The sequence below is a fragment of the Phoenix dactylifera genome, chromosome 1 (genome assembly GCF_009389715.1).
Source record: "Phoenix dactylifera cultivar Barhee BC4 chromosome 1, palm_55x_up_171113_PBpolish2nd_filt_p, whole genome shotgun sequence".
NCBI classification, from domain to species: domain Eukaryota; kingdom Viridiplantae; phylum Streptophyta; class Magnoliopsida; order Arecales; family Arecaceae; genus Phoenix; species Phoenix dactylifera.
This window is the reverse complement of record NC_052392.1, coordinates 25,963,987-26,025,631: the sequence shown is the minus strand read 5'-3', so window position 1 is coordinate 26,025,631 and position 61,645 is coordinate 25,963,987. Positions and strand designations below refer to the sequence as shown.

The window sequence follows — 61,645 nt, the reverse complement described above, 5'->3', positions numbered from 1 at the left end:
TGAGGATTATAGGTTTTAGTATTTTTATTTAAATTTAGATGCTCTGAACCGGTGTTTGATTTATTATTTAATGGATGATGGAATTAGATCCTTCTATTATATTTTGTTTGTGATAGATTTTGAAACTAAAATATAATGGTTAGCCTCATGTAATCACGGGATGTACCCCTCAGTAGCATTACCGTGTAATGGTTGGCGTGACATTATGTTCCGAATATACTTTAACAATTTGAATTCAACCTTGCTTGCTAGTAACCCAACAATGTAGAGAACAAAAACACCTCAGTATTGGTTTTCATTTATTCTAACGCCAATGCAATAGTGGAAATTGCTAGCTTCTCCAAATTCAGCACACTAATTAATCATCGATGTCATCATAAAGAATCATGCTGTGGGAGCAATTAGAAAATGCTGGAAAAATGCTCTATATAACACTTGATGCCACCACTAAGGCCCTATTTGGTAAAGCTTTTGGTGGGCTAGAAAGCACTCTTTGACCCTCCAAAAATACTTTTGGATTGAATATGAGTGTTTAGTAAAAAAATCGGAAAGCTGTTTTAGCTTTTCCAGAAAGCTAAAACAGTTTTTTAGGAGAAGCTCCAAAATAGAACTTTTTCGAAAAAACACTTTTAGCATGCGTCGAAAAGCTGTTTTGATTTATAAATTTTTTTCTTTTTAGACCAAAATACCCATGATAAATATTATAATTACAAAAAATATAATATTTTATACCTTTATTATTGTATTATACTATAAATATAATATTATATTACATTTTATCATAATACAGTGATATATTATGTTAGATAATATCAAATTATGCTTTATTATGCCATAATATATAATATTATATTACTATATTATAATAATATTATATTACATTACAGTAATATTATACTATCATATATTTATATATTAATACATTTTATTATGCTCTGTTGTATAATACTATGCAGTGTTCTTTATTGTCATTTTGTCATACCAAAAATACTTTCTCAGTTTGTTTATGGAACACATACTAAAGTTCTATATCACTTTAGAAATGTTATCAAATAACAAATAGCTTTTTATAAAAGCTTTACTTCAAAAAACTCTACTTCAAAAAGCTCTACTTTCGAAAATTCTACTGCCAACAGCTCTGCCAAACGGGACCTAAATCCTTTCTCCAACTCAAAGCCTTCCAACGCTAATCTTGGTCCTGGCCCCTCCTTAAGGTCAGCTGCATCTCCAAATCAGCATTGTAGCATTCGTTCTTCTCTATCATTCCACTTTTTTCTTCCAAGAAGCCTCATTGATGTTAAGACTTTTGTCAGCCAAATTTAATTATCACTTCTCTCTCGTTTCTCCTCCTCCCTTGATGGAACTTAGCTAGCGTATTAAGATACTGCTGTCCATAATACAAACTTCTCAGTGTACTGATACATACCTAACAGTTCATTGGTACACACATGCTACTTTCTTGATAGCACCTTATTTTGCATTGATAGATGCCTCAAAGTGAGGTAATATATAGTCTAGATTGTTATTTTGTTAATATATACTATATGCTCAAGTAATACACATGAGCCTCATCAGTGTGATGAAAATAATCAATAGTTCATTGATACACACCAATTTTCTTGTAATTACAAACTTGTATTTTATTGATGCACATCAAATGAATATAGTCTATACTGCTATGTATCTAATGCATTATGCATAGTACATGACTATATACACCTCAGCCTGTTTGAGATCTCATCCAAGCTGGTTTGACCTTGGGTTTCCTCCTCAAGGCCTCCAACAATGAGTTCAGCCTGTTAGTGATGGTACCATCCTCATCCAATGAGGACAGTGGTGCTAAGAGGCGAAGGCCACCGGCAACGAAGCAAAGGTTGTTAGGTTTGCCCAAATTTAGGGATTCAGTGCTTTACCATAAGAAAACATGGGCAAGAGAAAGGTAGTATCTCTCGCTAGTGTTGATCATGGTAGTACCCATCGCCATAGCTAATCATGGGTTGGACTTAGGCGCAAAAAAGAGTCAAATTTTAAATAGGCCCAGCTCAAAGTAAAAATGAATATAGTTTAGGCCTGAGGCTCTGTTCATGATCAGCTCTACATCTTGCCCCTTCCGAGCAGGAGTTTGGAGATTTGATTCTAAGTTTCAAGTAATACCAGGCCTAATATTGTTGGTAGAGCCCTGATTGTACATGCTCTGGTTTGGTTTGCCTCACGGCCTAGGCTTGGACTGGGAGGTATTGAGTGGTGGGTAGGATGAGTACCCCCCCTGCTCTCGAAAAAAGGCGCAAAAAATAAAAAGTCTGGCTGCCTTTGGATATCAATATATGCTTAGCCTAAAATATAATATCTGAAGCTTTAATCAGATTGTTAACCAAAAGGATCTTTAATTGAATTCCAAGCAACTACTCTGGTTAAAAGATAATGTTCAACAAATAGATACGTTGCATAAATGACATGATCCCTACTTCCAGTACAAAGACAAACTTGAACATCCCTTTATTTAAAGCCCAATCCAATCCTATTGGGCAACAAGAAAAGAGCCATATTGAAGCTACAAATTATTGTTGAATGCTCCCATCTAATATTACATAGAAACACACGCACACTAAACCGAGGTTCTGCTTGAGCAGATCTCTCCATTCGCGTACAAATACTATTTTGATTCCACATCTTACACTTACAATCGCATCTTTCTTGATGGAATGCACCTCACTCCTTGCTGAGGATTCTCCTTATTCAAAGTTTAGAAGGTTTTCATCTCATCTTGAAAGGCTTCCAAGTGCTCCTTCTCGACGCACTGCGTCATCAACCGAGCATCTTTCTTGGGCTTCGGTGGTGCTCCAATGATGGCCACCGCCATGAACTCTTGGTAGGCAAAGGGTATGACATGGATGGGCATCCCCCAGCCATAGTCGACCTCAAGGAAGCCGAGCCGGGTCCAGTCTGAGACAAACAACGAGTCGTATGTGAACGAGAGCTGGTAGGGCTCCTCTTTGAAGTCCCCGACCACCCACCTGGCGAAGTCCGCAGGCAGCCTAGCCTTGGCATCCTTGATCATCTTCACGACTTCGACGAGCTCGGCCGATGCTACTTTACTGCTAGGGGCGGTGACAGTCACTGGATAGAAGCAGTTGCCATAGTAGCCAGCACCTTCTGCAGGCAATACTTGGTGCAACAAGTGGCGAGTGCTGGCGAAGAAGCAGACATGGACGTCGACGTCCGGGTCCAACTTGATGGCCCGGGTGCGAGCCTGCCAGGTCTTGGCAACGGAGACATCGAAGGCGGAGCATCGCTGGCCGAACTGCTCGAAGAACTGAGCTTTCACCTGGTTGATGCGGTCCTGGGAGATGTCCATGGTGGAGTGCTGGAGCTTGAAGGAGGGGAAGACTAGTGGGGGTCCAGGAGGGAGCTTGGGCGGGCTGGGGATGAGTTCGCGCGCCCAGACCGGGTCGACGGTGGGTTTGGCTCGGTTGCGAGCAAATTCTCCGATGGCAGCGACGAACTGTGCTGCCCCGAGGCCGTCGGCGATGGTGTGGATGGAGATGAGGCCAACCACGAACCCGCCACAGGTGAATTCCGTTACCTGAGATTGGAAGTTGGGAGTTATGATGATTTCGGAGGAATCAGATGGTTCGCATAACTCAATAGAGAAACTCAGAATGGGAGGTGGACAAAGGTTTGGAGCAAGACTTGATCCATTTACCATGTGGGTTTGGGTTGATGGCTTGCATCTAATTGTGTTGGAGATTAATTACTCTAGGTTTAGGATCCAAACGCATCAAGATTATCCATCCGCCCTGCTGTTCTTTTTTTTTTCCCCCTCATGTCATATTAATTGCTATTGTCCATTCATTCATGATTGGGACAATAGCAATAACACTAATAAAATAAAATAATATGAACAGAAGGGCTGCTGTATCCATTTCACCTAGCAGTAAAATAAAATAGACATTTCAACAGTTGTATCCTGCTATCATATTCATGTGACGTATGCATATATTAGCCTATGTCGGATGCATGCATGCTCACCCATACGGGTTGTCTAAAGAGATGATGTACTTTAGGATAATGTTATCCTCGGCTTCAACAAGCATCACATATTCATTATCCAAATATCTACCTGCGCCTCCTTGTGTGTGGGTTGAGGGAGCTATTTAGCGACTACCTGTCCCTCGTCCAAGTTCTTCTGTTTTTTTTGAAAAACAAGAATAAAAACTTCTTGTCCAAGTCAAGAGGCCGACAAATGGCATGGTTACTTGGTTAGGCAGAAAATTAATGTCTTTGCAACCACTGAGCTCTAAGTTAGAACAGCAATTGGCCTTCTGGTCATTCCAACGCTGTGGGCTGCTTTATAATTAATAGGAAGGGTTTGGTGGTTAGACCCTTGTAATCTACGATCCTGTTTTGAATACAATGGGACTCTTTGGATGACTTCTGTCTAAAATAATCTTCAAAGTCAATCCACATGTACCTAGAAAATATATATCTTCAAAATCAGTTCACAAGTACCTTGTAATCCACAAGCAATATATAATTATCTTCAAAGTCACTCCACACGTACCTGTAAAATATATATCTTCAAAGTCAGTTCACAAGTACCTTGTAATCCACAAGCAGCCAGCTAGGCCCATGTCCCATTTGTCGGAGCATGATCACTTAGGCCATAATCTTTAGAGCTGGCCAACTTCGTCACCATACCTATAGATATTTATTTATTTATTTATTTATTTATTTTTTGCTAAAGAAAAGGGGTAGGGGGAGGAAGGGACAAGCCCACCCCCGCGTAGCAGCCCCCACTGGGCCCCCGCCCCACCAGGAGAATGTTCGATGCGGGCAGAAATGGCCGTGTGTTGGGCACCCCGACCGGTTTTACTCATACCCTCCCCACCCGTGGGCCCGGCTCAGCTACTCCTCTGAGCTCTGGCTCGAGTCCCACGTGTGAGTACGTCACACCCGGCACCACCCCGGCTACTAGCGGTTCAAGAGCGGTCCTACACCACAAGTCCAAGCAGTGGCCAAAGTAGTGAGCTCCGGTCCACAATTTAATCGTCGCCGCAGCGATTCGAACTTGAGACCTTATGGTTAGAATTGCTGCCCAGTACCATACCTATAGATATTTGATAGAATATTTCCCTTTTGAAAAGTACTCCGTAGTAGTTTCCGATTAAGTGCACGAGTGCATAAAACCAAAATCTTGTGCAGATAAGTTGACATATGGGTTGTGAATTTCCTATGCCACAAGGCAACCTAAACCATCTTCAATGCAGCATAACATACCTGCATCATCAGGGGCAGATCAAGGGGGTCCAACTCCGGGCCAGGCTTGGGGAGGAGCTCGTCTTGAGGGATCATGAGGGGGTGGTCGAGGTACCTGACGTCCTCAAGGCTACAATTTGCAGTGGCCTCGACAAACCAAGCACCCTCGCCGGTGCAAGCGATGCGAACGTCGCCGTGTTCTGAGTCGACGAACCGTCCGGCGAAAGGGTAGTACGGGACCAGTGCCTTGGACAGTGCTTCCTTTATGACCTTGGCTGGCTCCTGGCCATGCTTAAACACGTGCAGCGACCGCACCAGGTGCCTCAGTCCGGGCACACGGTCGATGATCGAGAGAGAGAGCGTATCCGATGGTGTTGGCTCCCATGGGCTGACGAGGGACTGGGCAGTTCTGGTCACTGAGAACCCCATGGCTGCAGGAACTTCAGGAGGGTATGCAATGTGGTTCACAACTCGGAAGCCTTTGAAGTGGAGAACTATATATAGGAGAGGATGCGAGGTGGTTGATGGCTTGAAAGACTTTCAGGTCTATATGTAGATGGAGGCAAGGCAAGTAATCCCTATAAAGAGTGTTGTTCTGAAATTTCTGCTCTTGTAGTAGGTAATGCCTCGGATGAGCTAGCTGGTTGTCACGGAACAGTTCGAACATAGTAATCAGCGCATGGCCATTTGACATGTGTGATGGTTTCAGTCGGCCCCATGATGAGTTATGTAATTAAGCATGGTCCAGATCTCTTGTGGACTTTTCCAACTTTTTATTTCTAGGGGGCAAGCCTTGGAGGACCATATCCATTGCCATCAGTCAAGTTCAGACCTCCACTAAGTCAAATTTTACAAGTTATCACGTTTACGCTAGTATTTGAAATATTTCATTCCCTTGGAAACTGCATGTCGAGTAATGGACCACGGTATATGTCTCGAAAAATCAGCGATTGACAGCTCGAGGCCGATAATCTATCGTCTGCATGAGGAATGATTTAGCAAACTAAACCGGTTTTCCTCTACACATGTGACTAGGAGTGTAGCCTGTTAACCTGATCTGAAATCGACATGAAATAGAGGTCTTGGATATGAAAAATGATCTGAATAAACTATTAGTTTGGGTTTGAATTCTAAAAATAGACTTGAGGTCCTACTGTGTATGGCTTGGGTTTAGCTAGATCCATATCTGAAAACTGGAAACCCAAAATAATTATATGCATGCAGACAAATATATATGCATACAAACTTGCGCACAAATATAAAAACACATAGGTGCATGGTTGTGTGCATGCCTATTATTATGGCATATGATTAACCAAGGTGATATGGCATAATGGGATTCATCCAGCTCACTGGCTACATGGTGGCTAGGGAACCCCCTTAAACTCTCTAAGGCATCTTGGTCCGGACTCGCGAACCGACTAGGAGAGTTAGTACGAGCAGACCAAAAGCATCCAGCCTACAGAGCTGAGGTATCTTAACTCGACCGGATGACTAGTCAGCTTGGCGGACAATTTAAGTTGAGCCAGCGGTCTAACCCTTCCACTCAAATGTTTGTGGAGTCCCAGCAATTCTGCCGTGTATCGGGCGATTACAGCATATCCTTAGGTTGTTCCAGAGTTTGTTGGGATACGATTCGCTGGAGATACAAGATCCCTGCTATAAATAAATCTAGAGGCCTTCCGTAAAAAGGTAATAATAAATAAAGAATAATAAATGGTGAATAAACACTATAGCTAGAGGGAGACTCTGTCTCTCTATTTTTTCTTCTTCTTTCATTTTCACTTTAAATCCTCTCTAACTTAAGTATTGAAGAGCCTGATAGGAACCAATCTGGCGAGCTCTCTAACTTTGGCGTATTATCTTGCAGATCCACGGATATGTTCCACATTAGTATCTCAGGATCAGTGGCACCAGACTAGCATCATGAGCGGAAAGTCGAAGGGAAAAAGCCATAAGACATAGAAGGAACAACCACCCAGGAGCCGGTCAATCAATTGAAGTTCAACATCTTGCTACATAGCTCCCTAACGTCTCCATCCCTTTGACTAGGTGTAGAGACTATCAATGTTGAATAGTTCTGCCTACTAGTTCAGTAGGTACAAGTTCTCATGATATGGTACAAAACTTGCAACAGTAGGTTTTCCCTCATTTAATGGGCTAACTGGCTCATCAAGATGATCTAGCCCAAGACAGCAGTCACCTCCATCTCGAAGGTCATGGAAGAAGGCGGAAGCAAAGCGCTCCCATTCCCCTTTTGGAGCTAGCTCTAACCCCACCAATCTCTCTCCACATTGGTTGGGAAGAGTCTGGCAGGAGATGGACCTTGATCGTAGAATCGAGGAGATGAGCAATCGGATTAGAGCCCTACAAGAGTAAAGAGTTGAAGTTGGAGATGATCTTGAGAAAATGAATGAACCTCCATTTACAAAGGAGATTATGGAGGAGCCTTCGCCAAAGGAGAAGTATTCTAGTTTGAGTTTTGTGATGGCACCACTGACTCAATGGATCATCTTGAGGGTTTTAAAGCTCTTATGCCATTGCAAGGTACCTCGGAAGCCATGATGTAAGTCTTTCTAGCCATGCTTAGGAAGCCGACTTGACTCTGGTACTCAAGCCTCCAGGCTTGATCTTTTTCTTCGATAAAAACGGTCACCAATTTGCCACCTACTTCATCAGTAGTAGAAGGCAGAGGAAAGTTTTGACTAGCTTGTTCACTGCAAGACAAAGGGAAGATGAGTCCGTCCGAAACTACATTGATCGATTTAATGCCATGATGCTAGAGGTATGCGAGTTGGACCACTCCATGGCGATAGCCATAGTGATAAATAGGTTAAGAAACTTGCACTTCAGCTTCTACTTAGAGAAGAGGCCTCCGAAGGATCTAGCCGAACTCTTGACTCAAGCCGACAAGTACATCAATGCCGAGAAAACCATTGCTACCCAGAAGGAAGCAGTGAGAACAGAAGGCCATAAGCATAAAGATTATGAGAAGGATGACCTGAGGAAAAAATGCAGCCGAGAAGCTCCACCCTCTTTTAAAGAACTGTGGATGGTCTGGATTAGTCTGCTCAGTCATCTTCCTATCAAGATCGGTAGACATGCATCGCATCAACATTGCTCTGAATGGTCAAACGACTATTCAAAAGGCAAAGCGTTATGATTCATTTTTCGAAGGATACCATTTTGGACTGTCCTTTTTAAAATAGCGCAGAGTCTGACAGATAATTACTTTCTTTTTTGGAATGATAATCAAGATATATCTCTAGCTGTTGAAGAGGTCATGTATCAATTTTCCAATTTTTGAAAATTTTTCTTATTTTTTTCAATTTTTATTTTTTTGAAAAATAAAAATATAGTTATGACAACATAATGATGTCTGATTGAGGTCATTGGTTACTCCGATCGGTCAACCGGAGAATTGAATAGCTTGCTCCTACATAAAGAGTGGGGTGTGAAGGTGGGTGAGATGTGATGTTGGCTTCATAATATCATGCATACGCGTAGTGGTGGTATTAGGGCTACATTTGAGATGTCCATATGGTGCACTTGTTTATTGTGCATAGAGGTTTCCTTGACTCTTCCATCAACTCTACATTCCCAAGAGAAGAATATCTTCGTGGCATTTTTTAGCCCACAGACTGAGCCATCCAGCAACAAGTATGCATATAATATGGCACGTTGTTGCTCGCTCCATTGGATCATGTGACATTGACTGGTCAATAATTGACTGGATGTATAATGTGCATCACATGTTATGGTATTTTTATACAATAATTATAAAAATATTGGACCCATGCGGGTGTATGTTTTTGTCCCACATTGATTATATATTGAGTCGATTTTGGATACTTATACAAGGTTAAAAAATTCAAATAATACCTTCTACTAACTTTTTTGTATGAGACCATGGATTGTTACACCTTCACCCACAAAACTATTTTTTCCAAAATTTAATAAGTATTTAATTAGAATTATCTAGGATTTAGTTAAAATATTCTATACTCATTATCTTTAGCGAGCACAGGTATTATACATAATAAATGTATACTATTATATTAAAATTATATATTATATAATAATATTACAATTATATAATATATAATATAATTATGTCATAATATTATATTTTTAATTATTATATATACATGTATGTATATATGTATGTATATAGAGAAAGAGATATGCTAGAATGCTTTTGAGAGCATTTGATCCAAAATGCTTTCTGATAAAAATCAATTATGAAACCGTCAAAATGAAAAAAAAGTATGCAGCCGAATCTGCAACTTGATTCCTTTCCCCTTTCTTTTAATAATATAAGGTTAATTGACCAATTAGCATAGTTAGTTAACAAAGAAGTTCTTGACCACCGCTTGTCCTTCAACTATGAAACAACTAACTAGTAAAGCCTACATTGGATCATCAGATATAGGGAAATCCATTTTATGATCTACCTTGGCAACTTGTTATATATAATCCATATTCAGTAAATTAACTTGTTATAATTGACATTCAAAAAGCGATGTGAGTAAACTTTCATAAGATTTACCAACTCAACTTGATGCTAACTTGAGGGTGACAGCTGGTTGTTGAAGTGTCCTATTATTGATACAATCGATTGTGCATCCAGAGACCTAGTTTCAAGTCTTCTATTCTCATCCATTTGTGATCTCTAAATTAGTGATAAGCATTGCCTATTTCGTTCTCGAAAGGATTGGTGGAAAAAAAAAGAAAAGAACCTAATTCAATATCATGCTTGCGTCATTGAAACGAGTGACACTTTCATCATTAAAATATTTTTTTATTGTAATGCATACATATTTATTCATAAATATAACAATATAAATTAATAAATATAGATTACCCACAATAGATTTGTTGTCACCCAAACTTGATCCGGTGATCTGAAGAGCACCAATCAGCAGCAATCTGCACACAAAAAGAAGACAGAAAGGAGGTCCGGCTTCGGGGGCACTCTAAAGCTTAAGTGAGAAAAAAGGATTTTAGGGAACAGTAGAGAAGAGAATAAGGCTTGGAATAAAAAGAGAAGAGAGTGAGTATTGTATGATATTATATATTAGGTGTACCTGATTCATCAAGCCCCTTTTCATGGTTGAGTTCTGGTCCCATTGTTGTTGAATTTTCAGTCCTCATTTAAGTAAAAAACAAACTCCCGAACTTCAAGTCTTCAATTCAAGGAAGGCTTCTTCAACTAAGAAAAGTTTTTCTTTTTTTGGTAGCTTAGATTCAGGCTACATGAATACGGGACGTAGTTTAAATTATCAAAATGCAAATTCAAGTGTAATGTTAGAGATCTCGGCTGTTAGGACCCTACGATCAATAGATTTAAATCCTGTATTGTTGAAGGGGATACTCCCTTTGATCCTTTTTCTCTCTAGGCATAAAAAGGACTGATACGTACTCGAAGGTCACCATGGTCATCTGATAAAGTGGAGAGACTCAAAGAGATAAATTTATAGAAATGAGTAAGCAATCTTCAGACGTTTACCTCAATCCTTTGGAGGAATAAGTCGACATCGTACCAACCGCGAGAGAGAGAGAGAGAGAGAGAGAGGTGGAAAACTTTGTTTCATGAAATGATTGGGAAATTTCATGCATTACTTGTGGTGGTGATGCAATTAATCACCTTCCAGTAATCCGCGTGGTCCTTTCGTTTGTCTTCTCAGGAAGGTTTCCATCAGTCTTTCATCAACCCTAGAAGAAATTAGTGCCTACGTTACGTGCACCGATATGCCGCCCACTTAGCTGCCTATTGAATTTTGTGGTGGTTCAACAGGATACATGCGAATAAAGGCTCCACATATCGGCCGACAAGGCGGTCAAGACGCAGCGATGTAGTCCTGCACTAATAATTACTCAACTCTAAAGTCAGGAGAGAAGAACTTTATCTTTAAGCTGCTTCTTTTTTTTGTACTCCGGCCTACACAGCAACAACCTGCACATAAGCACTGAGTTGCTCGCTCTGTTGGACCGCACGACATATTGATTGGTTCATACTTGACTAGATAGGTAAATGTATGTCACAAATCATTTTGATAATAATAATCCCCATACCATGCACTGTGATATACTTTGGAACTTAATTACCATAGTCCATGTGAAAGATTGGCCAATCAAAATTCTCCACAAAATCTTCAATTTGCCGATCAACATCCGCCATGTGGAAAGCCTGAGAAGTGCGTAGGAAACTTTTGAATTTCAAAATCCTCTCATAGTTGGCATCACCTTGGCCACAGCCATAGGTGGTTCCTAAACCACACTTGAGAAATGTGCAGGACGTGATGCGTGTGCGAAACGATCATGCATGATGCTAGGAACGTGTGGTAGCCTACCAAATACGGGTGACCCCACTACAAGAAAAACAAGATTTGGCGACGCTTTTTAAGGCTTTTCCCGACGCTTTTAAGTGTCAATAACTTTCCTTCTGATGCTTTTAAAAGCGTCGTCAAAGCGTCGGCTATGTCAGAGTGAAAAAAAGAATTACCAACGCTTACGAAAACCGTTGCTAAAGGGTGTTTTTAGCGACGCTTAAAAGCGACACTAAATGTTTTTTTAGCGATGCTTTAAAGCGTCGTTAGAAATATTTTTTTTTGAAAAAAATATTTAATTTTTTGTTTTAAATATTGCATCCGTGGTTTAGATATGGTGCATTGCAAAACCCACAAATATTTTTTCTTTTTTTTTTGAACTAAAGGGAGGCTGAAACAAGCCACCCAAAAATTTTATTGCAAGAACAATGTTTACAGCAGAATATTTACAACAACCACCGCATCCGTTGCAAGTGAGGAGGACAGCGGTGAGGAAGGTGGAGTAGAATTTCTAGCGGCTCCGTGTCGGCCGCCATCACGACGAACTCCGAAATACCCCTATTCAAAGTCTTGGTAGCTGCATACAAGATAATTCCAGCATAAACGAATGCGAGGATTGGAATTACTTAAGAGGGTTTGAAGTAAAGAGAGACGATTGGGATTGGAAACCTTCATTGGTGCCCTTCTTGAGCTGTTTATAGTTGGCTGCTTGCTGGATGAGATCCAATATGGTTATCGTCAGCTGGGCATCCGCCAATGGGTAGGCCTTCGGGTTCATAGCCTCGGTGCTCTATTATTATTTCAAAACATAAAAATATATATGCTATTTTAATTTTTTTTATAGAAAAAGAAAGAGAAGCATAGATATAGGTGAAGATATTGAAGGGAACTAAAAAGAGATAAGAGAGGAAGGGAGGGGCATCACCATTTTTGTTCTTGTCTTGGGTTTTATTGAGCGAACCGAGTTAAAGGCTCGAAGCGATTGGATGGAGAGGGCGGTGTCTTGCTCGTGTTCCGCTTTGATTTGGGAGCGGAGGACGGGACGCTTGATTCCTGCTACGCCTGAGAAGAGAAGAGAGAGGATTTCGGCGATAGCCGGAGAGGGGTTTTCAGTGTAGAGGGGTGCCCTAGGTGCCTCTTCGACAGCGACGAAGAGGCGGGCGAAGGCATCATCGCCGGAGACGTTTTCTACGCGCTGCTTCTCGACGCCACAAAGAGAAGTGGGGAAAAGAGGAGGGGGGCCGAGGATGAGCCGAGGACGAGGCCGCCGCTTGCGGTGATGGAGAGGGAGGAAGAGTAATAGAGGTAGAGGAGGGCGGAAATGGGGAGGGAAGAGGGGGATTTGAGGAGATGGCTTCTTGAATCTGGAGGGGGTTAGGGATTTGTTGGGGGGGGGAGAGGGGGTGCGTCGGCTAGAGGAGTTATCGCTTTTGAAAGCGAGCGAAGGAGAAAGAGAGGGAGGAGGGGCGCCGGCGGGGGGTGTGGGGGAGGTGGAGGGGGGGCGCAGGTTGAGGGGCGGCTGGCTGTAGGGGTTAGGGTTTAGGGGGATTAGATTTTATATTTGTGTTGGCGCCGGGCTGGGGGGGAGGGGAGGGAATGGCCCCCGACGACGCTTCGCTTTGAAGCGTCGTCTACTTGCCTTATCCGTCGACGCTTCTTCAAAGCGTCGGCAGATTTTCGCCCCTGAGCCAAAATTGTCGACGTTTATACTAAGCGTCGGCAGTAAAAAGTCGGGATAAGCCTTTTTTTCTGTAGTGCTCACATGCCCAAATTATCAGGCGACATGTCAAAAAAATTGGATCTATGTCCAATGGATCACACCTACCAAAAAAAAGTATTTTGTTTCGACTCGGTCCGTAGTCACATTTGAAATAGCTGATGGGATAAAATTAGCAACACTTTTTCCTCGGGATCTCTTGCAGGAAAGGAATAATGTCCAACTTAGAGTTGTCAATTATATTCTTTATGAAAATGGCAAGTCAATTCGAGCAATTTATCACAGAAGTATTCAATTAGTTCGACCAAGAAAAAACTTATTATTCCTAGGGGGATGGACAAGGACCTATGGAAGTGATTCCGACCAAGAAAAAGAACATTTTTTTAAACCACAGGGCTATAGAAAAGGGCCTGTAGGGAAGGTATGATTGAGCGACCGTCTGTAGCTAAACTTGCCTCTCAGAAGTAGTCTAGATCCTAGTTTAGCTGGACTATCTCGTTCTTCCAGTTTCCTTCGATTCTATAAATGAGTCATCAGAGTTTAAGACTATGTTTCTGAGACCTACCTTTGTATATTCCTTCGCCACCCCTCTTAGAAAGGATCTTTTGGCTTTCTCTCTTTGGCATGTGAAGGGAGTCCTATTGGGCTAGATATATCTCATCTTTATCTAGTGTGCAAGTGATGTTCTTTTGTTGTCCCTTGTACTCTACCTTAATTTAAGTGGTACCACATGAAGGAATTCTTCTTTAAGGACATCAGCCCTTTCCTTACCTTGTCTTTTCTCAGCCCAAACTTAAGACCGCTTTTCTTGACACTCACAAAAGAAAGAAATTCAAAAAGGATTTTCAGTTCTGAATAGAACGAAAAGAAAGTCAAAGGGAATGAAAAGAAAGATCAAAGAGATAGTATCCTGTGCAATATAAGTTAAGGATTAAATACCCCCACCCAGAAAGACGTGTTTTTTATTTTTTAAATAAGGCATGTTAGCCTCTTTGTCCCTCCCGATTCAGCAGCAAAAGCATCATCAGCTTCCGAAGAAGATGAAGCTACCGAGATGGAAATTGGGAGCTACTCTTCCGACCGAGAAAGCGATTGAGAAAGCCAACAATTCTATCTGAATCTTTATTCCGAATATCTTAGATTGAAGATCACAAGCCAGATTACCAAAATTCACAACTCACTTCCGACTGATAAGAGGTGCCTCTATCCAACCTCGATAGTATTGAATGCTCCTTCCATCAAAACACGATAGTTGCATTTTATGGTCAGAACTCAATCTTGAGATGGTGAATTAGACTCAGCCTATGTTGGCCTTATGCTCAATCCACCGCTGGAAAATTTTCTTCAATAACCGGGTCACGGCCGTGGCGTTGGGCAGAAAGTCGATGATTTCGACGAGGCCCTTCCCTTTAACCCAAACAACCAGATTAATTACGGGTCATCCCCTACCTCCGAATCCTTTGACGAACACCAGAGAAGTTAGTTGTCCGCCTATCGTTGGTTGACTTGAACGTTGTTCTCTCTAGTCCTAGAATCACCACCTCTTTAAACCTCTGATGAAAAAGTCGTAGGCGAAAGTGGGCCTTTCACTCATACGAATGAAAAATAAGAGAGCCTATTTATCCATTTCGAGATGGTTGCTACCTATATGTTCTGATTCATTTACTACAAGAAACCCATTATTCCAAGCGCAAGTCCTGTACTTTTTTGATTAATCGCCTGCTCACTTCGGATATCGAGGAATCTCTATGATGCTTGTTAAACAGCCGAAGAGCTACTACCATGGTTAGTCAACATAATTGCATAGGCCCAAAAGCCCAGGTAGCTTGGCATGGGAGGAAATGAAGATCTCTGAACTAATGGTCGGTCACTTACTCTATAATGCTAAGTTAATCCCCTTCTCCAATACTCCAACATCATCCTATCCACCGCTGTGGATGTTCACCAGGCTATCCAAGAAGTCCAAGGTGCATAAGCCAGCTCCTCGATAAATCCTTACTCATCCTCTTGTTCGATAATCCTTTATCGGTTCTCTTCCTTCCCCACATTTAGCCCTCCTTCTCCGCCAGTACTTTCATCTCCGGGGAAGCAATCTGATCTGTCTCAAAATATATCTCCTAGTGGCGATGGGCGATGAACCAAGAACGAAGTCCAATCCATCTTCTAAAACAACGAGTTAATTGGTACATAATGTAATTGATTCATCGGCGAGAAAAGTCTGACTTCTCGATCAAAGCTATCCCTTGCTGGTCCCGTTCCCAATGGAAGCTAATCAGCTGACGAAAACTCATATCTATCTCTCTTATCTGATTCTAGCGCCTCGATTTCTACACACGCTTGGCTCATCGCATCTCTCAATCGGGTGGAAAGCCTAGGAGCAAGGAATCAGACTGAATCAAAGACAAGAGATACATTGATGGCCTTGGATGGATTAGCTTGGATTGAGCTGTCCCTATTCCTATCAGTCGAGTGCTAATGCCCTTAGCCAGTACGGAACCAACCCAGCTCCCATCCCCGCGAGTGAGTTTCGCTAGTCATAAAGAGAGAGAAAGAAGGGAATAACTTAACATTTCATGACTTTATGGTTGTTTCGGAGGCAAAAAAAGGAACAGATAAACGAACTGAAAAGGATTGGGATAAATAGGTGGCATCGGCCTATCCAACTACTTCTCAACCGGCCTAGCTGCTAGTCACCGTGGTGAGACTCGGCCAGTTGCTTCATTGATTTTTTACAACCCTTACAACCACCGTGGATCTACTTATCGAACGGATATTACGGCTAGGATTATCTTAACCATTGGCAGGGGATCATTTAATCAGTTACGATACGAATGCAACTAATGTGACATGCCTTAAAAAGCACTTTTCATGAAGGTTTTTGGCCCCTTGGTAGTTTGCTTAGGCCCCCACCTCGCCTATGTGGTTCGTGCATACCTTGCTTCAGGGGGTTGGATCTTCTATCCAAGCTAGAGAGACTAGTTTGATACTAAAGAGACGGCTAGTGGACTCATTCGTTGGCCCACTTCAATATCTATGTGTCTTTCGATTCATGTATATGCCTTTTTTTATAGATATTTCGCTATTAAGCATTCCGCACGCATTACCAATCCCAACCCCGGCTAATCTTTTTTTCTTAACCACCTCATTCATCAACCTCTTACCCTTAAACAATGGGAGTTATGTCCTAATCTCCATGGTTATGCCCGATAGCACATGGGGAGAATGATTGGACCTAAACCTTTATACAGGCTTGCCTCTTTTCCGGGCTAGCTCGCAAAACCTAGACTCCCGTGGCTCGCTTGGAAAACGTTCGTACGTTGCTAACCTCTTATTCTCCTCCTATCTCCGAGCTCTTCTTGAATCGAGGAGTTAAAGTAAAGCTCAGCTAGGACAGTTCCTCTCTCCGATGGATGGGCGGGGAATAGCATCTGATACGATTTCTTATCAGCCTCTCCTAATTGGAGAGAGAGAACCAATCTGACGGGGAAGGAGTTCTTTCTCCGTCCCATCACTAGCAGTTGCGGTTCAGCCACCGATACCGGTGCGGGAGACAGGGAAAAAGAGAAGGGTCGGTCTATTCAGTCTTATTAGTCCCCTTCAGTCCCTGGACTGGGCTCTAAGTTATGATACTGAATGAAAGGCCCATGCTAGCTCCATGCAGGAAGAAGTCTTACTAGAATCGGGTAGCCAAGCTAATCTAATGAGGGAGGCATGCTTTCTTTATGGATGGATGCACCGGAGATGGTAATAACATATTCCTAAAAATGACTGGAGGAGTGAAGTCTCGCAAAGGATAGTATAGAGTCACTCTAAATTTGACCAAAAATACTAGACATGTTACTCTCAACAAAGGAATGCAACTAGAGGGATCCAACCATCAATCTTCATGTCACTGGAACCCAATGGATAACATGATCATTCTCTTTCCCTTCCCTGGTCCAAATAAAGAGATCTAGACTAGCCCAGACAATCCACCCACCGGGGGAATGAAAACAAATGTCTTAGATTGTAAGAGCACCCAGAGAGATAGAATATCGAACTACAGGATCCTTCAGTTATGGTCGATCCGGAAGTCTATACCCACATTAGAAAGCTTTCGTTTCCAACCTAATACGAGAAGAGGGAATCAGTGCATAGCTTTCACCGACCAAGACATGATCAACTTCTTGTTGTCCAATCAAAAAATTCAATGGTATTGGATGAGTCAGGTAAAGGTATCGAACCATCTATTTAACCCCAAGACTTCTTTCCTCCAAGGAAAAATGGAACCGATCGAGCTATAATTATTCCTATTTTGTTTTTGAGAGACGATCTGGATTCATGGATTATCCATGACTAGATAAGAAGAAAAAGAATTTCATAGGTGTCAGAGTTTAAGAATAGGTTTCTGATGAATTATCTTCAGCCGTCGATATATACCAGCAATAAAAAAAAGGAAGGTTGCGAGGAGCTATTGTCCGATTCCTGTTTACCTAAAAATACGCTAAACAAATCGTTGTTAGAACTGACAAACAAAGTTTAATTTAATTATACTCTTAACTTTTCTACTCGAAGAATAGTGGTCGTAAGAGGTCGATCCACAGGGAGGCGATTGGAGTTGCATAAAAATTAAAACGTTCACTCGGATTCGAAATCGATTTTTGAATGATAGAAGAAAAAAAACATTACTTTGAGGATGTTAAATGATTCTCTGGTTCACCAGAGAATATTTTTTTTATTTAAAATTAATAAAAAGCATGTACTTAGATTCAAAGAATATTTATATATTTAACTAATCAAAGAAGAGCTTTGGCATAAATTAAAATGGATGAAAATATTGCTAGGAAGATTGAAGCCTGGAACATAGATTGCATGAGAGAAAATTTCATATATTGCATGAAAAAAAATTAAAAGATTGCATAAAAAGCAGAAATTAAACTGAACCTAGAACAAGGATTGCATGAAAGAGAAATGATAGATTTTATAAAAATAAATTGATTACAAAAGTAGAAATGAAGATTGGTAGCACCTTTCTTCTGCAAATAAAATAAAGAAAAGAAAATTGCATTTTCTCTCCCTTTCTCTCCCACAGTGGAACTTCAACATAAAATACTATTTCTTTTTTTTTTCTTTCTTCTTTCCAAGAACAGAGCATCTCTGTTCTTTGGCCCAACCGAACACACCTCCCCTATTTCTTTGGCCCTCCACCGAGCTCCCCTCTCCTCCTCTCGTCCTCCCCTTTTATAGATTGCCCCCACCCCTTGAAGCATGGAGAGGGGGAGGATGCGTGATTGCTGGGGCGGAATGCAAACGGCTGGATCGGACGAAAGAAGCTGCATGAGGGGCGCTGATTCGGGAAGGGGGCTGATCACGGACGCGGTGGAGGCTGGATCATCCGGTGACTGCGAGGAAGAATCACTGGATCAAGGGCTCCTTGTAGCTGCTGGGATCACGCACGGACGCGATGCAGGCGGAAGAAGAGGTGGAGGAGTTTCGGAATGGCTGGATGAAGGAGAATAATCCGGATTGGATCTGGGAACAGGATGCTTCACGGCTGGCCGCGGGATCACTGGGAGGAGCCGGGAGTGTGAAGAGGGCAGACGCAATCAACGGGGCTTCACGAGCGGCTGGGTCGCGGATGGAATCCGGAAGGCTGGGCGCGATGCTTGGATCACGCTTGCAGTCGGACGGGCGTGGGAGGCTGGGGATGCGGGGAATGTTGATTACGGACGGCTAGATCGTGCGAAGGAGATCACGGGATCACTGGGGCCCGTGGAAGAAGCAGACTCGGAGGCTTGAATGAAGCGTGGGATGCTGGGTCACGGAAGAGAGGAGAATGTGGATCCGGTGGATGGGGCTGGGAGGACAACGCGAGATCATTGCTCTTCCCTTTGACGTGGAAGAGGCGGATGTAGAGGCGGGGTGCAGCGTGGGATCACGGACGGACGCGTGATCGCCTGGGACGTTGATCACGGAAGAGCAAGCGAGACCTGATCTGGAAGGAAAGATGCTGGACCATTGCTCCTTCCCTCTTTTCGCACGAGCTAAGATGGTGCAGATTTGGGAAGGAAGCTGGGATCTTTGATTCGGATGAAGGGATCTGTTGTGTAGCCGTTGGGAAGGAATTTGGGAAGCCTCGGCTGAATGAAACGTTGGTTTGGGAGACGAACAGTTAGATGCTTCAATGGGAATGAGAAGATAGCCACTAATCGCTTGGGAGCAGCGGACGAATATGGAAGGCGGGCTGGGATCTCCACGTAGAGGGCTGAAGATGCATCGTGGACGATTACTGGCTGCGTTGGGCTCAAACCCAATGTTATTGGGTCTCTTGGATTACTTGCACTCAAACACAAATACAACGTTAATTAGTTAATTTTATCATTAATGATTAGCTATAATACTAATTAAGATGGTATGACGATTGCACTTTTGTACTCTCATCAGGAGCAAACAAACATTTTTTGAAAAACTCCGAAACGTCGTGGGTTTGAATCAAGTGAAAGCAGATTCGAGAAAAATACTGGAGCGCAACAGGTTTGATGCTCAAACAAAGGTTCGGGGCCCAACAGTAACTGCTCGCGCAACCGTGACTGCGGCATCCTAAGCCGCAGCTTAACTACAAGCTATAGGCTACCTTTGCAGCTAGAGTGCGGCTGCAGCAAGGTGCTGCAGCTGCGGCTTGACTGTGAGAGGCTGTGGCTCCTCTTGCGGCTGGCTGCAACTATCCCTGAATATGATCATTTGAATTTGCATCAGTCCCAACTACAGCTACTTACTCTACCCGTGTTCGTTGATTATGTTATTATCGGTCGATCGGGCTATACATCGCTGAAAGATAAGGAGGAAGCACCGGCGAGGGGGGAAGGGAAGGTTTTTGTAAGAAAGACAGAACATCTTGTGAGAGATGATCACAAGTGTTAACGGGCACCGGCCGGATCAAGTTGTTAACGGACAAGTGCCGTGCTAAAGAAGTCTCCGTTAGTGCCATGAAAGAGATTTATGTCCAACTTGATCTAGCCACAACCACAGGTGGTTTCCTAAACCACACTTAAGGAATGTGCAAGACGTGATGCGCGTGTGAAATGATCATGCATGATCTTGAGAACGTGCGGTAGCCTACCAAATGCGATCAACCTACATGCCCAAATTATCGGGCAACATGCATTGGCCTTCGCCTATACAATCTACTTTTAGGAAGACCTTTGAGATAAGTGCTCTAGAGCTCTAGCAGACCACTGTGTTGTCATGCCCAAAATTCTTTTCTATTTCCTATGTATCATTCTGACTTAAGCATCAAAGGGTCGCCCACTGGATACTCTTTGACAAAAAAAACTTTTTCATCTTTGCATTTCAGGCAGGAGCTCGATGATGGCCCAAAACCTAGGCGGAACCCCAACTTCCTAGGGCGGCTCCAGGTGTGCTGCCATCTGCATGCCTTGAGTAGCTTACCATCGAACCCTCCAGCAGTCTTTCCTGCTTGGTGCTTTGGCTGAATTGATTCTTGGTAGCAATACGTTGGTGCTAAAGGAAAGGCCCTTAATCCCATTATAGAAGATTTTTCTTCAAAAGGAAGATGACTCACTACCATGAAGTCTCAAAGAGCGCAACTAGCACCTTCTAACGCTCATCCAAGCATTCTAGAAGAATCTAACAACTTTTTATAGAGCCCTCAGAAGGCTCTACCTCTATCAGAACCGTAGGCATCACCAGCAGTTACAGTTGAGCAGTATCAACTGCTCATGTAGCAGGTTCAAACGCTAACCATAGCTATCCAAAACCTGCAACAGTTGGCCACCAATCAACAATAACAACAGCAGGCTCGCAAGCCGAGCCATCAAGAAATTCTGGCATAGTCGGACCATCACTCCCCTCCTTGGAGCTTGGGGCAGACTCAGCATAGTCACCGTACCCATCCTCAAAGCCTAGGAAAGGCCCCAAATAGTCATCACTCCCATCCACAGTGTCTAGCACAAGATCCATAGTGCTGGTTCTCTGATTCCCCATCTTGGGAAGAGTTGGCATCCAGTCACTCCTCTTGGTCTAAGAGAGTCTCTAGGAGGGAGGCATATCTTGACTGCAAGTTCAATGAGATGGATGATGGCTTGAGGTCCTAAGGCAATACCAGGCCAAGCAAAGAGGGAAAGTGGAGTTCACCCTTGAACCCCAATTCTCGGCAATGATAATAGAGGAACATATCCCTCCTTGCTTCAAGATGCTGCAATTGGAGACTTACGATGGGACTACAGACCCATTGTATCACTTGGAGAGTTTTAAAGCTCTCATGTTACTCCAAGGAGCCATCGACGTGGTACTGTGTAGAGCCTTTCCAACCACATTGCTATTATCAAACTATATTACAATATTGGTGTGAATGTGCAAAAATTTTTACTGTACTGTAAAACTCAAAATCGCCTTTTTCCTCATCTTTTTAGAGTTGTAGGTTGTAGATTGTGTAGTACTTGGCTTGGCCATGGTTGTCTGGATATGATTGAGATCATAGGTGAAAGGAAGGAACAGACAGAGCATCATTGTTGCTAGTTGGATGAATAAATTTTTTGTAATTATACATGCTTGTTATTTGGTATGAATTGAGATCATTATTGTTTAGTGATATTGAGGTTATAATAAATTTTGAAGCCTAGCATATTCTCTAGGGCCTTGCCGTATGGAGCGTGCGACTATGTCACATAGCCGACCTGGGTGATGGATTTGGGGCGTGATAGAAGTGATATCAAAGTATTGCTTAAAGATCACTAGGGATTATGATAGAAGTGGTAGTAGAGCTTAAAGTTTTGATCACTCGGGACATGACTGAAGTAGCTGAAATGGATTAAGAGTTTAAGCTTAAGATCATTATGTTTGGTGATAAAATTTATATCGGGTTTGGTATACAATGAGTACAGAAGGGGTAGATGATTTATGTCTTTGACCATGATAAGAGAGGTTTGACCTAAGGTAAGTGTGGGAAGGTTAACCTTAGCATACCATATTAGGTTTTATCATACTATGTTTATTTGTTCATATGTTATTTAAATGACATGAAAGATCAAACTTGATATGGGTGTAGATGTGATAGCACTTTTACTTTTGCTACCAATTATTAGAGTGAAATTTAAGCATGGGTCTGTCATAGTATTGGTATAAGTTAAAAAAGATTTTTCATAGTATTGAGTAGATTATTCTTCGAGTTTGAATCTATATGTAAATTATATTTGGTATTGGCATTTTTGGACACTACAAATAGGTATATTTCTATTGGTAGATTTAATTTTACTTTTAAGGCCATATAGTATGCATATTATTAGAGAATTCTAGTAATTTGAATTTTTATATTTGGACCAAGCTACTAGATTTTTCTTATAACTGTTGGAGACTATTGGATGTGTTAAAATAAACTCAAGTCTAGTATTATGATTCGACCAGGGATCTATTTGCCATTGTTGATTAAGTTACTAGTAAAATAAAATAGTGATTAGAGACTTTGGTTTGGAGATTCTTGTATGAGGTATCGCATATAACATTGTCAATAGATGTTAGAAATCTTGGTCAAGGAAGATTGGGAGGTTACTAGAGTTAATTCTACTCATAGTGATATTGGCTCAAAGACTTCTAACCCATTCAATTTGGAGTAAATTCCATTAGAAGGAAAATCAATCTAGATTATCTAATTAAATTACTAATGGAATCTAGGGTTAACCCACTTTAAATTATACCTAGATATTTTGGATTCTAAAAAGATTGTGGAGATCATGTGGTGACCTTAAACTTGACTGATAGCTTAAGGATTAGTTATGATTAATATACTCTACATAAATTGAGGACAAGGAGATTTAGAGGTTCTTTTAGTTCTACTTGAAAATTTAAAATTTGAATTTTCTTAATCCCATGCAAAGTGATATTTTCATCGAAAATTATTTAACAACCTTAGAATATTTACTAAGTTAGATTAGAGTGCATAGCGAAAGTGTGGTGATTTGAGTTATTTTTTTGAACCTAGTTAGGAACATTAATTCTTTGATCTGAAAGTTATTATGGTAGACAATTGGAGTTAAGAAAGGAGAATGCCATTGATTCTTTGGCCACTGGAGGTAATTATGTAATTTTACTAATAGGTTCTCCTACTGCTGACAATTCTAAAGAGAATCTTGGGCATCTAAAATTTAGCATTAATGGATTGATGGTTTGTTGGTCTGGAATGTTGTGGCATAGATCTCCTTTTTCTAGCACCGATATTGTTATTCCATCAATTTGAAGGGGTTTGAGGTTTTCTAAAATAAAAGTCTTATTATTAAATCATGGGCGAAATTAAGAGAAGAAAGAGGGTTGTAGATCATGAAGAGCATTCGATGGTAAAGCTTTCTCCTATTTCTATTAAGCCATTTATGATTTCTATGTAGAATTAATCAAGAGCAATTAATTTCTTGGAAAAAGAATTATGGCATTTTAATCTAAATGTTGAGATGTTAGTCCTCTTTTAAAAGAGATCAAGAGAATTCAATAAGTATTGTGAATAGAAGGAATCAAGTTTTGAGATGCCTTAATCCTCTACATCTTCTTCTCTTTCCTTTTCGGTCCCAACGACACTAAGGTCGGTACACCATTGGAGGGGCACAAGCCAGAGGATTCTTGGACACTCCATGTCGATGTGTCCTCTATCCTAAACAAGAGTGGAGCCAGACTTATCCTTACAAATCTAAAAAGAGTTATTGTAGAGTGTGCGTTGCTTTTCAGCTTCCAGGCCTCAAACAATGAAGCAAAGTATGAGGCTCTCACCAGGTTAAAACTTACCCAAGAGCTTAGAGTTCAGCACTTGAAAGCCCTCACTGACTCCCAATTGGTCACTAGATAAGTTCGAGGAGACTTTAAACAATACTACTCATAATGAAGGGATCTAACTCTAAACCAACATACCAATACAGCAAAAGAAATGAAAATTCTTCAAATGCCGGAAGAGAGGATACATTATAAAGAAAAGAATGGGAAGCAATGAACCAACAGAAAAGATCAGGCAGGTCCTAATCCGGGGATCAATGTTAAGGGATGATGTTGGCACTAAGGCGAGCTCCCCTGCGATGGTGCGGTGCCTTCAAAGGGTCAAGGACATTTCTTTGACTTTTGAGGAGTTTGAAATCCTATAGATCCCGAGGTCAAAAAATGTTGGGGCTGACCTACTGTTAAACCTTGCCACCTCAAATTGTCCTGATCTTCACAAGATGACATATCTGGTAGTGCTTGACTGGCCGAGCATAAAGGAAGAACTAGCTCCTGTATTGCAGACCGATCTTAAATTTAGCTAGACGGATGTGCTCATGGAATTCCTTCAAGATGGGAAGCTCCAGAAAGATAGGAGAGAAGCTCAGTTGATGAGGAATCAAGCCGCAAGTTACATCCTACTAAAGGAAAAACTCTACAGGAGGTCATTTACTTTACCTTTCCTCTGTATCTTCAGCCATCCAAAGCTAAATATGCACTCTGGAAAGTCCACAAAGAAATTTGTGGAAATCATTTAGGGGGAAGAGCATTATCCTACAGTAAGGCTACTACTGGCCTAGTATTCAGAGGGATGTTGTTGGCTTCGCAAAGAAGTGTGACCAATGCCAAATATACATAAATGTCCAGCGGCAGCTGGCAGCACCGCTCATGCCGATTAGTGCTCCTTGGCCATATGCCTAGTAGGGGATAGATATCCTTGGATCGTTCCCTCAAGCGACTAGGAAAAGAAAGTTCTAATAGTCCCCATCGACAATGCTTACTTGAAGAGATTCTGCGTCAACTACAAATAGACCATCGTCTTACCTCAGTTGGGAACCTCCAGACGAAAAGGAGGCCGAAGTGACCAACTAAACTATCCTACAAGACCCAAAGATGTAGTTGGATAGAGTAAAGGGACTCTGTGTGGACGAGCTCCACAGCATTCTTTAGCCCTACCAAGTTATGCATCAGACTCCAACAAAAAAAACACCTTTCAACCTTACCTTTTGCATCGAGGCGGTAATTCCTATGGAGATCTGTCTACCCTCACTCGAGTGGACTCCTTGAATGAGCAGAGGAATTTGGACGACCTCCGATCTAGCCTCAACCCCTTTGAAGACACTAGGGAGCGGGTCTGCACTCACAGGGTTGTGTATCAATGACGAGTTGCCCGATATTACAACTCTCGAGTGAAAATCAATTTTTTTTAGCCTAGAGACCTATGGTTAGGAGAGCTAAAGTAGCACAACTGGCCGAATTAGGCAAGCTCTCACCAAACTGAGAAGATCCATATAGGATATCCAAGGGTGTATGACTTGGAACCTACCACCTTGAGCATCTAGATGGAATGCCCATACCTCGAACATAGAATTATGTCAATATTCGGATATATTATCAATAAGGCATATCAGTATACTTTGTAATCTAACTCATCAACGAAACTATTTTCTTTTGGCAAGAAACTTTATGAGTGTTTTAGGTTGGACTCTAAGCACAAAGTCGGGCACATCTTATAGCAACCATTGATGAAGACATCCTTAGACACAACAGATCGGACAACCTGTCCAACGTCCCCAACCTACAAGCCTTCGCGGCTAGAAAGTTTTCAGAAAAATTTCTGCAGAGGTCTACCTACCCTCGAGCCAAAGACTTGGGAGTGCTAACCGATCTCTTGAAGATGGGACAACCCAAGTACTAGCCCTAGGGTTGAAGATTTAGTATGCTAACCAACCTCTTTAAGTCGGAAAGACCTAAGTGGAGATACCGACCCCCGAGTCAAAGATTTGGCATGCTAATCGAACTCTCCAGGTTGGAAAAGCCTAAGTAGAGATATTGACCGCAGGCTAAAGACTTGGCGGGCTAACCGACCTCCTTAGGTTGAGATGGCCTAGTGGAGACACCAACCCTCAAGCTGAAGACTTGGCAAGCTAACCGGCCTCCCTAGGATGGGACGACCTAAGTGGAGAAACTAGCCACTTATTCAGTTAATCAATTCTCATCGAGATGGCAGTGGTTCTTTTTGATGAACCCTGCCCACAAATACTGCAAGTCACAACTGTGTCTGTGGGTGCAAAGCCCTCAAAGTTCTCCCGTGCTGAGTCCAAAATTTGGTGTGAGTTTGAGACTCGATCCTCAGAAAGGATTAAACCTAACCACTCATGAGGTAGCAGCACTTCGCACTCGCGGACATCACACATGGCAAAAAGGAGGAAAAAATAGAGAGCTAAGAAAAACCTGTGTTCATCAATTGCTTTAATTACAATGGTACCAGTTCATCAACAGGATACATTCATAAAAAGGGAGATATAAGATGCTACCATTCACATGAAGCAACAACCCATTAGGGCAGTTCAAAGGTAGCTGACCCTGCCAACTATAACATCCAGAAGGAGTTTGGCTCTTACCTCGCACTGCATCTCCCTTACAAGGTCGCATAGGAATCTTCAACCAAGTAGTCCTCGATGAAGACTCAACAACATCACATCTAGTCGCAGCCGAAAGCTTGCACTTCATTATCAGAGCAGTCTTCTTTCCGTTCTCTATGGTACATTGGGATGACTTGCAACTCCATCATGAGTTTGGAAACTCTAAGATCTACTTCCTCTACTTGGATCATAGCCATCTTCAACTCTGCCTCTGCCTCTGCCGCCTTATGATGGGTTGATGTCGCCTTCTTGGCAACTAGCCTACTTTGGAGAACTCCGAGTTCTGTCAATTGCTCCATGGTCTATCGATAGCTCGACCGGAATACTCTAGTATCCAAGCGACTCATCTTCTTTCTATGAAACAGAGACCAAGTGCAACGACATTTATCCTTAGAGAATTCAGTGTGGCATTGGATGTTTAAACCCCTTTTAACTCCAAGAGAAACCAGTGAAATAGCCTTGCAGACCATATATATCTTTACTTTGGTTCATCTAAAGAAGCTTAAGGCTCTTAACAGAACACTCTTGGAGTTTCATGCATGTTTTTTCCTGACTTAAGCCATACTAAGCCTTATTTGGGTTCAAGAAAAATCTAACGTGGTCATGGAAGTTTAAATGTGGCAGCATGCGCACAGAGCCATGCTGATGAATGGATACACAACAGCTTGTCACTGAGATGTGTCTAATTGTTCTATGTACACTGGTGTGTGGTAGTAATCACTCTTGCTCTGTAGACTGCAAAAGATCTTTTTGCTGCAATGGGATGATTTTTCTGTGTTAACAAGGCCTCACACGTCTCATTTTTGAAGGTAGCTATTTGAGTTTTCACAGATCGAAGAAATCCGACTCGTTTGTGAATTTAAGATCTTATTTGACAACTAGGCTTGGCTAAGACTTTCATAATGCTTAGGTCATGACAGAAATAGGCACATAAGGTTGTTGAGATAGTAATTATCATTCTCTTTTCTCAGAAAGAGGTAATAGGATTTACTGCTTCATTTCACCATAATAAAGCAAACCAAAAGTATGACCTGCTTATGAGACAGATCATAACAATTTCACAAAACAAGCATCAAAAGAAGCCTACAAATAAAATATCTAGAACCAATTTCAGATCAAATGTATAGAACAAGGTAAAGAAATTAAATCAAAAAGCAAAATCTCCCTGGTTTCCCTGATTGTTTTAATTGATAAGGAGAGGATTGTCGACAGAGTCCAGGAACCAAGTTTCAGGTCCTTAACTAAGTTCTTCACTTCAAGCCTTCCTCATTCATGGAAAGATGATTGATATAAGACTAGGAAATTGAGTTTCAAGTCTTCCATGAAGTGGAAACTAGGTGTTCACATCAAGCCTGCACGCCATACAAGATGAATTTTGAGATGCAGAAGAAAATTTTTTGTTATACACCATGTAACACATGATTGCAGTTACAAAATCTCAAAATTCTGGTGGATTTGAGTTTGGAAACGGACTTGGTTGCAGAGTATTGAACACATGATGGCACTTCCGACTCTCAAAATCCATTGTATCGGGCAGGCTCGAAGTAGAAAGCTAGATTCCACCATGGAAGGAAGCTAAGCCGCACCCCCTAACATGACTATGAGGACCCCAAATTTCAGGCTAATTGGAGCTACTAACAAAAAAACTTTCTGTTGTTGGTCTTTCTAACAAAAAAACTTTCTGTTGTTGTTGTTATTATTTTTTTTTTCTTCCTGCCGTTGTTGGTGGCCTTTTTTTTTTCTCTTGGCCTTCCGTTTTTTTTTTTCCTTCTTTTTTTTCTTCTTTTTGTGCGTGCGTGCGTGTCGAGACAAATCTCAATCACCACTACTACTGTGTGTGAAAGAGAGCTAAATTAGGATGAGTACTACCCATCATGAACCAAATTCCTGGCTTTCCGTCACCAGTCGAGACAAATCTCAATCACCATTACTACTGAAAAGGACGCTTTACGTCCATATGCCGGTATGCGTCGGCAAGGGAGCGACTTGTTATATTAATTCACCCACCATCATCCTCTCCCATGCGGACTGTTATATTAATTCACCCAGCAACATCCACTTGAACGCAAGAAGAAGACTTGTTTCTTTACTCCGTTGGTTCACAAATCACAGGACCGAGAATCATCCTTCCCCATTAGTTAACTCCGTAGAAGGTAAAAAGTTACAAGTTGCCAAAACGACGCTTTTAAGTGCAAGGGTCAGGTTCTTCATCATAACAAGTAAAAAATACAAGGGTCAGGCTTTGTTTTTTTTAATTACTTCTCTATGGTTTGACTCTGGCTGATATTATTTAGCTCATGGACAAGGAAAACAGCACGTTAGGAGGCAATGACTTCAGGGCCATTGAAATGATAAAAGGCTTATCCATTTAACGAAATCACGTGAAAAGTAGGTGACCTTGAGTGCAGGGGCAAGCACTTCCTAGAGTCCAAACTTCCCGGTGAACCAAATAAAAACTCGTTTGATTCGTGAGGAAAAAAAAAAAAAAAAAAAAAGAGAGAAAGTATGATCAACAAAAAAAATTGAAAAATGCCTCATATCTAGTTGAAATTTTTCAAAAATAAAGATAGAAAAGCAGCTTACTTATAAAAATAAAATTTCTACATTTCATTAAAAAAAAAAACTCATATAAAATATAAAAAAGTCTAATTCTCATAGGCTGAAAATTAAGATATTTTTTTCAAAATTACCCTTAAGCTTTTAGATAGAATAGAATTAAATTTTTTCCTTTATTAAAAATATAATAGATATTTTATATATATATTTTAAAAAATAAATACTCAAATCAAATATAAGCCTAACATGGCATTTTTTTTCCCTAAATCAAACAAGTCCTAAATAAAAGTTGTTAGTTCCCTTTTACAAGTTATAATAATGGGAAACTTCATATCCTTCCAAACACAACCCAGCACCAATGACTTGGTTCACCAGATTATGAAGCTGTTTTGGGCTATAACATGTGGACTATATTTGACTAAGCACTTGGCATTCAGTAAGAATGAAAAAGAAGCATCACCTCTTTAAACTTCCTTCCCACAAAATTTTCCTCCAACAATAATTAAAGGGAAAGAAGGAAGAATCGTCATTCTATTTACGTTTGCTATAATTGTATATGGTAAAATAGCACAAGGGTGAACAATTTTGCCCACGTATCTTCGGAGAGCAACAAATGCTGCTGCTAAGCTGGAGCTGTACATGGCGAAACATCTCCTCTGGTATCATCTGGAGGCGTTCAATAGATCAAGGAGGGTTATCTTTCCAATGTTGTTGGGGTCGAGCTTGTTGAACTGGTTGCAGATTTGCAGTATGTCTCTCTCTCCAATCTTGCCCATCTCCTTGAGCTTGTATATCACAAACTCAGATTTACTGAGAAATCAGAACAGACAACATAAGACCGCATATCATCAAAGGAACCCTAAATGAACGCATAGCAACTACTGATGAGTTGTATAGTTGGAGCAAAATATTTTGTCTGTTAAGTCACAAAATCAGCATGCTAAAATTGACAGGAACACAATCAAAACCTGTTTTCAATCAGGTAATGTAAACCCTCTAACTACGAAACAAACTCCATCAAATTTCACCCATCTCATCTTGGAAATTCATTTTATGTGAACCAATGAGGCACCGGCAAAACAAAAAGGATCTAACTAACCAGCAGCATAGTTAAGTGAGAAGAAGATTTGGCCATGCCGGTTACCATTTTTCTGTTTTAGTTCAAGTGACATCCCAAACTGAGAAGCCAAGTCAAGTCGGCTCGCAAGAAAGAAAGTGCAATTACTCCCAAATGACATGCACAATTTAACAATCAACACATGATAAGATGAACATACATTAGTGGATCTTCATCAATTAATTTACATATGCAGATTTATTTTTTTATCTTTTTTCTAAGAAACCTGAAATTAGAAGTTGAGAATAAGAATGTACAACTAACAGGAACAAGCAAGTAGTAAAGCAACAATAAGCTTTTTACTAGTTAACACTTCATAATTTTTTCAGATGAAAATAGTCTAGGGGACAGGTAAGGACAGCTGGAGGTCCAACATAGATGAAGTTGTTTTGGCGAGTGGGTTCAGTACCAAAAGAGACATTAAATAGATCACCTAATATACTGAAAAAGAATAGCATAAACTCTCACTAGTCGTCAAGCATTGTACCATCCTTCAACCCTTTACACCATTCATTTTATATTTAACGTCATCAAGCTCATTACCATAAGTCAAGTATCTGCATCGTTGAAAATCTTGGCAAGATTGGAAATCAAACATAGAGAGACAAGGAGCATGACTAGTTTTCAGTCTTAGATTGCAAAGCAAAAATGCTGGTCAAATATCCTGCAAACTGCATGTATTACTGGTAACCTAGTTAGCGACCACTTCCAATGGCCAAGCACAAAATTTGAGGAACATGCAGTTGTTATTTCATCAAAGCTTATAAAGCTAAAAGAGATCGACCTTTAAAAAATGGGCATCAAATGGCATGAGACAATTGATGTGCTCATATACTTGTCATTAACTTGTCATTTATTTTCTTAACTTATTCTTGGTAGAAGCTAGATCCATGATTGATGACTATGAATTGCAACCATTGAGTTATTCTTAATATCCTTATTGCCTTTGATCCTTTTGAAGAGAGATAAGATCTTAAGGGACTTCACAAAAGTGCTACCTGTAAAAATGAATAGACCGCCCATCTTAATTGTCTAGCAAACCTATTCTAACATATAAAACCTCTTTTCATGCACATCCCACAAAATCAAGCATTCACTCTCCCATCTCATCGTTTGTTTTCCTAAATTATGTTTTGGCTACAGACTAGGAATGAACCTTTTCCACAAAAGAAAACTATTAGGATACTGAGCCTCAGAAGAATGTAGCTTTAATAGAAATAACCCAGATGGTCTTCCAATCCCAGAATTGTTTACCCTAGCAGCTCATTTCCAAACATTCACCTGTATTTCTGCTCTGAGAAAAAGATGAGAGGAGGACATCCAACATCATATAATTAACAAAGACAATTGATAGCACAATAAATTAGTTTCAATGTGCCAAAACTTCAATTTTTTCAGTCCATATGTCCACTTTCTTGTTTAGTAGTCTTAATTAATAATGAGACACTCCATATACTGCCAATAGCCCTAGATTTGCCTCCAAACTGAACAGAAGTTTGTTCAATTAAATTTATGGAGGACATATACCAGAAATAAAGCAAATGGTTCAGACATACTCTGTAGCCTCTAAACATGTAAAAATTCTTGATACTTGCGACAAGAAACTCCTTCACATCCAAAATAATCTATGAACTGGAGATCCTTCACACTGATTGCAAAATTTTGTTGGCTTTATATAATCTGCATATTCTTTGTCCATGAACTCAATTCATCTCCATATATCTTGTATGAAATTCGATTTCATATACTATATGCAGCTAGGATTATGTATCGAATCCCCCACCAATTTTCGTAGCCTTCCTCCATGGCTTTCACTTTGGCATTGAACCCATTAATAAACAATTAGTACCCTATGATCTGTGAATAACTAACGACAAAAGGCCTCTTGTATCAAAACCTGCAAGTATTTTTCAAATACCAGGTCCTTTAAAAAAATTCAAACATGAAGTCTGAGCCACCTGCCTTGCCAAAATCATCTATAGCCCCCTTGACTAACTCAGATCATGTCTCCATCAACCTAAGCTTCTATTTCTGCACTATGACTCCATCCTCTCTATTTTATCATACATCAAACAAACACCTTTCTAGTCTCTCATCTTTTTAGCATCCACCTTCATTCTGGCAAACTCATAATTCTCGTAACATACTGGTTTAATTACACTCAAGCAAAGTTTAACTGAAATTTGAAAACCCAATAACTGTTCCAAAGATCAGATTTTCATGCATGTATTCTACATATATTGCAAAATCTGAATCATCTTATTATTCTATTGAGTACTAAAGTTAATATATATTATAATATGTTGCTTTAGAGCTTCCGTTGGTGGCCAATTTTGATTGAGGCTTCAAATATTCAACTATTGCCACTTAATTTACATTTTCCTATACCAAGTTTACTTAAACAAACTTCTAGACTCCTGCACAAAGTATTCCTCCATAATTAAAGCTACCAATGCCATCTACATGACTAATACCATACCAGATGATGCAAAATGGACTACCATACAAAAAATACAATTTGGCTTAGCTAAAAGGTCAATGTCACATCCAATTGTTAGTACTTTTCACTAGTGTCATACACCAATAACATCAAATTCAATTTATTCTTCATTATCTCAAGATTGCGGGAACAAATCATAAAAGCAATGCTAGACGCCAACAAGATCTCTGGGTAGAGAAATGCCATTTTGTTTTCTCAAGCCAAAATTGTCCTCTCAATCACAGGAACACGGAGAAGAAATTTAATTCTATATATTGCTTGAGTTAGTTGTTGCAATATTTGTTTGCATTAACATTGATAAATAAAAGGGTGTGGGAAGGTTTCATAAAAGCATGCCTGTTAAGGAAGCAATAACAGGGTTTGAACTCCTGAATACTGGGGGTATTCATGTCTTAGTGTATCCTTGCTGTGTTTTCAAGACAAGAGAATAATTTGGACAGTTAAAACATAATTAAAGGGGAATAAAAGCAGGGGAAGAATGATTGGGACAAAAAGAAAAAGAAAAGGGCCTAAAAATCTAAGGATAAGAAAGAGGAGCTCACCACAAGAAGGCACATGGAGTCTGCTATAGAAAACAAAATGTGACCATATGATAGTACATGTGAGCTCGCAAGCAATTATAAAATCCAATCTTTGAAGGCCATTAAAATTTAACTTTCAAACTTAGTTACCAAAGCAGATACAGGTGTGGAAGTGCATGTATAGGAAAGCAGCTCTCATGAAATAATAAAAATTGCTTAGGAATAAGGTGCAGGAATGAGTTTCTTAGGAGATTTCGAAGCAAATGTGACACCCTAAGTGAAAAATTCCATCTGCTAGGCCTTCAACGAAATATGGAGTCTTTTGTAATTTTACTTAAATTATAACTCATATTTACTGTAGAACTATACTATGGAACACTAACTTGGATCAAGAGGCTGCAAACACAACCCATGCTGAATTTGATTCCCAGTCATATGTCTTTCGATGCATCATTCTTTCATAAAATGAAAGAATAGGACTAGGAAGCAAGAGGAGATAAAAATGAAGATTACTATTTTGTGCGGTGTATGCAGCAACATATGCTGATGTACTCCTCTAATTGTACACATTGTTCATATGTGATCAAACTGCATACTGGCCAAAAGAGAGTTCTCTTATCATTGTGCAACTGTATACATGACCCCCTTAGCATTTGTCCACATATGTGGTCCACTCTTATGTGAGCCATGGATGGAACTAGTTCGAGCCAATGACTTGATTGGATGTGTTTCAAGCTTGCTAGATATGGGTATTATTGATGATGTTAAAATAGTAATTATGTTATAATTATTGATATAAGGTATTACATACTAACTCATAAGCACTAATTATTAGTTATAATTGTTATTAATTTTGGTATTGTTTCTTTAAAAAATATTACTACCACTATTTTTTGTATTTAACATTTTTTAATAGTTTTTCTTCTAAGTGGAAGGGTAGGACCTAAGCCCACCCAACATATTTTCATATAGCTAACAAATAGGATATTAACTGCATATGTGACCCACATACTATGCAGTCCCTTGACCACCCACATGCCATAGCCAAGTTTAATTTATTATTGATATCATTTGATAAATACACTCTCTAAGACAGATTTGGAGATGCACTTCTATCCCTTTTAGCAAGAACTGAATGAAGTGGGATATTTTTATTCAAGATAGGAGTATTTACAATGGTGAGAAGAGGAAGAGCTATCAAGAAAAACAACCTAGAGGCTCACAAATAGCAAGGTACCCAAGGAGTTATGTTTAATAATAATATTAGAACGTATCTACTCCTTGACAGATTATTTCTCTTGGTGGTTGCCAATGGAAATGTTTGTCCATCCTCATATTGAAGTGCAGTCACAATAAGAAAAGGAGATGATATTTTCATTTCTATCAATGTGTCATTATTACTATTAGTGCTTGTCTGAATTTGAACATTTCTAGACAAGGTTGTATAATTACAGTCAACTTTAAACTAGAAAAACAACCATAGGTTCTCTTAATCTCCAAAGTGTGAAGTGAGGGAGAAAATGAAATAAGATTATAGCTGCTTACCTATGTCGTGCCAACTTGGGAATGGCATGGTACATGTTGTGCCATGTTGTGCCAGTAATTGGCATACCTAGCATGCTAGAATGGTACATGTTATGTCATGTTGTGCCAATAATTGCCATCCCTAGCATGCCTGATACTGCAGCCTGCCAAGCACTAGCATGCAGGTTGCCATGTACTGGACTGCCACATGAACCATGCTATAATCCACCGAGAATAGTAAGCCAAACGTATAAGAGAAAAAAAAATCATGACTTGCAATCTAGAACTGCTAAAGTCCCTAAAAAGCAAATAAAACAGCCTCGACCTGAGATGACCCAACTCAAATTTATCCCTCCTTTCAGCCAAAGCAACTTTATTAAGGATAAACAAGGTCAGCTGGGACTTCAGGTGCAACAGGAATTTCAGAAGCAAAATTAGGGGTGGGAATGCTTAACTGTTTAACCCGTTTAACTTATTTCAACCTGTCATAGATCGAGCTAGATTACATGTTTAACAAAATGGTCAGGTTTAGCTCTGACTTTTTGATTTATTTAATAAATATGTCGGATTTGGATTGACAGATTTTTTTATTTATCATGTATCTGACCTGACCCATATCTTGTTCGACCTGACCCAATTACCAACCCTAAGCAAAATATAAAAGAACTAGATTTAGTAGAGAAGAAGAGGGCTTAGTTACTGACTGGAATAATCTAGATACAAGGAACTGCATTTATAGAGATATATGAGCAAAGCATAAGATAGTATTTTTCAGGAGGCTCCAAACTGCTTGACATGCCAAGGCTCTAGTTCCCAATCTTTACAGAAGGAAGAGACAATTCTAACATCCCTCTATTAGCCTTCCTACTCAACTTTTTATGAGATTTTTCTGTTAAAAAAAAGTACATAAAGTGACATTTAGGCTTCAAAAACATTAAATGCTCCTTCCTATCTTTTGACTATCTAAAATCATGAATTAACTTCAAAAGGGGCAAAAAGGCTGTTAACTGCAATTAGTAATTTTCTTATTGTCCCTTTGTCCCTGAATCCTCATTGCAAAAGCTCATTTGGCAGAATAACTTGGAATAATGTGGTATTCCACTCTTATTCTATGATAAGCGACAAGCAGACAGACCTTTGGATCAAACCAAAAAATGTCCAAACCAAAGCCATATGTTCCACTCTAACAAATATTTTTAAATTGTTTTAAACCTGTAAGTCATTTGTTATTTACCTTTGTCTTTTCAAGTCTTTCAAGCTAGCATGATACTCTTAATCAGGTTAATCATTTTGCTTTTATTAGGGTATCTAGAGAATGTTCACTGTAACTACCACATCAGACATCTTCATTATGCTTATTTATGGACACAAAACTGCCTTATTACTGAAGACTCCAACCCATACGACGTTTGGTATTATTAGAATGACCAAAGACTATAGTAGATAAAGGCTGATAGTGATCAAGTATTTCAACTTGCAGTAGCTAGAGACTTAAAAGATAACTTGTAAAATGGTTAATAGTTGGGCCAAAGTTCAAGAGGACTCATAATTCTTGTATGGCACCTTAGCTAGCAGGCTCGAACTGTGATTTGACAACACCCGTGATCACATATTCAAGCAACATTATATGGATAATATTATCCTGAATTGTTTGTAGTAGTGACGCCTTTCAAATAATCATGAACAAGGGTTATTAAAAGGGTGCCGGAATTCGGTGGACCAAATCAATAATATAACAAGAAGTCTTACAATCATTGGACAGATTGGTAAAGAAAGATTCAGAGAGATGACGCCAAATACTCAGGAAAAGGCATAATGATGGTTACTGCTATGAGAATATGGAATGGACAATACTGATGGGTCATAGGAGATGGTTTATATATTACATATTTTTTGCCTTTCCAGCTTAAGTTTCTTTATCATGTAATTTCCTTTTTTTTTGGATAATCATATTTAGTACACATAAGAAAATAAGCTTTCTTATAAAATAACAGTGTGTAGTTTATTATGTCAATTTTAACTTTGTCTTGCAAATAATAAGTCAACATTGATATTCAGCTGAGATGTTGCATATTGCACTTCTTACGACTATTGTTAACTATAATTTCACCTACTTTTTAACTTCAAGTGAATATCTTAAAGCCGGGCAAGACCCTACTCTCAGACTCTCATGAGGCATCAAATGCTGTGTGCTCTGTCCTGTATACGCACCTTGATAGTCTCCAAAGTAATTTTATTATTTTTTTATACACATTTGGAGTCAACTAGCAGTCTTGCATATCAGTTATCAAGTGAAACCAAGAACACATGATTTGTCACAAACTGATTATATTCCAGCATTCAAACTATATTTACAAATTTGATGAGCATGCACTATAATGAATTATGGGAAAAAGAAGAGAGTAGAATGCGCCGACCTGATGAAGCCATTCTGGTTTAGATCAGCGGCAAGCAAATCCTCTACAGTCAAATCCCTGTGCAGCACCCACTTGGCAATCCTCCGGTGCCGCTTATCAATCCTGGCCTCCGCCAAGTAGAGAAACGCCCTCGCCACCGCGAGCGTCGACACCAAGAGCCAGAAGGAAGCGAAAATCCTGCCCGGCAGCGTATTGAAGGCCCGGTCCCCGTACCCGACCGTCGTCACAGACATCACGGACAGATACACCGAGTCCATCCAGTCGAGATCCTCCACCAGGTACAGAGCCAACGTCCCCACCCCGACGCAGAGCAGGACAACGCCGATCGCGAGAGCGACCTTCATCCGGATCCGCATCCGGCCCTTCTCGGCGTCGAACACGTAGCTGGCGGCGCCGTCGCCACCGCGGGCGCTGGCGAGGATGAGATTCTCCTGGACATCGAGGACGTAATTGACGGCGCCGGAGAGGAGGACGTCGATGAGGCCGAAGCCGACGAGGACGAAGACGCAGGAGAAGGCCTTGGTGGCGGGGGTGAGGGGGTGGATGTCGCCGTAGCCGATGGTGCAGAGGGTGACGATGCAGAAGTAGAGTGCGTCGACGGCGGGGTGCGTCTCGACGCCGGAGAAGCCCTGGGGGTTGATGGAGTAGACCAGAACCCCGAGGGACAAGTAGACGAGAAGAAGAACGGAGGAGTGTTTGAGGATGGAGCCGGCGGAGCCGAAGTTGGGCATGGAGGAGGAGGTGGTGTCGGCGGGGAGGAGGTCGCGCATGACGGCCATGGCGGGGGCAGTTCGGGCGCGGTGGAGGGCGGACTGCCGGCGGGGGCAGGGGTCGGTGGCGGAGGAGGTGGAAGGGAGCAAATGATCTTCGATCTCGGAGGAAGAGAAGGGGAGACGATTGGAGAGCTGAAAGCGGAGAAATTGGGGCAATAAGGACTCCTCTTCTTCCTCCATTCACAATTATATAAATATCCAGGAACTCTAGATTAGCGCTGTTCTTGGGTTGAGAAGTTGATTGAAGTAGAGAAAGGAAGAGATAAAGATCGCTCCTTCTTCCTTTCTTTCCTTGCTCTCCTTGAGAGCTATATTACAGCTCCTCTTTTCTTGTTTTCTCGAGATGGAGCGAGGGAGGGAGAGAGTTCTTTGCCTGATTGGTGGGTTTTAGCTTGTAGGTGTTGCGTGTGAGGGCATGAGAGAGCATCAGAGCGAGGCGCTTGATTGGAGTCTGTCACTGCGTTTATGGGTGGCGACGGACAACTCGGAGGCGGACTGATCTAGCCGTCCAATAGAAAGGCCCCTTTGGATCGTAGGGCATAATTTAGGACATAGAATTAGAGCGTGCGCCGAAAGGCTGGTGCACTTTTGAGCAACAACAAAAAAAAAAAAAGGGCAGGTGCACTCGTCGAGGGTGGTACCTTCCGTACTGGTTGTTTGTGTGGGGCCGATTTAGTAATAAAAGGTAGGAATTTGAACCAACGTGACAAGCCATTCCTCGTGCACGGAGATTAAAGCATCATGGCCCATTGTTGAACAAGGGAAGCTAGCCTCCGTAAAACCAAGAGATGAGCCATGCACATCTGGCAACCACTTTGTTCCACTTTTTCGACCTTCCTCACTTCATCTAATCACAGGAAGAAAGAAAGCTCTACTTGCTCAAAAGCTAAACCATAGCTTCTACTTTGTGGAAATGAATAAAAATAAGTAACATGAACAAAAAGTCTAAATAAATATACATATTCTAGAAACTACACAATGGCATGTATATTCATGATATGTCATACTATATTGAACCGAACGGTATCAAACATACCGACACTCGATATGCTACAAAAATCGTATATTATACCGTACCAATACTATGCTACCGTGGCACAATAAAAAGTTCGATACCGAAACGGCAAACTTTATGCATATCTCATACGCACACCGCCTCGGACCACGCTTTGCTCATCCTAAATCTGGATCTCAGGTTAAGTGTTGTAATTGTAAATGAGGGACAAGCTGTGCTCGCACAACTTGCAATTATACAAATCAGATAGAAACAAAATGGCAAGAAGGCATCTCCAACACCATAAGTGGCATTATTGGGTAATAAGAAAACAACATAAGATCAGACCCTTGCAGGAAAGATCCCGGAAACATATGTGAGATTCACAAAAAAGAAGGGAAAAGTACCAAGAAACTGGTACCCAGTGTTTTGCTGGCTTGTACAAAAAGTGTCGAGAAATTATTTGAAACTCTCGGTTTATAGCTTTATTAGATCAAGAAGATTTCTGGACAAATTGGTATCTCAATTCTCTAGATTGTAATTTTTTTCCGTGATAAAAAATGGTGATACAAACAAGAAGGAACAGATGTATCAGTCTTCTGACTAGTAATCAGCTCTGCACTTCCATCCTTGACGTAAAATTGGAACTGAAAATGGCACAGAGTAAATTTGATGTTTCCCAAATTTATCTACATAACTGATTAAATGAAAAAAGTAACCCAAAAAGAAAAATACAGGAATACAGAAAAAAAAAAAGAAGGAAGAAGACAACAATGAAACCTCATGCCCAGCATTGCAGCGAAGCAGGTACGATTTCCTCTTCAAGCTATCAGAAAGCAATTGTATGTTAAAGACAAGTTATTACAGAATTCTTCAGGTCTCGAAGAACCTTAGCTCCACCATGGCCTCATGATGCTTTGGGGAATACCAAGCTGTTGCCTTAGCTGAACCGAGAACCTTCAAAGCCCAGTCAATTGCATAAATTGACTCACCTAGACGAACAAATTGGCTTTTGTCCCTTGGGTCGAATTCAATTCTGGAGTCAACTCGAAAGCTGAAGGGTCCAACAATCTGCGATGTGGTTGAATAAAATTCACAAGGTAAGCAACCTTACAATGCAAAAAGGAAAAAAAAAAGACAACGATCTGGCTTGAAAGAAAAGTGAACCATGCATTCAGAATTTGTAAAACTACATTATCTCCAAATAAGATTGCTAAGTTGGAATAACAGCCATTGACTGTATTCTAGCTGGAAAATTAATAATAAAAATTTATTAGATGGAAGTGGAAAAGATGTCGCACAAACAGCATCCAGTCTCCTTGTGTCAAAAAATAAAAGCAGCATCTAGTCTTTAGTCGCTTCACCCGAAGCAAATGCATGATAAATGCAAGATAGGGGGGGGGGGGAACAAAAATACAATAGTGGAAGATGTCTAGCTCCTCAATGCTTACAATCATCCACAGAGCCTCTCAAAATGTTAATATGTTCAAGTAGTATTACTTGCAACATACTCGAAGAAATTATAGACCATGGCCATAATGGGACCTCTAATAGTCTTTTTACCATGTGATTACCACAATTCTTCACCACTTCAATTGGTCCATCTCCTATTCTTCCTAAAACGTTATCATCCTACATGTGTTCTTCCTGGTTTTGCTACATAGCATTCTCACCAATAACATCTTTGCCATGCTTATCTTATGCTCATAGGTCCTCTTCGTCTAGAAAACACTTGCATCTAGGCATGCACAATGCACATATTAAAAAATAATATGTAAAACAAAAATATCATTATGAGTAATTGAATTATATAACACAGATAATAAAAAATATTAAACCAAGTGTACAAAACCAAATCAGCGAGAAAGTTGGGTGATGTAAACTTCATGAATTGCAAGAGAGTACTCCCAATTGCTTAAATTTAAAATAAATTACGGGAATAGTAGCATCAGAAAGATAATAATTTGCGTAGTTGGCTAACAGAATAAAAAAAGAAAGAAAGTATTCTTTTTGATATTTGTTGAAAATCCCATTGATAACATGATAGTCGCATGATATGTTGCTATAAAATTATTGGCATTTTGGTTAGTAAATGTTCATCCAAGTTGAGAAGATTTTTACAAAATTTGATTGTCGAATGAATAAAACTGTTTGTTTTTTGCTAGCATCATATATACCCGTAACCATGCTTTGAATCCTTTCCTTTTTTTAATGTATTAACTAGAAATCAATCTACCATGGGGAAGCTGTGCAAAACTCCAACTCTTGTTGCAAAGATGAGAGGTCATTGCCATGGGTGAAGAAGGCTTTTAAAATGAGATTGGATTTTGATGTTGTTATGCTGCAATGCTTATATGTTAATTTATGAACTGCTAGAACAAGATTTGTTTTCTTTTTATCATTTCCATTCAAGAATTTTTTTTTTTTTTTTTTTTGCAAATTTGAATTACTAAATTCATAAAAATACTTGTGTTGGATTATCTTGAGAGGATTTGATAATCAAATTTTGGTGAAGTATTTGAATAAACTAGCAAACAGGCATGCGAAATGCACACTTTACATAAAAAAATAATGATTATAGACCGTTTTTATTATTTACATTCTTTTACATTTAAAGTTATGATGAGCTTATATTATATTACCATTTTGCAAGCTAGCCCTTTACCATTGCCACCACCTCCGTTTGTAATGAATCCATTTTCTGTCCCTTGCCCTTATGCTTCGATTCACTGCCCCACCATCTGTTTTGCTACACGCTGCCCCACCATTCAATGTTCTATTTTACTGAATTTAATCGAGCCAATATAGGCTTCAATCAATCCTTAGTTCATTTTTACCGAAATTTCATGTTTGAGACTGATCCAAGATAATTCAAGCTTCTATCTTTTGATCTCCACCGACCTTTAAGGCCAAAAACATGAGAACAGGCCTGAATTTTTTGACCCCCAAATCTTTGTGCTACTTGGGCTTGCTCAGCTCATTAACAGTCCTACATGTGGCTTAACATAGAAGATCACCAAATTTCAAGCAAACAGATAAAACGCTTGAAAGGATGCTTTGAATTAAGTAACATTTATCCTGAAGCTGTATTTGCTTTATCATTTATGTAGTAGTAAGCCTTTCTATTTTTATTTTATTTTTAGGATTAGAAACAAAGATTATTAAAATAAAGCATAACCATTTTCTTATACAACCCACATTTATTAGCTGGTTGCCTTGGTTTTGTTTCGGATTCCATATTAAAATGTTCTATGCTTCTCTCCACCCATACTTCCACCAGCCTCACTCAACACGCTTTCAACCCTTCTTTGATCAAGCATCACTATAGCAACACAGTTGCCCATGTCACTAATCGGGACCAGCTAATGCTAGAAATTCCAGGCCCAAACAACTGTTTTGGTCATGGTAGGAGAAACAAAAATGGCATTTTGTGTGGTGTGCACATTGTGGAAAAAAATGTTTATGTCCTAGCCAAGAGAAATAGTAATATGGTTTTGTCGGTTTTCTACTATGTTCCTTCTTGTCATGATGGCCTCTTTAGTTGATCTCAACCCAGACCTCTACTTGATTGCTAGAAACTGGAATAGGAATGCTAATGGACAGTCAAAGGGCTGGTTACAAGAGCAACATGCCAGCAGTTGAAGGAAAATGAGAGGAACGAGTTTGGTTTTCAAGCTTCAACTTTGCATGTGTTTGTGTATGCGCATACGAGTGCAAATGCATGTTTTGGGTTACATGCAACTAGCTCTTCTTTCAACTCTTTGTTATTTCATCTCTTGTATTTCTTAGGTTATGGTGTAACTGGCTAGTATTGAAGTGGTATGATATAAGAGTTTGGGGTGCCAGTAGGACTTGGTTCTATTAGTTGGCACCGCTTTTGATGACTGATGATAAGTTCCATGTTCGATTCCAAAGGTTGTCCTCTCACCATATCTCCAAAATTAGATGCACACATGTATTTCATACCTAACTATTCAAAAAGGACGAAGCCCCACATCAGCAACTTTAGTTTTCAGTTTTCATGTCAGCAAAGCACTATTTAGTGGAGAATCTTGCACATCCAATAGTGAGACATTGGAAGGTGAACCTTCAATCCCATTAGTTTATCTTCCTCCAATTAAATCTGAAATAGATAATAGTCACCTATGAGTATGAAGATCAAGATTTGCCAAACCAGTATTGGGACCCATGCCGGTCAACTATTGGTTTGGTACGGGTGAACTGAGTGGTTCACCCCTGGTTCAACAAACCAATTTCAAGCCTTTAAAAAGGTGAGGGGGCGAACCGGTTTATCTCTGAACTGTCTAGTTTGGAATGATTTATGATATTTTCCAAAAAACAAGGCCAAACCGACCTAGTTCCACACCAGTTCGGTTCAGTATAGGGTGAACTGGCCAATTCGGCTTGGTTCGGCATACCTTGATGAAGATTTTGAAGTCAATTCTTGGCAGTTTGTTCATCAAATACTCTTGGGATCATCCTAGCCTAAAGAAGCGACTAAGCAGAAAAAGAAAGATGACATCCACATACCCACTCATGATATGCAATCCAAATTGAATCATCTTTATCCAGCATTTTATGCAGAAATTGATTTCACATGCCTGGATGGTGTTTTACTTGAGAAAAGAGAAAGCAACAAATCTAATGGCTCTAATACCATAAGACATCTCCAGGTCCCATATGTAATATGATTGTCAGACAACAGCTATTCACCAGTTAATAGTCACATATTTTGCTTCCCTACAGACATACCTGTTGAACTCATGACCACATATGATTCTCTCTACTTCAATTTCTAAAATTTCAACTATGCTGCAAACCTAGTAATTTAAATTTTCATTTAGCTTTTGAAAGCACTAAGTGATTGCATAATGCTATTAAGGATGATGTAAATGTGCAAGAGTCTCAAATATGGATTTAAGGGTCAAAAGAAGGGGATTCCAACTGAGTAATCCACAAAAAATGTGTGTGCAGCATTCAAATGGGCCCACATGCATACATAGACATGTACATATGTATGGACAAAAATATTCTTATGAACATATGGATGTATATACATGCATCTTTATGTATGTGAGAGAAGACATAGCTACCTGTTGCTGAAGAGAAACTGTCATGTCTGGACAAATAGCACACATTGCTGCCGAATCTGGTTGCCGAGAATGATAAAAATCTTGTGCTAGACGTGCAGTGCCATTTAAGAATGTTGAACCTGAAGGAAAATCTAGTCGGGCATTTATTCTTGTGAGATCAAGAAAAAGCCTTTGAAAATTTCCATGTTGAGCCGTAAAGGAAAAAGATGCAAAGAGATCAGCAAATAGTGCAATTTTATTTTTCTGGGAACAGAAACTGACGGTTTTGCGTCTGTGTGACTCATCCTTGACAGAGAACCTCACTGAACAATCTCCCAGCGATGCACTGGTCACTGCACCTGTAAGACAAAAGGAATGCCTAGTATAAAATGGAAATTCAACAAAATAATCAGCAAACAACAGAAAGAATGGCCGTTTGCCAAGCAAAAAAATTAACAGGGGAAGGAGATATTCACTAGTCACAAGAGAACCACATTACATCCTTGTGATATGCTGACAAATTTGCCAAGAAATGATGAAAATCAATAAGGAAATGAAGAATAACCCTGATATAACATAGCATGATAGTAACACTGCTGGAAACGAGCATTTGGTAAATCAAAACTACTATAAAGCAGGAAGGAGGTTGATATGCAACTCAGCCATATCAAAGAATGACTTGCTAAACCCCTGACAGTAAAAATATAGCTACCTTTAGAAGATTTGAGCATACCTCACTAGACATACCAATGCTTGGACATATTACTATGATAGATCAAGGTGTATTTAGTGAGGTGTATTAAATGAGAAGGAATGTCTGAGAAGAAGATCCACATTTTTTTGAAATTTATATATCACAAGCACCAGTGTAATTTGAAACACGTGAACACTTACCTTAGTGATGAACAAAAGAAAGATAGGCCATCATGTTGCATGGTCACATGCCTGATACTTATCCCATGGCACCAGGGCTGTGTGTCCCAGCCTCTAATCTGGTGTATATATTGATGATCCTGAGCTGCACGCTCTGATGTACAGGAAAGGGCTTACTGAACCACTATTCACCTTGATGAATTGTCGCATCCCCATTGCAACTTGGCTCAACCACCAGCAAATACAATTTGGTAACTCTTTTCTAATCATAGAATCATTATGTACCTTTTGTTTGGAAGAGTGGAGGACCAGAAAATACATTCTCTCCTTATCTTTCAAATTCTGAACAATAGCACTTCTTTCACCCACTTTCAATGGACACAAATCATAAAAAACAATCTAAAAAGGTTGAACTATAGATTGCAATCCTCCCTAGTGGGAAAAAAAAAAAGACCATGTACCATAAAAGTTCTAATAAATAACTAGAGATAAGCATAATCAGCAACCCTCATTGAAGTCCAATAAATAATTCAGCAAGTCCCCTATATTCTTTTCTAGCTTTGATCTAGAGTGAAGCATTTAATGATTGAAGATAACTACCAAAATGAAAAGAATGAAAGAGCAGAAAAGCATAAATGTTATGACAAACGAAGATCGCATTGACATATAGTTTAAGAAACAATAGTTGGATAAGAGGGGGACAAAGAAAACAAATTGAGATGTTTCATCACGTGCAACTACTAAAGTTCAAAAAAGTTGCAGTAATGAGAGGCACATTAATTAGTGGGAAAGGGTCCGAAAAGAGAATAAGACACTTCTTATATACATGGATGAATGTTCTGAAAGAAGCTTGTTTTGACTGTTCCAGCACAAAACACGAACAAGTTAAGAATATCAAATAAGGACACTTAACCTTAACTAAAGAACATAAGGTTCCATTCTAATGACTAAGGAAGTTCTCTAGCGAGAAGAGTTACCAATTTAATAAAGGGAAAGAATTTTAAATACTATGTATCTCTGTGTGTTTCAAACTGTAAGGCATCGATTCAGATGGATCTAGAGATACTGAAAGATTATGTCAAAATAATCACTTTCCTTTTTCAAGGGGAAGAGAGAAAACAAATATCTAATATACAATAATTACCTCTACAGAATATTTAATATTCAATAATTACCTTTACAGTATTTACTAAACAATATCATGATGAATGCCTCTACAGTATTTACTAAACAATATCATGCTGAATGATGCAAGGAAAAAAAAAAAAAAAACCTTCACATAGCAAACTGAAACAACACCATTTGACATCTGCAACAATGTTCTCTAATATCTGTATCATTCATGTTTTCATGTATTGATCATGATTTGAGAGACAAATTGGCTCAAAAGAGCCTAACCTATTTCATTAAGTTAATGAAATAAAGGATAAAGTACACAAAAGAACAAAAAATAAAACAGGAGCTTCAACCAACCCAAAAATATTCCAAACAATACCATGCTATGTAGGGACCCAAACACTTGAGAGATAAGCTTCAGTTCTTTAAAGGTCATTGCCCCACACTTCTAGGCTCTAGCACTTGCAACTCTAAAGCAATCCCTGAGCCATCTCTTGGTCCTTCCGAATGCTGATGGTGTCCATCCCTATCTATTTCTTATGGCTAAAAACTCATGTATTTCTTTCCAGCCAAATACCTGAAAAAATGCCATCACCACTGAATCCGATCCGACTCTCCATGCCTTCTTCAAAGAGTAACACCTCCATCCCACGTATCCTCTAGAAAGCTATGCACATGCAGTCTATGATGAAAAAGGTGACATATGGATTGAGCAAACCCAAAATTTAGGAACAAATGGTTCACCATTTCCTCTGTTCTTCCACAAAATTGACAACCATTGGGAGCAAGCCAACTTTGCTTCTTTAGTTGATCCTCTATTAGGACTTCCTTGTTCATCACAAGCCAGTTAAAAGCCTTAACCTTTTTCGAGGGCATTTCCACAGGGGGAGAGAGAAGAGCAATAACACCATCATCTCTAAAGAATATGTGAAATCTGTCCACCTAGAACACCCCATTCTTCCCTTATCTCCAGATTAGCTCATCTCTGCGTAGGTGAGAGAGGCATTGTTTAGGATAATTCATTAAATTCCCCTACCTTTTCCCTTGATATCGAGTATCAAAACCTTAGTCACCAAGCAGTTACTCCATCTCTACTTCTATATATTCCTGGCGCTAGGCTCTCCTCTTCTGTAGACAACTTCTAGAATAAGACATGGAATGGGTGGTCCCTCACCCACCCATTACCCACCTTCTTGCACACACTACTTAAAAGGTCTTCCTCCATTTTGAGAACCCCATGCCAAAAGGGTGAAGCTACAGCCCTTAGTGAGTGATCGCTGCTATCAGGGATCCTTGTCCTGCAATATCTCAACAAGATCGTATTATTTCATGAGGCAGCACCTCGCTGTAGTAAATTCCACCAACACTTGTAGAGAGCGCTGTTTTTTTTTTTTTTTTTTTTTTTTTGCTAATACGGGTGGATCATACCTGTCGGGAACGGATACACCCAATAAAGTCAAAAAATAGGATACCTCGGAGTGCCAAAGGCAACTCCCCATCTCCAGTCCACAAAGTGTCTCCGGAATGGCGAGCTACAAATGCAGCCACTCAATCCGCAGCCCCATTGGCTTCACGGTAGATATGCTTGGCCTGAAAGGCCCCTCCATCCCTCGCCATAGTCCATATATCACGAAGCAAAGGGTGGTCACTGCCGTCACCCCTAGGACCCTCTCGGATCCAACTGATAACGGTGGCTGAATCACCCTCTAGGGTGATAGACCTAGCCTGTAACACGTACCGGGCATGTCGAAGGCCTGCCCAGGCAGCGCTCAGCTCCGCGCTCGGAACCGAGGTATTAAATAAGTGACTGCCACCAGCGGCTACAACCCTAGCGAAAGGGTCCCGAATGACGAAACCCGCACCTCCCCTCGTGCCACCATCCAGGACTGACCCATCAAAGTTGACCTTGAGGAAACTCGGGGATGGGGGCTCCCAGGTGAATAGCTTCAAGTTAGTGACACCTGGTCCTCCCTATATCTTAGATCTGCAAACTTGTTCCCATTTGGCTGGGCAATAGTCACCTGTTAACTATTTTTTCCATTCCATAAGAAGCTCCTTAGGATCTTGTCGATCCTCATTAGCACCCATGCCAGCATGGAACACAAAGAGGTAGTACATAGGTAGGACCAACAACACAAAATTGATCAATGTCAGGCGCCCTCTAAGTAAAAGGAACCTACACTGCCAACCTGTCAACTTCTTGTCGAACTTGTCTACTACTAGAGGTCTCCACTCTGCTCCTCTTAGGTTAAGTGGATGTAGAGGCAAGACAAGGCACAGGTGAGGAAAAATTCACTACCCAGCACCTTAAAGTCCTTGCACAAGTCTGTATATGAGCTGGACCTCAGCTAGATAAGACATGAAACTCTAGATAAATTGATCTGCAACCTACATAAACAACTCCAGTCTGAGGAAGATCACCTGCCTTGAAGCAAATTATTGTATTGTCTGGAACCGAATTTCCAACACACCAAACACATTGTTGGCATCCTCTACTCCAACAAAGAGTCCTCTTCAAGCTTTCTCAAGTATTCTACTGAGAACATCTACTACAATATCGAACGGATAGGGCTAGATGGGATCCCCCTATATTCACCCTCTTTTGCATTGGATCCATCTCCCTAGCAACCAATTCAACTAGAAAGTTGTTTTTGCACAACCTCCATCCTTGTCTGAATCCTCTTGCTTCCAAGGTTTCAAGAAGGAAATCCTAATTCACCTTTATAATATGCCTTCTCGAAATCTAGTTTGCAAAGTACCACCCCTTACTTCCTCCAATAATGGACCTCCAACACGTGGTCGTACAAAACAATCTAGAACATTCCCACCCGCTACAAATGTGAGCTGGTCCAGGCCTACCTGATCATGGATTGCCTTTTTCAATCGATTGGAAAGTGCTTTGGATATAATCTTGATCGAACTATTTATTAGGTAGATCATCGAATAGTCCATCTCACTGGAGTCCACCATTTTCGGAGTGAAGACGAGGAAAGAATAATTCAAACCATCCACTCGAATCATTGAAGGTCTCAAACAAACGGAACAAATCTCCTTTTAATACTTTCCAATACAACTAGAACACAAATATGGGGAGACCATCTAGCCCGAGGGCCTTGTCCCCTACAAGATCGAACACCGCTTCCTTATCTTCTTCCAAAGAGAAATCAGCTTCAAGGATGCTAAGATTCCTCGACTGATTTGGATACAAGCTGCTCCAATCCGTCCTCGCTTGGCACCTTTCCTCCACACCAAATAAGCTGACACATAGTAAGATCTAAAAGCATTAGCAAACTCCCCTAGGTTGGTCACCTCCTCTCCTTGCCAACAAACTGATAGGATGAGTTGTTTCACCTTTGATAACTTGCAACATGGTGAGCGAAGGCCAATTTTGATCTCCTTCCTTTAACCATTGGATTCGCGAGCATTACTTTCACAGTACCTCTTCCTTGGTGGACAAATCCTCTACTTTCACTTTAGCTTGTATCCTCTTAGTCCTTTCTAGTGAGGTGAGCTATCTTTCCTCCACCACAACATCTAACCATTCAATCCTTCTAAGCAATTTCATGAAATTGTAAACATTAGCCTTGCTCCATCTCTTCAACAAGGATCTTAGGTTTCTGAGTTTTTGATTCCATGATGCTGTCAGACACTAGAAACTAGGGATAATCCTCCCTCACGCTTCAAACAACTCATTGAACTATGGGTAAAAACTGCATGCTTTCTCAAACATAAAGTCATCTCCAGAAGCCCTAGAAGGAAGGCACCAACAATGAAGGGCTACAATCAGTAGTAGGATAGGGAAATGCCATCATAGAGCATGAGAACTTATCCTCCCACCAAAGTTGCATTCTCCCTTTGATTGGACCACGTCAATCTCCTTCCTTGTACCAAGGCCTCCACCAGTTCCATGTCCCAAACGAACTTAGAAAATCGTAGACATCCTTTGCCTACTCTTGCTACTCCCTATTTCTCATTAGAACATAAGATGGCATTGAAGTCACTTGCTAGCAACCAAGGCCCACTAAATCTTCATATGATCTTCCTGAGCTTTGGCTAAAAATGTTCCTTCAAAAAATATTCCATCAAGCCATACACATTTGTCAAGGTCCAACTGAATCCACTTTTCTCTGAACTCTACTGATATGGAGAAGCTTCCCTTAACAATGCTCCTCGCCTCCACCTGATCTTCTTTCCAAGCCATCAGAAACCGCCTACTAAACCCAAAGCATCCAAGGCAAACCAACCCTCAAAGTTCCTCCCCATCATTTGCCAGCGTAGATTGAGAGAAAACGCGGCCATTTTCATTTTTTGCAGACAAAAATGGTACTATTACCATCTTTGATACTTTCACAAACCACAGCTCTCTTGTTTGCCTAACACCCTCATATTCCATGTTAGAATACACATCTCGCCACCCAATCCACTCCTAAACCCACCAGCTACTGCACCCACTAGACCTCCCAACAACAGCTCCAACTTTCCTTCCCTCAACACAAACTGCAAGCCACTCAAGCCACCCGTACCGCCAAACAAGCAACAAACTACTCTCTCTGTGCAACCCTCATAACTGCTCACTAATCACCCCTACCACCAATCCACTTTAAGCTAAGACTCCATCCCCCTTAGGGAGATCCGAAGCATCCTACTCTACCTTCTTGTTTGCAATCCCAACACCTCTTTTCTCCTCTCTAACATCTTGAGTTCTTCCAAAGTTGCTTCTGCTCCCTACTTGGAAAATAAACCACATTTCTTCCTAACATCTCAATTTCTTCTTGGCTTAAAGTGCACGTCACCTACTCATCATATGAGTCTTTTTCTTGAGTTTTAGACTCCTGTACCATGGCAACATGTACCATGTTCCCATGGTCACCATTGCCTTGTTTGCCTTGTTTGAAAGCATAGGCTTTCACTTTCAACCTATCTCTTCTTTTGTACCATGGCATCATGTACCATGTTCCCATTGTCACCATTGCCTTGTTTGAAAGCATGGGCTTCACTTTCAACCTATCTCTTCTTTCGTACCATGGCATCATGTACCATGTTCCCATTGTCACCATTGCCTTGTTTGAAAGCATGGGCTTTCACTTTCAACCTATCTCTTCTTTCGACCATGTTGACCCCAATCAAAGTTCTGCGATTCCCTTTCATAACCACAAAGAGCTTGGGTTGCACCGCAAAGGGCTCGGATTACAGTGAGATGCACTCTGATTCACCCAAGATGAGTCCAAAACATCCAAGCTTAATGAGATAAGTGATACACCCTAGATCTAGCTGCATTGGGCTCCTCGTCAAGCATACACTTGTCGGCCTCCTATGGGTAGGAATCTTAGCCTTATCCCATGCCTATTGAAGTACATCATCCATAAGTGGAAAGTCAATTATGCCTAGACTCTAGAGGTTTAGCCCTCACATGATATAGCCTCTTAGAGGCTAGGTAAGTCCCAAGTTGTGACTGAACTCTTACAAAACTTCTAGCTTGCATATTCCAATACATTATTATGAAAATCATTGAGCACTAGGATTGTCTCCCTACTAATAGGCAAGGGACAATGGGGGAGTTATTCAAATTCAAATTCAGAGTGAGTCAATTTGAAGGCGAACCAGATTTCTCCACTTGGTTTGAGTGCTCCACTAGGTTAAATTTGACTGTTTTGCCCTTCCCCCACCATTGCTCCTCCGCCTCATTCCTTAGCCCCCAAAACTCACTCGGCTTCTTCCTCCTGCAAACTCTGAGACATCTCTATGAAAATCATAAAGTACCAAAATTGTCTTCCTGCAAATAGGCTAGGATTAAAAGAAGTTGCTCAAATTCAAATTTAGCATAAGTTCATTTGGAGGTGAATCGGGTTCCTCCACCTGGTTTAAGTGCTCGACCAGGCTAACTATGACCATTTTGTGCTACCACCGCCACTACTCCTTTGCCTCTTCGTTGGCCTCCCAAGCTTCTACATCCGCTTTGGTTGAAAAGTTCGCCCTCACCTACCTATCTTCGCAACCAAATTCATCACCCAATACTCTTGAAAAATCATAAGCCATTTCACTAGATGTTGCAAGCCAAGGATCCCAATGTATTGTCTGTCACTATTGGCCGGAGTATGGGACCCAATGGAGTCTCAAGACAATAGAATCTAATCTTCACCTTCACCACATAGACTCTCTAACCATTAACTCCACTTTTGGAGAAACATCATTACAAAATATGATTGCAACATAAAACTTCAATTCCCTCCACCATATGCCTTTTTAGAATCAAACAAGATGCCAAACCCCCTAACAATGGCTTCAACCATCAATTGGCTCCAACAAGTAAAGCTCATAGTAAGATCCACGCTTGTACTTCAGTTGCCCTAAAGATCCACCAAGGAAATAGACCAAGAAGACATAGATACTCAAAATTCTAGAGTGCTAATGGTTACCTCCCTAGCCATCCTCGGAAGCAACTCGCTCGATGGCAGGGAACCAAGAAGTGTTCCTCTGAAAGAAAACAAGCCCTCCACGACCACCTATAGTAGGATTGAGCAATTAGAAAAACCTCCACATATACCGCCAATGCCACCATACTTACATGGAGAGAATGAAAATTTACCATCACAGGGTTGTTAAGTGCTAGGAATTTCGAATAAATATCTTGAGTCACTATGATAAAGATCCAGGCCTTTGATGGAACAAAGGGGTCACCATCTTAAATATGCGGCAACATCTAGTCCAAAAAAGATCGATACCTCGACAAGAGTAGCAGTGCACTCTATTTCTACACATTATTCAGATGTGCACAAGCTCCCCACACTGGACGTATCCTGACTTCCTACCCCCTCCACCTATAGCAACGATCGGTCTTTGACCCTAGGCATGCATTAGCTTTGATTGTGCTAGCGGTAGCCAAGAAGCTTGCTACAATCATCCTCCTCAGTCCCTCCCGCAGCACCAGGTCTTTCCCTTGTGAACACCATTCTGCCTACTCTAACCCCATTGTTTGGCCCTAGAGATATATTCCTCACTGACCGCCATCTCCCATCTTCTTTATAAAACTCCATGGCTTTCCTCCACTACCAGCCGTTCAAGAACCAACTGTTGTCCTGCGAACATCCAATGTTCTCATGCATCGCACCTCTTGCAAATCATCCTCATCATCAAACTCCGCCGCATTGCACCACCACCATCCACCGAAAATTCAGCAGCAGCTATCCGAACTCTTTCCACCTCTTTACTTCCTCTTGTGGCTTTTTGTGAATTGATCATGATAAAAGTAACTTAAGATGCACTTTTAACAAGAGCATAGACTTAAAACTGTATTGTAACATCATATTTGTCCATCTCTAATATGTATTAAATCTTGATGGTGAAAAACAAGGTAATTAAGGCATAGATCTACATGACTAGATACATCTCACAAACTAAATATTTATATAATAGTTTGATCCTTACCAATAATCCCTGATGCTGAAATATGAGGATCTGAGAGGAGTACGTCATACGGTTGGACCATTTTTAACTTGCCTTCTTTTGTTCTCCATAGGTCTACATTCTTTTTTATGGAAATGGCTGCCTTGGCACAAAACCCGGGCAATAAAGACATAGGTTTATCACTCATTTTATCACCACCAAAGTGTTTTGGTTGTCCTCTGTTATGCTGCAAGCATAAATGATAGCTTAAGCCAGAAGCAGCAGTAATTGAAGCAAGATCAATGGCCAATGACAATGGTACATCCCAGTATGTCCCATTCTTATCAACAAAAAGTCCAGGCCAAGCTGCCTCCAATGTTAAATTGTGTTTTGGAAGCTGCAAGAATGTAAGAAGTCATGCTGTTTAGGCAGCACCTTGAAATAACAATTCCAGCAGAAAAAAGAGTTAATTGGCTATAAACAAAATGCATAACAAACACTAGTAAAGAGATTTAAATCCAAGGACATTACTGCTCATCTATAATCTCAAGGAACAGGGATGATAAACCCGGTCCATGCCAAAATATATACATAGATGCTTGCAAGTTATCAAATCCTATAAATCGACAACATTATAAATGACTTGCCTTGTGATGAAAGATAGCTTTGCATCGATTTTCCTTCTTAACATCATATGCTTCAAGAAGAAAAGAAGAATCTGGTGTCACTAGGAATTCTGTACCGAATCCCAGAGACAATATATCTAGCATGTGCTTTGCAATGGTCTTAGGCCATGAGGTCTTCTCAAGATGATTTGACGCTCTCTCTTTGATAATAGATACAAATTTCTGTATATGGAATTGCTCCAGAACAGTTGCAGACCTGCAAAGTGTCAATCCACACTTAAAAAAGAAAAACTGTGTAGAATGATGAGAATCTAAAAATTGTAGTTAGAAGTATAAAATGGATATGCATTGAATATTTCAAACTCAATTAGAAGATTTTGAAAAAAGAAAACAAAAATACGAAATTAATTAAAAAAACATAAATTTCTTTCGGAAATAACATTAAATAGTTATGGAGTTCAATGCTTCAAGCTTCACATTGAACAGAATGTAAATATTGGCAAAGTAGAGTCTACCTTTCTGTTCAAAACATTCTAATTGAGTATCTTCTACTATTATTATTGTGATAATTCACAGAAATGTAACAATTGTATAATTAAAATTAAAAACAGAAAGTATAATCTATACTTAATGTTATAATATCTCCAGATAACTGCCATAATCATCATGTATAACAGACCAACTAACAAACAAGAGCAATTTGCCTCCCCCCTGCTACAGTAGAAGCTGAATTCAACAATTATTTTGCCTCATCACCATCTAACAGACCAAGTAACAAACAAGAGCAATTTGCCTTCCCCTCTTATAGCAGAAACTGAATTCAGAACAATTATTTTACCTCTCCCTTACAATAAATATAGAGATCAGACAATTCAAACCACCGCCAAACACTCACCCACACTTCTTAACATACCTCCATGTAACCAATTAAAGATGAAACCTTTCAAATTACACTCATTTTCCTCCTATTGATGCTTCATTCCCACACAAAAGAACAAATAAATATTCGAAGACATTTCCCGATCAAACTTCAAATCCTAATAACAACAACAACAATTGGAGGCATCAACGACGGGGAGACAGAGAAATAGGCCAGAAACCGACCAGTTCTCGTGTAGATGGACGGTGTGGGCGTGGTGGAGGAGGAGGCCACGGCCGCCGTTGGAGGGGTCGCCGGCGAAGGAGGGGATGAGGGGGGAGGCCATGAAGCGGTGCATGAAGTCGAGCTGCTTGGGGCGGGAGATGCGGGGGCCGCGGGAGAGACCCAGGGGGAGGGGGTCGCCGGGGACGCCCCTCGCCGTCCCCTCCATCGTCACTGGCGCCTCCCGGTCCAGCTCCCATAGCCCCCCGTCGGCCACCCATCGGAGCCGCCGCATCTCTTCTTCCCCACCAAAAGCCCTACTGAGCTTCCGCCGGCGCTTCCTTCCCTCCAACGACTCCAAAGAGCCGCCGGATAACTTTTTAGAGCGGGGGAAGAACAGCCGTGTGATCACAATGATACAATGTACTCTCACTGTTGTCTCCTACGATAAATGATGGTGATTTTTATTAAAAAAATTATATATAACATATTTTAATTATAAATAATTTCCGTTATTTAGTTGTTATTATGTTGCAATTGTCATCAAAATATAATGAGAACAATATATGTTACCCAACAATTACTATCACACCTTTGATCCAAGATCGCAAGCCAGAAGTTGCGGCAACTCCTTCACACTTATAGAAACTCTCTCTACGGGCATGCAAGGCATCTCATCATGATATCAAAATCACGCAGCGAAAATAATTCAACTAATAGTATGAAATCTTTATTTCATTAACTAAATCAACTTATAATGTCTCACAATTCTAACATTAGTCCAAGGTAATATATTAATTCAAATAAATTCTAATCTAAGATACCTTGTGTCACAGTTTTTTTAGTAATTCTTTCATATTGAAAAACCTCGGTAGGCTAGTTCTCTGAATTTGAAAAAAAAAACAAAAAATTGTATAACGAGCTAAACAGCCCAGTAAATAATGGATATCTTAACTAGATAATTCATATAATAGCATAAAATATAAATACAAATTACAACCAATCGATATAAACGCAAACAATTCGGTTTCAAAATACAAATCCATTAAAAATTCACATCTTTCAAATATTTGTATACGTAATTATAAATCTGATTTGAAACAAAACACATTTAACTCAACAACCTTAATTATGGCCACACTTATACCATTTAGCTAGGCCAAAAACAGAACCGCACTTATATCCTACGAAGTAGGCCAGAATACCGTACTTATACCATACAGAGTGAATCAGAATACCGTACTTATATCTTGCAAAGTGGGCTAAAATTGCCAATACATAACCTCCAATTGACGGGGTCCAAAACATAACCAGGCTGAGAGTTCTAAATCTGATACACATCAAAGCTCTTTTTGTAAAATAATAGAGATATCATAATCCGATCAAATATGCATATACGATGTAAGAATAGTAAATATAACAATAGTCCGAAAAATATTACTCTAATTTATATATCTATTTTTCATTCAAATCGCCATCTCGTAAATTACATAAATCACATATAAATCTAATAATAATTTATTTGATGCAAAAATAATATTATATAAATGAAGAATTTAGAAAAGACAGATCATTACTTACCTTACAAATGCAATCTAACTAATAGATTTAATTAATCCTGAAAATCCTTCTCGAAGCCTAATATTTCAAAATTATACTTTTCATTAGAATTTCATCATAATTGTTTTAAAAATAAAAATCCTAAATTCCAATACTCTTATAGGGCTAACTAAGCAGGAGTGCTTGACATTTGGGTTGGTCCGATCAAGATGATTTCATCGAATCATGCTCGGACTAGAGCACAGATGGTTCAATAGAGATCAGAGGTGATCAAATCTAAACAGTATTGGCAAGGACCGGAATGGGAGCTGACATGCCGTCCGATAACTCTAAATCATGACCCTTCATCAAGGTCAATTCAAAATCATTGTGAAGAGTCCCTACTTGATTCAACTATCCTAGAGAGAGTATAGAGAGAAAGTCCAAGTAGGGAAAGAAACTTCAGTAGAGAGAAACAAGAGAGGAAGAGAGAGAGAAAATGGAGAAGAGAGAAAAAAAGAGCAGGAGAGAGAGAAGCTAAACTCCCTCTTTCTCCCTCTATTTTTCTTTCTTTCTTTCTTTCTTTCTTCTCTTTTTCTTTTCCCCTTTTTTTCTCCTTCGATGAAACTGGGAAAGCTTCTCCCCACGACTAGCACAACTATGCTAGAGTCGATGGTGGCACCTCGAGTCAAAGGACTTCATGGCCGCCGCCATGGACGGCGACCGATGGCAGCCACCAACCGACAGCGAGGGAGAACGGACTGAAATAGGTCCCCCTTGTTTCGGACGGTTTCTCGACGATTCGCCGGCCCAGAGCTCATCTGAACTTAGCTAGAGAGAGAGAGGAAGAAGAAGAGTTACCTCGGTCCCAGCAGGGTTCCGATAGTTTTCTCACCGGCGATGAATCGAGGAAGATGAAGACCCGAATCGAAAGAAGAGATGGGATTTGGTGGCTCGACCTTAGATGAACTTGGAGGAGGAGGAAGAGCTCTATAAATAGGTTTCTCCCAACCTTATTCGAAGGTCTCCAGATCGCGATTCCATTGTGATCGGGAAGGAGTCTTCACGATTGGAAGGGAAGAGGAAGACTCCAACCATTTACTTTTGGGTTGGGCCGGTCGAGTGGACCGAGCCTAGTCCACTGGGTTTCATGGTTACATTATTCATCTGAGCAACCTAATTTTTTTTTTTTTTCAATTCTCTATTCTAACCAGCAAGATATTGTATTATTTGATCCACAATGACATAAGAAAATGGTGTCATTATTTTTTCCTAATTATTTGTTATGCTCTCTTATAATTGATGAAAATAACAGGTGTTATAGCAATAATTTTTCCTAGTCAAATGTTCCTATTCTATGCAGATTTGGATAGCTAATGGAAATGGCAATTATTTCGAAAATAATGACAAATATAAGGATAAAGGGTCATCTCCATGGAGTAAGTTGCTTTTCTAAGAGAGGAGTACATCAAACAACAGTATGAAAAGAAATTGCAAGCAAAAAGGGTCCGATTACCAAATAGATAATGACCATTTACTGTTCCACTGCAAATGGGGTTGATCATTCCTCCAAGAAGAAGAAAGAGTGACTTGGGCTCGACATTCAACTGAACCAGCCTAACTTGCTAATTGTGTCAAGTTGGGGCCAAGATTTTTATGAACTCATATTAGGATTGAACTCAAAATCTCTAATCTAACTCCGGGTTTGGTTGGACTCAGCTAGGAGTGAGCTTGAATCCAACTACTAACTGAACCAAACTTGAGGCAACTAAAAGTTAAGTATGAAATTTATATTTGTGCTTCATAAAATTACCTATATACTTCATTTAACTCTATCTATAATTCTATTGGTTATAAAATTATGCAACAAATGCAACGAAATGAGATCCCAAAAAAATCCAATGCTAAGCTAACAAAATCGCTCAATCTCTTTTCTAAAATTACTTGTACAATCCAATCTAACATAATTAATCCAATCTAACTTAACACAACCAAACCCAAGTTCAGCTTACGTTGGGGTTTGGTCGGAGAAATCTCAACTTGAGTATATAAAAGTTAGGTTGGATTAGAATCAGTCCTCAGCTCAATCCAATCCATCCAAGTTGCAGAATCCTCCTATTTTATCTACTCAACCAATAGATCATGCGAAAAAGCGGAAGCCCTCATACGTATTTATACTAGACTGATATTGTTGGAGGAAAAATCCCAAGTCATACCGCCACGGAGGCGCTCGGCCAAAGAGCGCCGACCAGGAAGGCGCTCGACTAAAGGGCGCCGACCGGAGAGAGCGCCAAGAGGCGCCCAATCAAAATAACCAAGTAGAGATGCTCGGATAGGAAGAGCCGACCAGCGGACGCCGACCAGAGAAGCGCTCAACTAGAAAGCGCTGACTAGAGAGAGCGCCAAATAGAGGCGCTCGGCTAGAAGGTGCTCGCCCAAAGGGCGCCGACCAGGAGTACTCGAAGCAACTCCGCCACAGGGCGCCCCTCTGGGCGACCAGCTCGGCAAGGGTGCCGAGCCGATGCCTTAACTAATACTCCTCCCCGCCAAGCTTTCTCGAAAGGTCCGGCGGCTATACACGCGACTCTACTATAGCCTGCCACTATCTCCAAGCCATCAAGGCATAAGATCTCTGCAGGTATTCGGCACGACCTGCCATTAATGCATGAGACTCCCTCAAGTCCTTGATGCACCCAGTCATTTAATGAGCACGGCCCAAGACGATCTCCGGATCACTGAACCATCAGAGCGTATGGCTCTCCCTGACCGCCGGTTCATTCGGTAATAAATGCACTTACCATCCACGGACCCCAGGCCCACCACAGCCGACGGTTCAACCACTCCAACAGGTCCGATCGACCGTGACAACTCTCTGATTCCGGTCCGATTCGGTCCCGTTCTCCACTACGCCATTAATGGGCCAAATCGTGCCCAATTATTACAAAAGAGGACAAACCTCCTGTTACCTCCCAGGTAACAAAAATCCTTCTATAAAAGGAAACCTGGGGGGAAAAGGATGGGAGGCCCCCGGACAGAACCCTCCTGGACCGGGTGAAAAGAAGCAAACAGCACAGACACAATGGAGGATATCACCCTCTTCATCTTCTTCATCTTATCCAAATATTCCTGCTGTCTTCTCCATATACTCTCTTCCTTGCTCTCTCCACATATCTGCCCCCTCTGACTTAAGCATCGGAGGGCCGGCGCCGGGGAGCCCGGCCACCGGCTTTTTGCAGGACTTACACCCCTCCAGGAGGACGTCATCAGTCGGCGCGCCGCCGACCACCGTCCCTGCAGCGAAGCTCCTCCTTCCCCGGCTTCGCGGTAGCCCCCGGGTCCAATTTCCAGCAACAGTTGGCGCTAGAGGAAGGGCCCGAATTCGCTGCCATGAAGCTAAGAAGCAAAGGGGCTTCCAACGCCTCTCGACGTCCTCCACCCAGTCACGCGCATTCGCCGACCCGGAACTTATCAATTGGAGTCTCTAAATGGGACTCCCATTCCGCGGAGCTGGAGCTCTGAAAATCTCCGCGTGTACCACCAGTAGAACCCTAAGGGGTTCCCCATTATTCAACCATTGAATTTCATTCTATGAATTTCATTTCACAATAAACTGATGGTTTGCGAACTTATTCCGAGCTCACCAATTTTCCTGATTATCTCATGGCATCAGGTTTATTCTTCTTCCCTGACCACGGTTGGGATGCCCCGATGCCTCGGGATGATGGAGTACCTGCGTGGACTCCCTGAAGATGTCCGTGAGTTCGTGGTGCGCTCTCCATCAACCAACGAGCTCGGCTCGTTCTCCTACCCTGGCCACGGTCAGGATGCCCCGAGACATCGGGATGCCCCGGTTACCGGGAAGCTCGAGACGTCGAGATATGAGTAGCGGTCCTCTCTGACCGGACGAGCTCGGCTCGTGCTCCATCGACTATGAGTAGCGGTCCTCTCTGACCGGACGAGCTCGGCTCGTGCTCCATCGACTATGAGTAGCGGTCCTCTCTGACCGGACGAGCTCGGCTCGTGCTCCATCGACTATTGAGTAGCGGTCCTCTCTGACCGGACGAGCTCGGCTCGTGCTCCATCGACTATGAGTAGCGGTCCTCTCTGACCGGACGAGCTCGGCTCGTGCTCCATCGACTATTGAGTAGCGGTCCTCTCTGACCGGACGAGCTCAGCTCGTGCTCCATCGACTATGAGTAGTGGTCCTCTCTGACCGGACGAGCTCGGCTCGTGCTCCTACCCCGACCTCGGCCGGGATGCCTCGAGACATCAAGATGCCCCGGTTTATCGGGATGCCCCGATGCGTTGGGATGCGGTCTTCATTGACCAAGACGAGCTCGGCTCGCTGTCCGCCGGCTTCGGCCGACGAGCTCGGCTCGTTCTCCATCGCCGGATTTCTCTGCCGACATTCCCAAAGAACGGAGTCTGAGCAGAGAAGCGTCTTCAGTCGCCTCGGCGCAAGGACGCACACGGTACAAGGTACCCATTTATTTAATGTTTTTACATTATCTATTCTGCTTTTGGATTTCTCTGCCGACGTCCCCAAGAACGGAGTCCGAGCAGAGAAGCGTCTTCAGTCGCCTCGGCGCAAGGACGCACACGGTACAAGGTACCCATTTATTTAATATTTTTACATTGATCTTATCCATTCTTGGATCTCTGCCGACGTCCCCAAAGAACGGAGTCCGAGCAGAGAAGCGTCTTCAGTCGCCTCGGCGCAAGGACGCACACGGTACAAGGTACCCATTCATTTAATGTTTCTACATTATGTTTTGGATTTCTCTGCCGACGTCCTCAAAGAGTGGACTCTGAGCAGAATGTTTTAGTCGCCACGACGCGAGGACGCTTCGCAAAAAGTGTCCCAATAATGAGACT

General features: G+C 40.9%; 3 protein-coding genes across 3 annotated transcripts; all 3 read right to left on the bottom strand.

Moving 5' to 3' along the window:
- Positions 1–2,419: 2,419 nt before the first annotated feature.
- Positions 2,420–5,823, bottom strand: LOC103713647 (acyl transferase 4-like). Its single transcript, XM_008800653.4, has 2 exons — positions 5,278–5,823; positions 2,420–3,583 (listed from the first exon to the last, which is right to left on the bottom strand). Exons 1-2 carry the CDS (start codon positions 5,683–5,685, stop codon positions 2,744–2,746), a joined length of 1,248 nt encoding a protein of 415 aa, XP_008798875.1. The 5' UTR covers positions 5,686–5,823; the 3' UTR covers positions 2,420–2,743.
- A 23,798-nt stretch (positions 5,824–29,621) lies between these two features.
- On the bottom strand, positions 29,622–38,603 carry LOC103698072 (two-pore potassium channel 5-like). Its single transcript, XM_008780036.4, has 2 exons — positions 37,314–38,603; positions 29,622–30,044 (listed from the first exon to the last, which is right to left on the bottom strand). Exons 1-2 carry the CDS (start codon positions 38,264–38,266, stop codon positions 29,897–29,899), a joined length of 1,101 nt encoding a protein of 366 aa, XP_008778258.1. The 5' UTR covers positions 38,267–38,603; the 3' UTR covers positions 29,622–29,896.
- A 995-nt stretch (positions 38,604–39,598) lies between these two features.
- On the bottom strand, positions 39,599–55,640 carry LOC103707733 (protein TRIGALACTOSYLDIACYLGLYCEROL 4, chloroplastic). The gene is made up of 5 exons (XM_039130650.1): positions 55,255–55,640; positions 54,172–54,406; positions 53,567–53,921; positions 44,174–44,511; positions 39,599–40,151 (listed from the first exon to the last, which is right to left on the bottom strand). The coding sequence occupies exons 1-5, from the start codon at positions 55,524–55,526 to the stop codon at positions 39,954–39,956; spliced, it is 1,398 nt and encodes a 465-aa protein (XP_038986578.1). The 5' UTR covers positions 55,527–55,640; the 3' UTR covers positions 39,599–39,953.
- Positions 55,641–61,645: the final 6,005 nt, after the last annotated feature.

Bases quoted from the DNA above. Each gene is read 5' to 3' on its own strand.
- LOC103707733 (XM_039130650.1), bottom strand. From the start codon at position 55,526: ATGCGGCGGCTCCGATGGGTGGCCGACGGGGGGCTATGGGAGCTGGAC. The intron at 54,407-55,254 runs GTCGGTTTCTGG...GACACTTTGCAG, and splicing joins GTCCATCTACACGAGAACTG to GTCTGCAACTGTTCTGGAGC. The intron at 44,512-53,566 runs GTAAGGATCAAA...TTTGTCTTACAG, and splicing joins TTCAGCATCAGGGATTATTG to GTGCAGTGACCAGTGCATCG.
- LOC103698072 (XM_008780036.4), bottom strand. From the start codon at position 38,266: ATGGAGGAAGAAGAGGAGTCCTTATTGCCCCAATTTCTCCGCTTTCAG. The intron at 30,045-37,313 runs GTCGGCGCATTC...CTGATTTCTCAG, and splicing joins AACCAGAATGGCTTCATCAG to TAAATCTGAGTTTGTGATAT.
- LOC103713647 (XM_008800653.4), bottom strand. From the start codon at position 5,685: ATGGGGTTCTCAGTGACCAGAACTGCCCAGTCCCTCGTCAGCCCATGG. The intron at 3,584-5,277 runs GTATGTTATGCT...TTCCAATCTCAG, and splicing joins ATCTGCCCCTGATGATGCAG to GTAACGGAATTCACCTGTGG.